This window comes from Oncorhynchus mykiss, chromosome 4 (assembly GCF_057628025.1).
Source record: "Oncorhynchus mykiss isolate SJ-2025 chromosome 4, ASM5762802v1, whole genome shotgun sequence".
In the NCBI taxonomy this organism is placed as follows: domain Eukaryota; kingdom Metazoa; phylum Chordata; class Actinopteri; order Salmoniformes; family Salmonidae; genus Oncorhynchus; species Oncorhynchus mykiss.
In genome coordinates, this window is record NC_143025.1 from 45,195,269 (window position 1) to 45,267,357 (window position 72,089).

Consider the following 72,089-nt stretch of genomic DNA (forward strand, 5'->3'; position numbering starts at 1 on the left):
CTGTATAAGGATGATTTATGAAGTCAGGCTATTGGTTTTATAGTCTAAAATTAAAGTAGGTTTCCTCGCTCCTCAATTTTCTTAGACATTTGGGCTATGGTAAGGGCTGTTTCCTCGTCTCTGCTTCTGCTGTATTCTACTCAACCCCAACATGCTGTCTTAACTTTGCTATTATGGACACAGCAACATAGGGAAAGGCACCAATTATAGGTTGTTTCAGAACCATGGACAGAGACCATATCCAACGCGGGAGAAACCGTATTTGTTATAAAATAGATTATTAGTGTTTCACCATTTTATTTTTACACAATGTAAGCATATACAATTTCAGTATCACATGTCTTAGTGTGATGGACTGTGCTATCCCCATGGCCTCCGCAATGGATTTGTCCACTCAGACAGGTGTCTTATGCACCATGGGATTTTTTTCATTGCGACCTCTCGACTAAAGAAATCTTGGTCGACCAACAGCCTATCAACCAAACAATCGACTAAATAGGGTCAGTCCTATGTATATTTTAGTGATGGCATAAAGATCGATGTAAATATTTCTGTGAAATACTATTGGTCGGCCTCTATTAACGACAGTATCGATTTTAGGTATCAAGGTTAAGGTGACTGTTTCGGCTAGAAGCATTTGATTTTTACACCGCATACATTTTGGGGGATTTGTGTGCTGATAAACTGTTTTCACCCTGTAACAAAAGGAGATATGAAGTGTTGCCTAGTTACACTGCCTTTTCAGAGAACTCTATACAAAATATTGTCTGACAGCTAGATCCAAGATTCAAGTTCAATGTCTACTTTAACAGATTAATTCTTAATATACACAATAGTATGTGGACACATGCTCGTTGAACATCTCACTCCAAAATCATGGACATTAATATGGAGTTGGTCCCCCCCTTTGCAGCTATAACAGCCTCCAATCTTCTGGGAAGGCTTTCCACTAGATGTTGGAACATCGCTGTGGGGACTTGCTTCCATTCAGCCATAAGAACATTAGTGAGATTGGGCACTGATGTTGGGCGATTAGGCCTGGTTCGCAGTCAGCGTTCCAATTCATCCCAAAGGTGTTAAATGAGGTTGAGATCAGGGCTCGCCCAGTCAAGTTCTTCCATAACGATCTCCATTTCTGTATGGACCTCGCTTTGTGCACGGTGGCATTGTCATGCTGAAACAGGAAAGGGCCTTCCCCAAGCTGTTACCACAAAGTTGGAACCACAGAATCGTCAAGAATGCCATTGTATGCTGTAGCGCTAAGATTTCCCTTCACTGGAACTAAGGGGCCTAGCCCGAAACATGAAACACAGCCCCAGACCATTATTCCTCCACTAAGCTTTAGTTGGCACAAAGCATTTGAGCAGGTAGCGTTCTCCTGGCATCCGCCAAACCCAGATTTGTCCGTCGGACTGCCAGATGGTGAAGTGTGATTTATCACTCCATAAAACACATTTCCACTGCTCCAGAGTCCAATGGAGGCAGGCGTAACACCACTCCAGACAATGCTTAGCATTGCACATGGTTTTCTTAGGCTTGTGTGCGGCTGCAAGGCCATGGAAACCCATTTCATGAAGTTCCCGACTAACAGTTTGGAACTCGGTAGTGAGTGTTACGACCGAGGATAGACAATTTTTATGCGCTTCAGCACTCACCAGTCCCGGTCGATGAGCTTGTGTGGCCTACCACTTTGCGGCTGAGCCTATGTTGCTCCTGGACGTTTCCACTTCACAATAACAGCACTTACAGTTGACATGGGCAGCATTTTGACCAACTGACTTGTTGGAAAGGTGGCCTCCTATGAAGGTGCCACGTTAAGTCACTGAGCTCTTCAGTACGGGCCATTCAACTGCTAATGTTTGTCTAGGTTGATTGCATGGCTCCGTGCTCGATTTTTACACACCTGTCAGAAACGGACGTGAAGGAGTGTTTACATAGTGTATGATATAACGACAACTTATAGTGCCATAAATGCAATGACATAAATATAACTTGTCAAACGATTTGACAAATATCACCAAAATTTGAGAAGGGGTTGAACAGGTTTTAAATCAACTCGTGAATTTGATTGAATATAGCCATGTTCACCCCTTATATATTAAATGTAATGACATTAAGAAAAAAAATTGCAGATTACTATGAATGACTTAACAGCAGTAGGAAATCCTCACGTGTACCCTAGTTTATAGAAAGACCCAGAAAGTATTCACACCCCTTGACTTTTTACACATTTTGTTAATACAGCTGGAATTTAAAATGTATTAAATGTAGTGTTTCACTGGCCTACACACAATCCCCATAATGTCAAAGGGGATATATATTTTTTACAAATTATTTAAAAATAAAAAGCTGAAATGTCTTATGTATTCTTGCCATAAAGGGGTTGAATACTTAAGTTCAGGAGTAACACTGTGCTTAACAAGTCGCATAATAAGTTGCATGGACTCGCTCTGTGTTTAACATGATTTTTGAATGACTACCTCATCTCTGTAACCCACACATACAATTCAGTCAAGCAGTGAATTTCAAACAAAGACCAGGGAGGTTTTCCAATAGCTTGCAAAAAATGGAACCTATTGATAGATGGATTTTTTTTTAAAGCAGACATTGAATATCCCTTTGAGCATGGAAAAATTATTAATTACACTTTGGATGGCATCTCACCCAGTCACTACAAAAATACAGGCGTCCTTCCTAACTCAGTTACTGGAGAGGAAGGAAACCTCTCAGGGGATATCATCCTTAAGGCAAAAGGTGACTTTAAAACAGTTTTAATGGCTGTGATGGGAGAACTAGGATGGATCAACATTGTAGTTACTCCACAATACTAACCTAAATGACAGTGTGAGAAGGAAGCCCGTACAGAATAAATATGTTCTGTTTATAATAAGGCACTAAAGTAAAACTGCAAAAAATGTCAAAGAAATTTACACTTTGTATTCAAGACAAAGTTATGTTTGGGGCAATTCAAATACAACACATCACTGAGTACCACTTCATATTTTCAAGCATGTTATGGTTATGCTGGTCATCAGCAAGGACTAGGGAGTTGTTTTTAATGATAAGAATAAACTGGATAGAGCCAAACAGACATTCACCTTTCAACAACGGCAAAGACACACTGGAGTATCAATTTTGGCTGTGATTGGGAGTCCCATAGGGTTGCGCACAATTGGCCCAGTGTCATCTGGGTTTGGCCGGGGTAGGCAGTCATTGTAAATAAGAATTTGTTGTTAACTGACTTGCCTAGTTAAATGTTCCTGAGTGGCCTTGTTTTTAAAAAACTTGAAATGGCTGTGTAGGAAAAACATTTAACAATATTGTACAGTCCAGTGTGCAAAGCTCTTAGACTCACAGCTGTAATTGCTGCCAAAGGTGCTTCTCAAAAGTATTTACTCTGGGTTGAATACTTATCTATTTTGTGTAGACCATTGACCTTTAAAAAAAAAAAATCCACTTTAACACAACATAATGTGGAAAGTGTTAAGGGGGTGTGAATAGGGTGGTGTAATTGTCCTTTAAATGTTCATTGCAGTTGACAATACTGTGATGGCATTGTAGAAAAGCATTATTCTGGTAACGCCAGACAAGGGATTGTATCCACAAAGCATCTTAGAAAAGCTCCTAGGAATCTTGTAAACCTGTTTTAAGACCACAACAAAAAAACTCCGTAGGTTGTTGGATGATGTTAAGACACTGCCTAGACGAACTTTGAACCAGGATTAAAATGAACTTGTAAGTTTCTCAGCTGGTAATCACGTCAGTTTGAGGTACTGCAAAGGAAAGATTGACGCTCATTGGTTATTCCAATCATTTGCAACGTCAATCACGATGAGGCATCATCAAGCTGTGAATTCCAATAGCATGCTTCAGACAACCACTGTGAATGTGGCTGTACATCAAATGTTGCAATGGTGACAATTTTGATATAATTTGTCTGACAATCACTTTGCCTACTCTTAATTAATGCCTAATATGTTGGCTTGAATAACCTTATCGAATTCTGATGGTTAAAGCGGAATTTTAACAATTACAGTTATATCAACACACTCGTCACTCCCGTTTAACAACTAAATCTCTTTGGCACAATAGACATCAAGTCTCTTGCCGATAATGTTGCATAGTGTTTTCATCAACAATCAAAGTTAACATAAGCCCTAGATGCCTTACATTTTCCCAACTTAGGCATATTTTTTATCGACGTGATGTTGCGTACCAAAGGGATAACATGATGTAGGTAATTAAATAATCAGGCCTCGTGAAATGTTAAGATTTCGATTATTTATTGATCATAGACATTTAATATTATTTGAACAACTCCAAAGCAATTGCATGTGGTGCAGGCACCACTGACTCACTGTTCTTTCTTTCCACAGACATGGCTATCAGGTATCCTATGGCCGTGGGCCTTAGTAAAGGCCACCCTGTAACCAAGAATGTGACTGCACCGAAACATGCACGTAGGCGAGGGGTGAGTTCATCTGAATGGATAGAAACATGACAACCACAGTGTTGTATTGGTAGAGTCTCAGGTCACTATGTCCTCTGGTAAAGGGTCTGGACCCTTTGCCACAGGTTGTTTGCTTGTCCTAGAACTGCTGGGTGCTGGTTCAAGTTTGTCTTCTAATCCCATTGCTGCCACCAGTGTAGTGATTGAGGGCCGGGGTTCAGGATTCACTTCGTCTGTCTCTACATTAGCGACATGCATATACATATGTTTTGAAACAAAGTAGATGACCACATCAAATGTTTGAACCTGTTATTATGAGATAATGGGCCTAGTGGTCCACAATATGGCTGAAACATAGGCCACAGTTACTGTTAGTTCTAATGCATGCATCTAACTCTTCGCTGATTTTGTGTTTCAGCGTCTGACCAAGCACAGCAAGTTTGTGCGTGACATGATCCGTGAGGTGTGCGGCTTCGCCCCCTACGAGAGACGCGCCATGGAGTTGCTGAAAGTTTCCAAGGACAAGCGTGCCCTCAAGTTCATCAAGAAGAGGGTATGTATGATTCCCCTGCTACTAAACTGGTTGTGTGTATGCGTTGGTATTGGCAGTATGGATGCATTTGTCGATGTCAGCTTTCTGCAGCTGCTCTCTTGTGACAGTTTGAGAACAAATAAGTACATTTTTCAAACCAAACAGATTTTGTATTAGACATCTCTTTGGGAATGTCTAGCATTTTGTGCAGCTGTCAAGTGGGCAGCTTTCTGAAATGTGATTGACTGTTTCCTTTGTGGAGAATTTATTGGTAAGATTAATCAAAACTATTGGATCGGTAGAATTATTCTCCTATAGTTTGTCCAACCATTCTTGTATTATTGGACTGCTAGCCCCATATTTGCTGATTACAGAATTTGTCGCTGACATAACTGTCCCAGAAACATGCTACAGTGTTAATTTCATCCTGAGCATGGTAGTTAACCTGCTGTGAAAGTTGCAGATGCATTTGTTGGGTTTCTCCTATTGCACATTCTAATGTGTGTTTGCTCCACAGATTGGAACTCACATCCGCGCCAAGAGAAAGAGGGAAGAGCTCAGCAACGTTCTGGCTGCCATGAGGAAAGCCGCTGCCAAGAAGGATTAAGCGGTTCTTGCAAATAAATATTTATATTTAAAAAATGGAGAGTTGTCAGCTCCTTCCTTGTTTCAGAATGACTAAGTCGAACTATGCTTAGCAATGGACTTGAACTGATTTTCTCAATTTATCTTTGAGCATATGCCTTGTAGGCTGCATGTCTTTTCAAGTTTACTAGGGTGAGATGCCTGCAGACATTGGAGTGGAGCTCTTCAGATGTCTCTGGGGCACGTCTGTGTCTAAATAAGACATTTACTTGTATTAAAATCTGAGTGTCTAATCGCCTGGGTAGTGTACTTTCTAGTCGTACAGTTGCATGCATTGTTAGACATGCCAAAGGTGATGGGATAGCCAATAACAAACAACAGTTACCGGCAGCCTGTTCTTTCTTCAGAAATTGGCAACGATATGTCATGAAACCACTGGGCACAAAGGATTGTGTTCAAAATGACTAAAGTTTGTGTTTCAACAGATTAAATGCAACTTACATCTTTGGTAAATAAAAAAATACCTAAGTCTTGGCAGCATAGCAGCAACATGACTAACTGTGGTAGTTTGGGTATCTTCATATTACTGTTGTAAAGCTGGCAGTGCAACGCGTCCCGTTCTGAGGCCTAATGTACTTCAACACATTAGGGGATTGAACATTGCTGATCGAAATGCAACTTAGAGCTGATCCTTGCCTATTTCATATGAGACAGTACCTGTTCTACATACATTACTATCAAGCGTTCTTTGTTTTACCCCCCCGAACAGACCCCTGTTCCCTGTCTGGTCCAACTGATCAGCTGTACAACTCAAAAACAGCTGTCGGGCGTTAAACAGCAAGTGAATGTACTTAACAAATCACTCATCAGAAAATCTGGTTTCATAGTTCAGAATGCCCTAAAGCCCATTACTGTGAATGTAGACCATTATCCTTCCCTTGGAGCTGCTCAGGCGCCAGTCTCAGCTTAATATGATTCGGTGTTCATTGTTGTGGAAAGACAATGCGGTACATCTTGGTGTAATGAACCTCCAGGCCCTCTGATGAAGTCCTTGTTCTCAAGCTGGAAAAATCATGCAGGTCACACCTGGTCTGGTGAGAGAAGGAAGGAATGTTTAAGCAGATTCATTATGACAATGCTAATAGAAAAACTTTCAGAACACAAACTGCCATACAGTGCTTTCGGAAAGTATTCCGATCCCTTGACTTTTTTGCCATTATGATACAGCCTTATTCTAAAATGTATTGAATTGTTTTTTTCCCAATCAATCTACACCCCATAATGACAAAGCAAAAACTCGTTTTTAGAATTGTTTGTAAACATATTAAATAATAAATCTAATCTTATTTGTCACATGAGCCGAATACAACAGGTGAAATGCTTACTTTACAAGCCCTTAACCACCAAATAGTTGACAATACTTATGTCTTAGTCAATACTTATGTCTTAGTCTTAGTCTTAAGTCTTATGGCTTGGGGTAGAAGCTGTTAATGAGTCTTTTGGTCCTAGGCGCTCTGGTACCGTTGTCGTGCGGTAGCAGAGAGAACAGTCTATGACTTGGGTAACTGGAGTCTATGACAATTTTTTGGGCCTTCCCCTGACACCGCCTAGTATATAAGTCCTGGATGTCAGGAAGCTTGGCACCAGTGGTGTACTAGGCCGTACACACTACCCTCTGTAGCGCCTTGCCGAGCAGCTGTAAAACTTTTTGAGGATCTGGGGACCATTGACAAATCTTTTCAGTCTCCTGAGGGGGAAAAGGTGTTGTCGTGCCCTCTTCACAACTGTCTTGTTGTGTTTGGACTATGATAGTTTGTTGGTGATGTGGACACCAAGGAACTTGAAACCAAACCATGAGGAGTGGCTTCCTTCTGGCCACTACCATAAAGGCCTGTTTGGTGGAGTGCTGCAGAGATGGTTGTCCTTCTGGAAGTTTCTCACATCTCCACAGTGGAGCTCTGTCAGAGTGACCATCGGGTTCTTGGTCACTTCCCTGACCAAGGCTCTTTTCACCTGATTGCTCAGTTTGGCCAAGCGGCCAGCTCTAGGAAGAGTCTTGGTGGTTCCAAACTTCTTGTGGACCTTCAATGCTGCAGAAATGTTTTGGTACCCTTCCCCAGATCTGTGCCTCGACACAATCCTGTCTTGGAGCTCTACGGACAATTCCTTCGACTTCATGGCTTGGTTTTTGCTCTGACATGCACTGTCAACTGTGGGTCCGTATATAGACAGGTGTATGCCTTTCCAAACCATGTCCAATCAATACATTTTTTTTACAATCAATGTTTGTACAATCAAGTTGTACAAACATCTCAAGGATGATCAATGGAAACAAGATGCACCTGAGCTCAATTTCGAGCCTCATAGGAAATACTTATGTAAATAAACTATTTATGTTTTCGCTTTGTCATTATGGGTTATTGTGTGCAGATTGAGGATTTTTATTCCTTTAATCCATTTTAGGGTGTAAGGCTGTAACCTAACAAAATATGGAAAAAGGGAAGGGGTCGGAATACTTTCCAAATGCACTGCATTTAACCATATCTATCAGAGGAGGCTGGTGGGAGGTATTTGAGGACAGGGTCATTGTAATTGCTGGAATAGTATAAATGGAACGAAGTCAAACCTGTGGTTTCCATATGCTTGATACTGTTCTTTTTATTCCATTCCAGCCATTACAATGAGCCAGTCCTATAGCTCCTCCCACCAGCCTCTGATATCTATGCATACTACACTGTCATTTCCAGTTTCAGACTACCATTGTGCCCTCATGATTTATTATGAACAGGCTTTCAGAATAAAATATTGAACCATCAAACTAAGTCACATACCAAACATACTGTTTGCATTTAGTTTTGAATATCAGCTATCTGGAAGAGGTACTTCACTATAACAAACTAACAGACTACTTGAAGTACATTTTGTTTCCTTCTTGGTTAATGTCCTCATAAAAAGGTATCAATTGGTGAATCTATCCCACGAACATCCCTGGTTAATAAACAGTGTGTTACTAGTAAAAGTGATGTGACTCACTGCAATTAGTCTTCTCCTTGATGCCTCCCACAGGCAGGATCTTTCTGGTCAGGGACATCTCCCGTCATGGCCACATTCTCTCGCACTGGCGTGTTGGTCGCCAGGGACAGCAGAGCCGCAACGATGGTGCAGCCGGCACTGGGCCCGTCCTTGGGAGTAGCACCCTGTAAACAACCATAGAAGTCCTCAGTGAGTGATACAGGGAGAGAAGAGGTTAATAAGAAACGTCTTCATAATGTTGTAGTTACGTATAAAAATCAACACAAAACACAGTTCCTTTTGGTATTGCTTGTCTACACTGGATGTTTGTGTACATTGAAGGTCCATTTTCATATAATACTGTAATTATTACATATATTTAACTAGCCAAGTCAGTTAAGAACAAATTCTTATTTACAATGACGGCCTACCGGGGAACAGTGGGTTAACTGCCTTGTTCGGGAGCAGAACGAGGGGATTTGATCCAGCAACCTTTCGGTTACTGGCCTACCGCTCTAACCACTAGGCTACCTGCCAGGTACATGACATGAAGATCAGATAACATGGTCAGTACATGTGCATCGAAATATGTACAGAGGCAAAAACACCAAACTGACACAGTTTGTACGAAAGACATGTGCAGATACAGGTATATACAAGACAAAATGTTAAAACTGCTACAGTCTAAGGACAGTGCCATGACATCAACCCTACATCAGAGACATGGGGATGGGAGACAGAAAATAAGTCATTGTTCAGCTGCTGCTTCATGAGGAAGACCCTGGCGAAGGTACTGGCCGATCTTAGCACTCTCCGTCACATCTCCAAGCTGCCCTGTGATCTCCAGGGACCCATCCCTGGGGCCATCCTTATCCTTACCCTCCGTCTTAGGGGCGTCTCTATAAACAGCGTAGTGCCACCTGGAGATGAGTGATGAAGGGGTGGGAGGGTGGGGGGGGGGAGGCTTTAAGATCAAAACTGTGTTGTTTGTATTGTTCTCTATGGATAATGCTTGTAAAACACATCTCTTCCACACTGAACTAAAATATTAACGCAGCATGTAAAGTGTTGGTCCCATGTTTCATGAGCTGAAATAAAATATGTTTCATATGCACAAAAAGCATATTTCTCTAAAATGTTGTGCTCAAATTTGTTTACATCCCTGTTAGTGAACATTTATCATTTGCCAAAATAAAGCATTCACTTGACAGGTGTGGCATATCAAGAAGCTGATTAAACAGCATGATCATTACACAGGTGCACCTTGTGCTGGGGACAAAAGGCCACTAAAATGTGCAGTTTTGTCACACAACACAATGCCACAAATGTCTCAAGTTGAGGGAGTGTGAAATTGGCATGCTGACTGAGAATACCCATCAGAGCTGTTGCCAGAGAATTGAATGTTAATTTCTCTACCATAAGCCGCCTCTAACGTAGTTTTAGAGAATCTGGCAGCATGTCCAACCGGCCTCTCAACTACAGACCATGTGTACCCACGCTAGACCAGGACCTCCACATCTGACTTCTTCACCTGCGGGATGGTCTGAGATGAGCCACCCAGACAGCTGAAGAAACTGGGGTTGTACACCTGAAGAGTTTCTGCACAAACTGTCAGAAACAGTCTCAGGGAAGCTCGTCGTCCTCACCAGGGTCTTGACCTGACTGTAGTTTGGTGTTGTAACCAAACTTCAGTGGGCAAATGCTCACTTTTGATGGCCACTGGCATCCAAGGTGAGAAATGTGAAAGAAATAGGTTTAGATGATGTTTTACTGGTAATGGGGACATATGTAAATGCCAACAAAATAACTTTTTAGTCAGTGTGGTGTGTGTAACCTTTCTTGAACTAGGCAAGTCAGTTAAGAACAAATTCTTATTTACAAAGACGGCCTACCCCAGCCAAACCCGGACGACGCTGGGCCAATTGTACGCCGCCCTATGGGACTCCCAATCACGGCCGGATAGTCACGTTCTGACCTTTATTCCCTTTGTTTTGTATTGATTTAGTATGGTCAGGGCATGAGTTGGGTGGGCAGTCTATGTTTGTTTTTCTATGTTTTGGGGCATTTCTTTGTTTCGGCCTAGTATGGTTCTCAATCAGAGGCAGGTGTCATTAGTTGTCTCTGATTGAGAATCATACTTAGGTAGCCTGGGTTGCACTGTTTGTTTGTGGGTGATTGTCTATGTTGATGGCTTGTTTCAGCACAGGTCTCATTTTGTAGCTTCACGGTCGAAGTTGGTTTATTGTTTTTGTTACTCGTTTGTATAGTGTTCACTCTTTCTTTATTAAAGATTTACCATGGACACTTACCACGCCGCATATTGGTCCTCTGATCCTTTTCGCCTCTCCTCTTCAGATGAAGAGGAGGACGACCGTGACACGGATGTGATTCAGCCTGGATTCGAACCAGGGTCTGTAGTGATGCCTCTTGCACTGAGATACAGTGCCTTAGACCGCTGCATCCATGTGTGTGTGTGTTAACTATTTAACTGTATTTGAATGCTTAAAAGGCTGCTAAAATGTGCAGTTTTGTCACACAACACAATGCCACAGATGTCACGGTCGCCAGGTGTACGGTGTTTTCCTCTGACACATTGGTGTGGCTGACTTCCAGGTTAAGTGTGCATTGTGTCAAGAAGCAGTGCGGCTTGGCGGGGTTGTGTTTTGGAGGACGCACAGCTCTCGACCTTCGCTTCTCCACGTCTGTACGGGAATTGCAGCGATGGGACAAGACTAACTACCAATTGAATAATGACAAAATTGGGGAGAAAAAGGGGTAAACATTTTTTTTTTTATATATAATCTAATCTCGTAACACATTACCTCAGCGATGGCTAGTTTCTCCTGGGCCACGTATCCATACATGTTGATCATCTCCATGCAGTCTCTCAGGGGCTATGTGATGGTGTCAGTCACATTAACAGTGCAGATAAACAGAACCTGGAAAGAACACATGGACACAAACTGTTAGGTTCAAGACCATGATCAATTCATTATTAGTGTTGGGCTGTAACTAAAGCCTGCACACACTGAATCCTAATGGGGGTTTGTGTGTGTGTGACCACATACCTTGGACAGGTACATCCTAACAGGTATGTGTGTGTGTGTGTGTCCACCTACATTGGACAGGACCACAGGCACATCTAGGTTGGTCCAGAGAGTTGAAGTTCTGTTCCGGGTCCAGGAGGACGGGTCGCCTTGGTAACCACAACCTATCTTGTCAACCTGGAAGAATAAACACAGATCGAACGGTCAATCACCTCCACCAAGAATACAGAATACAGTGACACAAACAATACACAAAATGAATGTCAATCAAATAAGAGCTGACTATATAGCAAAAGATCTTTGAAAATAAAGTTATTATTCACCTTCACCCGTGGGTTTTCTGTATTGTATGGTACTTCAAATGGTGACAGAATTGTTTTATTGAGCAATGAACAGTAGCTAAACCTAGGAAGAAACCTAGAGAGGAACCAGGCTATGAGGGGTGGCCAGTCCTCTTCTGGTTGTGCCGGGTGGAGATTATAACAGAACATGGCCAAGATGTTCAAATGTTCATAAATTAACAGCATGGTCAAATAATAATACAGAAACACAGAATCTTTCCCTGGGGTGAGCCTCTCAGCTGGGTCACTGCAGGAGGAAAGAGAGGAAGATGGGTGAGGTAAAGGGAAAACTGTATTTTCTTGATGAGGAAATATTTGGTACAGATTATTATACATCCAAAATTGGACTGTCAATCACCGTCAGATTGTAACCATGGTGATCCCACATTGCAATTCTCTCACCAGAATGTGTTTCTTGACGTCGTCCATCCCATAATGGTCCTCCTCCAGCACCTCTTCAGCCCGTTTCAGCTCTAGGTTCTCCTCACTACTAGTTCCCCAGGGCATTGAGGTCAGCCAGTCCAGATAGTTCCGGGTCACACTGCACACAGAATCAACAGAGAGTTGAATAGAAGAGTCATGTTCATTACATACATGTTCAAGGGCGTCTTTTCAGAGTTTGTTTAAAATAGGACATATGTGACAAAAAAATTTAATGATATTTCTCAGTGATTTTTCAAAGGTGAGGGCACTCTCTGATTCCAAAATCAACCACTAGCCCCTACCCCCATGGCACTTGTATACATCTATGAGGATTGGACAGGTGTAAGCAATATGGTGGTAAGCTCCAATTGTCACCATATTACTTAAACCCATGCAATCCTCTCCGATATACACGTTCCTATGGGGCAGGGACAGGCTAGGGGTTGATTCAGGGTTCAGGGACTGACTTGAACTCTGAGGAGTGGTTGTCCAGCAGGCTAATGCAAGACAATGCTAGACCTCATCTGGCTGGAGTGTGTCAGCAGTTCCTGCAAGAGGAAGGCGTTGATGCTATGGACTGGCCCGCCCGTTCCCCAGACCTGAATCCAATTGAGCACATCTGGGACATCATGTCTCGCTCCATCCACCAACGCCACGTTGCACCACAGACTGTCCAGGAGTTGGCAGATGCTTTAGTCCAGGTCTGGGAGGAGATCCCTCAGGAGACCATCCGCCACCTCATCAGGAGCATGCCCAGGCGTTGTAGGGAGGTCATACAGGCACGTGGAGGCCACACACACTACTGAGCCTCATTTTGACTTGTTTGAATGACATTACATCAAAGTTGGATCAGCCTGTAGTGTGGTTTTCCACTTTAATTTTGAGTGACTCCAAATCCAGACCTCCATGGGTTGATAAATTTGATTTCCATTGATAATTTTTGTGTGATTTTGTTGTCAGCACATTCAACTATGTAAAGAAAAAAGTATTTAATAAGAATATTTCATTCATTCAGATCTAAGATGTGTTATTTTAGTGTTCCCTTTATTTTTTTGAGCAGTGTATTTTTTTCTGGGATTCCTGAGGACGCATCCAATAATCCAGAGGGCGTGATTGGAGAATTCATGCAATCCACCTTGAAACTTCTTATAGAGACTGTAAACAAGGTGGCTTTCCACCGAGTACACCGACTTGGAGCAACAAGACCAAGGGTCCCCGACCGATCATCGCAAAATTTGAACACTACCAACAAAAGGAGCTGATCAAAAGCAGGGGAAGGGAGCTTGAAGGGACCAAATTCGGTCTCAATGAACAATTTCCAAGGGAGATAAACGAACGCCGTAAGAGACTAATGGCGCTGGAAAATAAAATGGCTCCGGAATAAAAGGAACACTTATGTGAGAATGCAATTCATTGACTACAGCTCAGCATTCAACACCATAGTACCCTCAAAACTCATCACTAAGCTAAGGATCCTGGGACTAAACACTTCCCTCTGCAACTGCATCCTGGACTTCCTGATGGGCCACCCCCAGGTGGTGAGGGTAGGTAGCAACACATCTGCCATGCTGATCCTCAACACTGGAGCCCCCCAGGGGTGCCTGCTCAGTTCCCTCCTGTACTCCCTGTTCACCCACGACTGCATGGCCACGCACAACTCCAACACCATCATTAAGTTTGCAGATGACACAACAGTGGTAGGCCTGATCACCAACAACGAGACAGTCTATAGGGAGGAGGTCAGAGACCTGGCCAGGTGGTGCCAGAATAACAACCTATCCCTCAACATAACCAAGACTAAGGAGATGATTGTGGACTACAGGAAAAGGAGGACCGAGTACGCCCCCATTCTCATCGACGGGGCTGTAGTGGAGTAGGTTGAGAGCTTCAAGTTCCTTGGTGTCCACATCACCAACAAACTAGAATAGTCCAAACACACCAAGTCAATCGTGAAGAGGGCACGACAAAGCCTATTCCCCCTCAGGAAACTAAAAAGAAGTGGCATGGGTCCTGAGATCCTCAAAAGGTTCTACAGCTGCAACATCGAGAGCATCACTGCCTGGTACGGCAATTGCTCAGCCTCCGACGGCAAGGCACTACAGAGGGTTGTGCGTACGGCCCAGTACATCACTGGGGATAAGCTGCCTGCCATCCAGGAACTCTACACCAGGCGGTGTCAGAGGAAGGCCCTAAAAATTGTCAAAGACCCCAGGCATAGACTGTTCTCTCTACTACCGCATGGTAGAGAGAGAACAAAAAGGCTTCTCAAAAAGGCTTCTCAACAAGTCCAGGACAAAAAAGCTCCCCAACCCCTCTTTTACGCTGCTGCTACTCTCTGTTTATCATAAATGCACAGTCACTTTAACTATTCATTAATGGACATACAGTACTCCATCAATTGGCCCAACCAACCAGTGCACCCACACATTGGCTAAACGGGCTATTTACATTGGGTCCCGCTGCCCACCACCCGCCAACCCCTCTTTTACGCTACTGCTACTCTCTGTTCATCATATATGCATAGTCACTTTAGCCATATCTACACATACATACTACCTCAATCAGCCTGACTAACCGGTGTCTGTATGTAGCCTCGCTACTTTTATAGCTTTGCTACTGTTTTTCACTGTCTTTTTACTGTTGTTTTTATTTATTTACTTATCCATTGTACACCTAATATATTTTTGCACAATTAGTTAGAGCCTGTAAGTAAGCATTTCACTGTTGTATTCGGCACACGTGACAAAAACTTTGATTTAAATCCGGTACAAAGACAACAAAGGGAGAAGGGTAAGCGTGACTTGGACAAACTCTTTATAGATGGACAGCTATTCCGAGACAGCTCCATAACACCATGGCTGTACTAAATTCTACAGGGACTTCAGGTTACCAAAGAAAAGAAGGTATGGGAACTGTAAAAATATCTGAACATTATGAAGTGGATATGAACACACGTACTCAATTACATGCTTGCTTACACATACGGACTTATACACACACACCTGATCTCGCTCTCTTCTCTCACCCTCTCTCTCTCTTTTCTCTTCTCTTCCTCTATTGTCGAGAACTGTTTTATAATTTATTGTGTTGATTGTTTGTCTATCTTTTTAATGTATTTGTCTACAAGTTTATACAGTATATGTTTACAACAATCAAGGGGAAGATATCAGAAAAGGGACATTGGGGATGGAATATGGAGAAAAAGGCACAAAATTCTTACTGAATCTTCAACACAGGAATGCTAACAAAAATAATTTGCAGAAACTCGTTACTGAAGACGGAGTCATCTATGATTCTCCGAATTATATTTTAAAAGAGGATGCTAATTATTTTAGGCAGATGTTCTCTTTTCCGTCTCATCCTCTCCCACCGAATGAAGATTATGGTAAGGAATTCTTTCCAAATAATATAAAAAAATGGAAATTTAACAAATGTACAGAAGATCAGTGCGAAGGCCAAATTACAGAGGAATAACTTTTTGAGGCTATTAAATCCTTTTTTATATACTAAAAGCTGCACTGTTTGTGATTGTTTTAACTACTCCTATATAAATGGTTGTCTGTCATGTACTCAGCAGGAAGTTCTGAATTCTCTACTATTAAAACAAGACCCAGATGGCAAATATAAAGACCCAGTCTATCTAAAAAAAAAAAAAAAAAACTGGAGGCCCCTTACACTTCAATGTTGTGATGCAAAAATACTAGCGAAATGCATAGCACTCAGAATTAAAAGGGTTTTTACCAGGTATTGTTCATCCTGTATTTTACATGGACGATACATTGGAGATAATATACGACAACTACTAGAAATAATAGAACATCATGAAACATATAAGAAGCCAGGAATAGTATTTATAGCGGATTTTGAAAAGGCATTTGATAAAGTAAGACTGGATTTTATTTATAAATGTCTGGATTTTTGTCAATTTCATTAATTAAAGGTACAAATCTGTCATTCTGACCCTGAACAGGCAGTTAACCCACTGTTCCTAGGCTGTCATTGAAAATAAGAATTTGTTCCTAACTGACTTGCCTAGGAAAATAAATACAATTATCTTATAAAATTGGTAAAAAAGAATGTATAGACCCCAGGTGTAAAATGGTAAATAACAGCTACTTCTCAGAGAGTTTTGAATTGTCAAGAGGAGTTAAACAAGGGTGTCCGCTGTCACCATATCTATTCGTTATGGCCATCGAAATGCTAGCTATTAAAATCCTTTCCCGTTTGACTTCTAGGTTTTACTGGTATTATGACTCGTGGTGCCGCATTCAAAACAACTGGGAACTCGGAAACATACGAGGTCAAATCATGACATCAATTGATCTTCAGGTTGGAAAGTCAGAGCTCTTGAAAGAGGGCTGAGTTCCAGAGTTGGAATTCTGAGTTGGATGACCATTCAAAACTATTTTTCCCAGTCGGAGGTTGTTTATTGCAGAGTTCCCCGCTGTTTTGAATGCGGCATCTATAGTTGACGCTCATGCCAGAGCGCTTTTGTAAAAAGGTGGTGGAGATTTCCAACTGTCGTAATCAAACTATCCCGGAAGAAGGTCATGCGCCATAGAATACTCGAGATTCAATTTACATGAGCATGCTGGGTGCTTGTATGCAGTCATCTAAAAACGTGTTGAACTTGTCGAGAAACCACACCAATATGTTTACAACGGGGACCGGGCGATCTTTCCTTAGCAAGACATCTAACTCGCCTGGTGACAAAGGGGTCTTATTCTACAAACAGTAACGTGAAAACATGCTGCGGTCGCTTTGGTAAAGTTGTCTCATCAATGACAGGAGCCGGGAGGCTAGCGAAACTCAACCAATGGACCAGGAATACAGGTTTCTTTGCCGGGGAAAGAAAGATTTTGGGCTGCGGGGCTTCAGCCATTTACAACAAAGCAGCAGCGTTGGCTTCTCGGGGGAAGACCGCTCGGAGAGCAGCGGGTCGGGGGGGAAACCGTACAACTCCCCCTAGATGACAGCTCTCACTCCCATGCTGGTGCCTGAAGTGTTCCCCAACGTGCCACTAGGAACCTGGTTTTCCCAAGGTTCATCAAGATTATCGAGGTAAGCAGCGCAGTCTGTATTCACTTTGTGTTGTAGAAATAGGCGGAGTTTAGAGACAATTTTGACTTTGTGGCTGTGGTAACTAGTGACGACTCTACAAAGGACATGTCTGGATTTAGAAAAGTAACTTCTTTTGAATGACTGGTGTCTCTGCCAGTGTGTCAACTTAATTTGTAGTGCCTCCAATATAAGTCATAAATTGAATTGCATCACATTCAACACTATCACTGGTCAGCATTCTGATTTCATCATCCAACTGTGGATCATTGTTTTAATCAACACAGTTTTTGGGGTTGTCTTCCACCTTTTTGGGGAATCAAAAATACAATACAAAAGTTAGGCTACTGTATGATCTTTCATAAAATGTTTGCCTCTAGCCTAACAATGAATCTAGCTGTGTTAAAAAAAGCTATTGATGATTGTTGTTAAAGTATGCTAATCATTAAGCATGGTGAGTGATGTGTTTGTAGGTGAATAACAAACAGCTTATGGATCTTCTGAGGAGGAAAGGCCAACTGGCCCAACCATACGCTGGAGTGTTCCTGAAGAAAGATGATGCGTAAGATAATTATTCTACTGTAAACACCCTTTATACAGATCATAATGTATTCTCTCAGTTGAACACCTCTCTCTCTCTCTTCTCTATCTTGGGTTCTTCAGTAAGGACTCTGATGTGGTGGAGAGTCGTCTAGATGCCATCTACAACACAGGAACCTTTGTACAGATCCATGAGATGCAGGACCTTGGTGACAAGCTGAGGATGATAGTCATGGGCCATCAAAGGTATGGATAAAAAAAATATTGAAAAAACTTAACATGTTACCTTTTTCTATTTCATCTGTACAGTATAGAGTCTTTCAGTACCCATTCGAAACGTATGCACCTGTGGCTAATACCAGTCATTTAATGACTGAAAGCAAGGCTCAGGAATTTTCATGTAATAAAATAAATACTCCTTTCTCTGGTAGAATCTGCATCATCAAGCAGATGGACGTGGAGCCGGATGAGCCTGCCACTGCTGCCTCTGAGCCTGCGTCTGACACTGAACCAGGGAGCCAGCCCTAGGCCCCACACCGGAAGCCTAAGAGATAAGAGCGTAAAGAGCCAGCCACCCTGGCTAAAACCATGGATGAGAAGGAGCAGACCTGATCGTAGAGTCACTCCCTCTGCCCTCCAAGGATATAATTATGGCTTATCTCTCCTGGCTCTGTTCCAATATATTCTCACTAGTACACCACCTAGATACAGTGGTTGCGCCACTAAAAGTTTTGCGATTATGCTGCGGTACTTAGAGGTAATTTGTGGTTTAGTACGGTACCCTGCCTCACTACTTCATTGCTCCAGACCAGCGCAAGGGGGAGTTGGAGCACTGATTATGCTTTTGGGTCCTACTGTGTCTCTAACTGACGATGAATGGGTGACATAAACCTAAATAGAAACTGATAAATGTGCACGACTTCAGTATTACTTACTAAAACTTTTGTTACACTAAGGTTTTTATTATTTTATTTTGTTAGGATTATTTTGCTCTTACTGTAGTACTGTAGCCCACTCCCGACCAGTCACGCTGTACAGAGCATGAGTGGCGCAACGGTCTAAGACACTGCATAGCAAGGGAAGCTGTGTTGCTACAAATGCTGGTTCAATACCCATGCCAGCCTCGACTGAGAGACCAATAAGGAGATTGTAGGTTTTTGGTTTCTCTCCCTCTAAAAACAGAAATGAATAATTCTAAATAACAAACTGCCATTATTTACAAATTAGTAACAATGTCTCATCCCATGTTCAAGAATGGCCTTTTTCTCGCTCATTGTACATTATTTGAAAAAAAATCTCAAAAGTATTGTATTACAAACTTTTGACTAGTACTGTATAATATGGGCCATTCTGGTGCTACCTGGTGATAATTCCAGGTCGCACAGCAAAATATTTAGGAGTATATATATACGACCAGAATAGTCAACCTGGGTGACCTAAACATTGACGGGTTTTCATCAAACTGTCCATTCAAGTAAAACTTTAAACTGTTACCAGAAAATCTTACTAGAAAATATTCATATTCATGAAATCACAAGTGAAAAAGTGAAATATAGTGAAACACAGCTTAGCCTTTTGTTAATCACCCTGTCGTCTCAGATTTTGAAATTATGCTTTATAGACAAAGCAAGACAAGCATTTGTGTAAGTTTATCGATAGCCTAGCATAGCATTATGTCCAGCTAGCAGCAGGCCGTTTCGCGCTGCTCTGAGACAAGCATGGGGACTGGTCTTGATAAATCAATGAGATTTTTATTTTTCACTGAATGTCCGTTTGGGAATTGGTTAGACTACAATTATACAATTAGGGTGTAGAAATATTATGCTCTTAGTGTAACCTTTATTTAATTAGACAATTCCCCATTGGGGAATTGAACCCCGGTCTCCTGCGTGGCCGCATGTCACAGGGATTCTTTAGCTAAATAATCCAGTACTGTAGCCTACTCCCAACCGTCACGTTGTACAGCTCCATATTTTAAGTTCCATGCTAACGGAAACACAAAGGGTTTTTCGTTTAATCTTGGAATAGAAACACCATAATATTAATCTAATTTAGCAAAATTTTTTAAAAATCAGTCCCATATACTATGTTCTTACAAAAAAAGTTTCAAATTCTCTAGAACAGACACTATTGAAGGCTATGAAATGCTTTTCAAAGCTACCCTCTGGTGGTCAAACTAGCAATAACTAGCATTAATGGTAACAGTCGTAGACACTTAAATAACTTGCCATAGAATTCTGCGGCACCATGCAAGCTGTGCTGCAGTACGCTGCAACTTTTAAAGGACGAACCACTGTAAGAATGCTGCTCATTAACTATAGCTCAGCATTCAACACCATAGTACCCTCCAAGCTCATTATTAAGCTCAAGGTCCTGGGTCTGAACCCCGCCCTGTGCAACTGGGTCCTTCCTGACGGGCCGCCTCCATGTGATTAAGGTAGGAAACAACACCTCCACTTCGCTTATCCTCAACACTGGGGTCCCAGAAGGATGCCTGCTCAGCCCCCTACTGTACGTCCTGTTCACCCATGACTGAGTGGCCACGCACGTCTCCAACTCAATCATCAAGTTTGCAGATGACACAACAGCAGTTGGCCTGATTACCAACAATGACAAGACAGACTACAGGGAGGAGGATGGTGAGGGACCAGGAAGTGTGGTGCCAGGTAAATAACCTCTCAGCCAATGTCAACAAGAGAGCTGACTGTGGACTTCAGGAAACAGCAGAGGGGGCATCTAACTCAAGGTCATCAGACTGTTAAATAGCCATCACTAGCACATTAGAGGCTGCTGCCCTTTATACATAGACTGTCACTGGCCACTTTAATAATGGAACACTAGTCACTTTAATAATGTATACATATTTTGTATTACTCATCTCATCTACTGAATTCTATCCTATTCTCCTGTATCTTATTCTACTGTCATGGCCCCTCTGCATTGCAGGGGCGGTTCCTCCTGCAGGCAGAGAAGGGTCGTTAGTGATTGGAGCCACCCGAGTTCAGGGTATTTAAACTGCTTCACTAACCACTCGTCTCTCTCCCTCTCTCTGCTCCTCCAGGTATGATCCTGTTGTCTTTGTTCCTTTGTAATTTATGTAGTTTTCACTCAGTCATATTCACACACACAGATTCACGCATCCCTGCACTTTACATACACCCTACATTATGATACTTTCACACCTCATTCCTTTTTCTTTGTTTAAAGTTAATAGTTTTTGGTTTATAATAAAGAACCTTTTTGATTGGCCTATACCTGTTCGTGTCCCCTCATTTTTGCCACAGGCTATGAGCCGGCCTGTGACACTACTTAGTTTATGACTAAGATACATTGCTCGTCCAAATATGTATATATTCTTAATTCCATTCCTTTAGATTTGTGTGTATTGTTGTGAAATTGTTAGATATTACTGCAGTGTTGGAGCTAGAAACACAAGCATTTCGTTACACCTGCAATAACATCTGCTAAACACGTGTATGTGACAAATACATTTGATTTCATTTGATCCAGTCGTGTAAGACCACTGGAACTCGGTCTGTGACATGTTTGAGAGGTTGGTGGAGCAGTGGTGGGCAGTGACAGACGTGCTGTCCAACCGGACTGTCACCAAGCTGCATGAGACCAGGACTCTCGAGCTCCCAGAAAACCACTGGCAAATAATGACAGAGATCAAGTATGTCTTGGCAACCCTAAAATGAGCAACCACCGCCATGTCATCTGAAAGGTGTCCATCTTCAACATACATTCAGGCTCCTGCAAACACATCTCCTCTGCAGAAAGGATGACAGTCCCTCTGAAAACACATGCAGGTACTGTATATTAAAATGAGGCTATATTGTATGTAGGTTAATACATTGTTGTTAAAATGAGCATATATTGTAGGATAATAGTAGCCAAATGTTGTTTCTGTCATTGTCTTATTGAGAGTATTAGAATAAACAAAACCATTCATTTTTTTGCATATTTATGAAAAATCTTTTTGAAGAATAGGATATGCAAAATTGTATAATATCTATTTCAAAATGCCTTTAATATAACATTTAAATAAATGTTTTAATTTAGAACATGAAATTAAAGGTTTCTCAATGAAAACGTCTGTTCCTCGTACGCATGCAATTCACACAGGAGTAGGTTATCAGGGGAACCTTGATTTTATTTAGTCAAGTTAATCTGCCAGGGTGCTAAAAATGAGTAAAAATGTACATTTGAATTTACAAAATGTCTGATCAATTTTATTCAAATCGTCTAAGAAAATTATCTCTCAATACAACAAAATTCTATGTTGATAAATCAAATGCATCAAAACCATAGCTTTAATGAAATGTAGGCCCTATTAAAGCCTCTAAATATAGGTTATCAAGTCACAAAGTCATTTAAAATGCCGACATCAGCGAATGCAATGCCGAACCTGGGCCGGGATTCATCACCTTGGAATTGACAGCGCCACAAATGCAGCGCCAAAGATGATCCGAAACAGGCATAGTCAGCGGAGCTCCGTGGTGCATGGAATGAATGGAAAGCGCCTCCATCTTTTATTTTCTATAGGTCATGTCATTTTACTCTGTGGGAAAAAAATAACAGTTAATGAGGGTCGGTTAGTCGGCAGCAAAATTGACAGAAATGTGCATCCCTTTTGTCTACATCTTTCAATGTAAACTGTAAATGATTTTGTCTGTAATGTTATTTTAATTGCGTGTTCGAACCCCAGGAAGACTAAAATCAAATCAAATCGTATGTCTCATGCGCCAAATACAATTGATGTAGACCTTACTGCCTACTTACAAGCCCTTAACCAGCAATGCAGTTTAAAGAAAATAGAGTTAAGAAAATATTACTAAATAAACTAAAGTAAAAAATGCTTTAAAAAGTAACATTAAAATAACAATAATGAGGCTTTATACTGGGGGTACTGATACCAAGTCAAGGCCTTCCTCTGACACGCCTAGTATTAAGGTCCTGGATGGCAGGAATCTTGACGCCAGTGATGTACTGGGGCTGTTACACACTACCCTCTGTAGTGCCTTACGGCCAGATGCCTAGCAGTTGCAATACCAGGCAGTGATGCAACCAGTCAACCTTTTGAGGATCTGGGGACCCATTCCAAATCTTTTCAGTCTCCTGATGGGGAAAGGTAGTTGTACTGCCCTTTTCATTACTTTCTTGGTGTATTTGGACCATGATAGTTTTTGGTGATGTAGACACCAAGGAATTTGAAACTTTCGACCTGCTCCACTACAGCCCATTCGATGTGAACGGTGGCGTGTTCAGCCCTCCTTTTCCTGTAGTCCACGATCATCTAATTTGTCTTGCTCAATTTGAGTGAGAGGTTGTTGTCCTGGCACCACACTGCCAGGTCTCTCTGACATCCTCCCTTTAGGCTGTCTATTCATTGACGGTGATCAGGCCAACCACCATTGTCGTCAGTAAACTTAATTATTAGTGTTGGAGTCGTGCTTGGCCAAGCAGTCGTGGGTGAACAGGGAGTACAGGAGGGGACTGAGCACACACCCCTGAGGGGCCCCGTGTTGAGGATTAGCGTGGCAGATGCGTTGTTGCCTACCCTTACCACCTGGGGGAGGCCCGTCAGGAATTCCATGATCCAGTTGCAAAGGGAACTGTTTAGTCCCAGGGTCCTTAGCTTAATGATGAGCTTTGTGGGCACTATGGTGTTGAACGCTGAGCTGTAGTCAATGAACAGCATTCTCACATAAGTGTTCCTTTTGTCCAGGTGGGAAAGGGAAGTGTGGAGTGGGATTGAGTTTGTCATCTGTGGATCTGTTGGGGCGTTATGCAAATTGGAGTGGGTCTAGGGTTTCTGGGATAATGGTGTTGATGTGAGCCATTACCAGCCTTTCAAAGCACTTCATGGCTACAGACGTGAGTTCTACAGGGAAGTAGTCATTTAGGCAGGTTACCTTCGCTTTCTTTGCCACAGGGACTATGGTGGTCTGGTTGAAACATAGGTATTAGGTATTACAGACTCGGCCAGCTGGTCTGCACATTTTTATTTCACCTTTATTTAACCAGGTAGGCTAGTTGAGAACAAGTTCTCATTGACACATTGGCCAAGATAAAGCAAAGCAGTTCGACACATACAACAACACAGAGTTACACATGGAATAAACAAACATACAGTCAATAATACAGTAGAAAAAGTCTATATACAGTGTGTGCAAATACGGTAAGATAAGGGAGGTAAGGCAATAAATAGGCCATGATGGCAAAGTAATTACAATATACCAATTAAACACTGGAGTGATTGATGTGCAGAAAATTTATGTGCAAGTAGAGATACTGGGGTGCAAAGGAGCAAGATAAATGAATAAATACATTAAGGGGATGAGATAGCTGATCTGTAAATAGCCCATCCACCTATGTACAGGTGCAGTGATCTGTGAGCTGTTCTGACAGCTGGTGCTTAAAGCTAGTGAGGGAGAAAAGAGTCTCCAGCTTCAGTGATTTTTGCAGTTCGTTCCAGTCATTGGCAGCAGAGAACTGGAAGGAAAGGCGGTCAAAGGAGGATTTGGTTTTGGGGGCGACCAGTGAGATATACCTGCTGGAGTGCGTGCTACGGGTGGGTGCTGCTATGGTGACCAGTGTGCTGAGATAAGGCGGGGCTTTACCTAGCAAAGACTTGTAGATGACCTGGAGCCAGTGGGTTTGGAGACTAGTATGAAGCGAGGGCCAGCCAACGAGAGCGTACAGGTCGCAGTGGTGGGTAGTATATGGGGCTTTGGTGACAAAACGGATAGCACTGTGATAGACCGCATTCTAATTTGTTGAGTAGTGTTGGAGGCTATTTTGTAAATGACATCGCCGAAGTCGAGGTTCAGTAGGATGGTCAGTTTTACGATGGTATGTTTGGCAGCATGAGTGAAGGATGCTTTGTTGCGAAATAGGAAGCTGATTCTGATTCCAGACACCTAAGTATTTGTAGTTGTCCACATATTCTAAGTCAGAACCGTCCAGAGTAGTGATGCTGGACGGGCGGGCAGGTGCGGGCAGCGATCGGTTGAAGAGCATGCATTTAGTTTTACTTGCATTTAAGAGCAGTTGGAGGTCACGGAAGGAGAGTTATATGGCATTGAAGCTCGTCTGGAGGTTAGTTAACACAGTGTCCAAGGAAGTGACAGAAGTACACAGAATGGTGTCATCTGTGTAGAGGTGGATCAGAGAATCACCAGCAGCAAGACCGACATCATTGATGTATACAGAGAAGAGAGTTGGCCCAGGAATTGACCCCTGTGGCACCCCCATAGAGACTGCCAGAGGTCCGGACAACAGGCCCTCCGATTTGACACACTGAACTCTATCAGAGTAGTTGGTGAATCAGGCGAGACAGTCATTTGAGAAACCAAAGCTGTTGAGTCTGCCGATAAGAATGTAGTGATTGACAGAGTCGAAAGCCTTGGCCAGGTCAATGAAGACGGCTGCACAGTGATGTCTCTTATCGATGGCGGTTATGATATTGTTTAGGACCTTGAGCGTGGCTGAGGTGTACCCATGACCAGCTTTGAAACCAGATTGCATAGCGGAGAAGGTACGGTGGGATTTGAAATGGTCAGTAATCTGTTTGTTAACTTGGCTTCCGAAGACCTTAGATAGGCAGAGTAGGATAGATATAGTTCTGTAGCAGTTTGGGTCTAGAGTGTCTCCCCCTTTGAAGAGGGAGATGATCACGGCAGCTTTGCAATCTTCAGGATTCTCAGACGATACGAAAGAGAGGTTGAACAGGCTAGTAATAGGGGTTGCAACAATTTCGGCAGATCATTTTAAAAAGAGAGGGTCTAGATTGTCTGTCCCGGCTGATTTGTAGAGGTCCAGATTTTGCAGCTCTTTCAGATCATCAGCTATCTGGATTTGGGTGAAGGAGAAATGGGGGAGGCTTGGGCGAGTTGCTGTGGGGGGTGCAGGGCAGTTGACCGGGGTAGGGGTAGCCAGGTGGAAAGCATGGCCAGCCGTAGAAAAATGCTTTTTGAAATTCTCAATTATGGTTGATTGATCGGTGGTGACAGTGTTTCCTAGCCTCAGTGCAGTGGGCATCTGGGAGGAGGTGCTCTTATTCTCCTTGGACTTTACAGTGTCCCAGAACTTAGAGTTTGTGCTACAAGATGAACATTTCTGGATGAAAATGCTAGCCTTAGTTTTCCTAACTGCCTGTGTATATTGGTTCCTAACTTCCCTGAAAAGTTGCATATCAAGGGGGCTATTCGATGCTAATGCAGTACGCCACGGGATGTTTTTCTGCTGGTCAAGGGCAGTCAGGCCTGGAGTGAACCAAGGCCTATATCTGTTCCTGGTTCTACATTTTTTTAATGGGGCATGCTTATTTAAGATTGTGAGGAAGGCACTTTTAAAGAATAACCAGGCATCCTCTACTGACAGGATGAGGTCAATATCCTTCCAAGATACCCGGGCCAGGTCGATGAGAAAGGACATGCTCTTTGAGTACACGTCCTGGTAATCTGTCTGGCCCCGCGGCCTTGTGAATGTTGACCTTTTTAAAGGTCTTGCTCACATCAGATATGGAGAGCGTGATCACAAAGTCATCCAGAACAGCTGGTGCTCTCATGCATGTTTCCGTGTTGCTTTCCTCGAAGCGAGCATAAAAGGCATTTAGCCCGTCTGTTAGGCTCACGTCACTTGGCAGCTCGCGGCTGGGTTTCCTCTTTGTAGTCCGTAATAGTTTGCAAGCTCAGCCACATCCGACGAGTGTCAGAGCCAGTGTGGTAGAACTCAATCTTAGCCCTGTATTGACGCTTTGCCTGTTGGTTGATTGTTTGTCTGAGGGCATAGCAGGATTTCTTATAAGCGTCCAGATTAGTGTCCCGCTCCTTGAAACGGCAGCTCTAACCTTTAGCTCAGAGCGGATGTTGCAATCCATGGCTTCTGGTTGGGATATGTACTGTCACTGTGGAGACAACGACATCGATGCCCTTATTGATGAAACCGGTGACTGAGGTGGTATACTCCTCAATGCCATTGTATGAATCCTGGAATATATTTCAGTCTGTGCTAGCAAAACCGTCCTGTAGCGTAGCATCCACGTCATCTGACCACTTCCGTATTGAGCAAGTCACTGGTACTTCCTGCTTTAGTTTTTGCTTGTAAGCAAGAATCAGGAGGATAGAATTATGGTCAAATTATCCAACTGGATTGCGAGGGAGAGCTTTGTACGCATCTCTGTGTGTGGTGTAAAGGTGGTGTAGAGGTTTTTTCCTCTGGATGTGACATGCTGGCAGAAAGGAGATAAAACATATTTAAGTTTGCTTGCATTAAAGTCCACGGCCACTAGTAGCGCTGCTTCTGGATGAGCATTTTCTTGTTTGGGAGACAAGTGTTCAGTCAAAAAAGACAGACACGCCTCTATAGGTCAATTAGAAAATGGACACACGTCTGTTGACCAATAAGGAGTGGCAGACAGCAAAAAGGTACTGATGACCTCAGACAGAAACAACCTCAATCAGTATTGACTGGGTCATTGTATGTGTGCGGTTTATTCATCAAGTATTTATGTAGGCAACTCAGTTGAAGCAACCTCTGAAGACTATCTAAAAACATACCTTGTTGCTGAACGGAGAGCAACACTATATAACCATTGAACCCAGTCTTGGGTATGATAGCTTTCACACAGACATATCTACATACACTATAGCTGAAATTACAGCACAACTTCCTTAAGTGTCCTCTTCCCTGAAACTCACGCACAATACAACGCATTGTGCCTAACAGTAAAAGAGAAATTGAGAAGGAAAGAGAAAAGGAAGGAGAGAGAAAGACTGCTTTGCCTGTGTGGGTGGCTTCCTGGGTGACTGGGTAGAACTGTATTGAGATATCAGGGTGTGTGTGTGTGTGTGTTTCCCCTCAGCTGGGCTGCTGCTATTGTTATCACACTGCCTATCAGTAAACAGGCTCAGGGAGGTGGCATGGGTGTGTGTGTCTGGGGGGCAGACAGACCCAAGTCCTTTTTCCTGCACAGTATCACGTTGTTTAGAGCCTCTAGCTCAGGGCCGATGATTTTTCATATAATATTTAGCTGATGCCAGGAAGGTGAGGGAGGTTAGGGAGTACAAGGGGGGTTAGGGAGAAGGGCCAGGGAGGGTAGAGAGAGAGGCAGGGGTTACAGCAACAACAAAAAATACCTTGACTGAAATTTAAGTTGATCTCAGATCGATTGTCTGCGGGGCCAAGTTAACCTCCCCTTTCATGTAAGAAAGTATGCTTTTTGGGAAAAGGATAATTGTTATTATGTTTTAATATAAAATTATATGAAATGTACCCTGTTTTCTCCCCAATTTCGTGGTATCCAATTGGTGGTTACAGTCTTGTCTCATTGCTGCAACTCCCGTACGGACTCGGGAGAGGCGAAGGTCGAGAGCCACGCGTCCTCCAAAACACAACCCAACCAAGGCATAATGCCCACTTAACCCGGAAGCCAGCGGCACCAATGTGTCGGAAGAAAAACCGTGCACCTGGCAACCGTACACTGCACCCGGCCCGCCACAGGAGTCGCTAGTGCACAATGGGAGAAGGACGTCCCTGCCGGCCAAACCCTCCTCTAACCCGGACGACGCTGGGCCAATTGTGCGCCGCCCCATGGGTCTCCCAGCCGTGGCCGGCTTCGACAAAGCCTGGACTCAAACCCAGAATCTCTAGTGACACAGCTAGCACTGTGATGCAGTGCCTTAGACCACTGCACCACTCGGGAGGCCATAGGATAATTTTGTACATGTATTAAACTGCGAGTTTGACCAATTCCAGTCCTCTTGCTTAGGGGGTCCTCACCAGGATAATTTCTATGTAGATGGACTTTTTGAAAGGACATTCTACTCCAAATTGTATGAAAATAAAATTATGCTGACATATAATTTCCACCTCCAGAAATGAATCCAATAACATATTGGTAAAAATTATGTTATTTTAACATATTGGACCATACATATAACCTATGCATGGTCTATATCAGGAACTCAGTTGGGGTCTCAACTTACTGCTGAGTTAGAATAGCAGAATACACAAGGTGCGATTTCAAAATTTGGTTGTGCATCAGCAGTTTGCCTCTTGTTATGTCAGTCACTGACAGCCCATGTCAGCAAAAATGTTTAAGATTGTTAAGTTATTTTTTATTTATCCCTTATTTTACCAGGTAAGACACAGGGGTTAACACCCCTACTCTTGATGATAAGTGTCATGGGATCTTTAGTGACTACAGAGAGTCAGGACACCCGTTCAATGTCCCAAACCGAAAGAAGGCACTCTACACAGGGCAATGTCCCCAATCACTGCCCTGGGGCATTGGGATATTTTTTGGACCAGAGAAATGAACATCTCCTACAGGCCCTCCATCACCACTTCCAGCAGCATCTGGTCTCCCATCCAGGGACCGACCACAACCAATCCTGCTTAGCTACAAAGGCAAGCCAGCCCCGGGATGCAGGGTGGTATGCTGCTATCTAAACTTGCAGTAATCATGGTCGAATTACCAACCGGGGGGCCCCATTGACTTTATTAGTCACTTTAGTCACTAGTCACTCTGATATCATATTAAAAACTGGAAACAACTTCTACGCCCTATGGCAAAATGTGTAGAATTGCAGGAAATTACCAGTAAAACTGCTAATTATTCTCTCCGCCCCAGAGAAAAATGAGTAGAATTGCATGAAATTAGTTATGAAATCACTAAATCTTCGATCCACCCCATGGCAAAATGTGTCGAATTGCAGCAAACTTCCTTTAAAACTGTAACATTTATGGACGATGACACAATTCGACTTCTGATTCTTTGTAGCCCCCAAGAGAGTATAGGGAAGTGTGAACTTCCAAAATGGCAGATCAGGGCCAACCACTCTTTTTAGGTTATAGCTTGGTGAATTTGGTTTTGTTCACTTGGAGGTCACCAGACAACTCCAAAAGCTTTCATTGGGAACCACCATTGAGTTGTAGGGTTGGGCCATGTAAGCCATGTGCAGGTATGGATAGCACAGCGATTCATATGGATCTAGGGTATAAGTGTGTGTACGCGTGTGATTGCGCGTGTGTATACGTGGGATTGCGTGTGTGTATACGTGTGATTGTGTGTGTATGCGTTGGGGGCGGCAGGTAGTCTATTGGTTAGAGCGTTGGGCCAAAAGGTTGCTGGATCGAATCCCCAAGCTGACAAGGTAAAAATCTGTCGTTCTGCCCCACTGTTCTCCAGTAGGCTGGCATTGTAAATAAGTATTCTTAACTGACTTGCCAGGTAAAATAAAAACATCGACACCCACCTCGATTATCTTGCTCCAGGCGTTCCTTCTTCACGTTGAGGGTCGACTCCCTCAGTCTCTCCAGATCCTGTTGGTACATCTCCCTCTGTCTCTCCAGCTCCTCTCTCTTCTCCTCCAGCCTCCTGCACTCCTCCTCGCTCTGCCTTAGCCTGTCCTCTGCGGCCTCTGCCTGCAACCGGTGGCGCTCCCGCTCGCTCTCCCAACGAGCCTGGGTAGAAACAAGATTCAACCTGACTGAATGCAGACTGGAATAATACTGCATTAAGTAAAAGTCACAGGGTGAGTTTGAGGTCGTCTTGTTTTGGCGGGAAGTATCATGATCGTATTAATGTGGTTCCCTTTCACTAGTATTATGAGATTTCATGATCTACATAGTGCAATTGTAATGAAGACAAAGTGGAGGGCGACCATAAATCTAATTTCGACTGTGTCCCACCTGCTCCTGTCGGTGCAGTAATTGCAACTTGTGGAAACTGGCCAGCATCCTCTGTTTCTCCTGCTCCAGGAGCACGTTGCCGCGGTGACAGCCGGGGAAGGAGGCACGCTCAGTGAGGGAGCTGCGCTGCAGCTTGATGTGGCGGTCTTGCTGGGTGATGATGGCCTAAATCAAATCAAAATCAAATAAAATGTATTTGTCACATACACATGGTTAGCAGATGTTAATGCGAGTGTAGCGAAATGCTTGTGCTTCTCGTTCCGACACTGCAGTAACAACCAACGAGTAATCTTGCCTAACAATTCCAAAACTACTACCTTATACACACAAGTGTAAAGGAATAAAGAATATGTACATACAAATATATGAATGAGTGATGGTACAGAACGGCATAGGCAAGATGCAGTAGATGGTATCGAGTACAGTATTTACATATGAGATGAGTAATGTAGGGTACGCAAACAAAGTGGCATAGTTTAAAGTGGCTAGTGATACATGTATTACATAAAGATGCAGTAGATGATATAGAGTACAGTATATACATATACATATGAGATGAATAATGTAGGGTATGTAAACATTATATTAAGTAGCATTGTTTAAAGTGGCTAGTGATATATTTTACATCAATTTCCATCAATTCCCATTATTAAAGTGGCTGGAGTTGAGTCAGTGTGTTGGCAGCAGCCACTCAATGTTAGTGGTGGCTGTTTAACAGTCTGATGGCCTTGAGATAGAAGCTGTTTTTCAGTCTCTCAGTCCCTGCTTTGATGCACCTGTACTGACCTCGCCTTCTGGATGATAGCGGGGTGAACAAGCAGTGGCTCGGGTGGTTGTTGTCCTTGATGATCTTTATGGCCTTCCTGTGACATCGGGTGGTGTAGGTGTCCTGGAGGGCAGGTAGTTTGCCCCCGGTGATGCGTTGTGCAGACCTCACTCTGGAGAGCCTTACAGTTGTGGGCGGAACAGTTGCCGTACCAGGCGGTGATACAGCCCGACAGGATGCTCTCGATTGTGCATCTGTAGAAGTTTGTGAGTGCTTTTGGTGACAAGCCGAATTTCTTCAGCCTCCTGAGGTTGAAGAGGTGCTGCTGTGCCTTCTTCACGATGCTGTCTGTGTGGGTGGACCAATTCAGTTTGTCTGTGATGTGTACGCCGAGGAACTTAAAACTTACTACCCTCTCCACTACTGTCCCATCGATGTGGATTGGGGGGTGCTCCCTCTGCTGTTTCCTGAAGTCCACAATCATCTCCTTAATTTTGTTGACGTTGAGTGTAAGGTTATTTTCCTGACACCACACTCCGAGGTGTCCCTAAACATTTTCTGACAGTTTGTGCAGAAATTCTTTGGTTGTGCATACCCACAGTTTCATCAGCTGTCCGGGTGGCTGATCCGACAGCCGGATGTGGAGATCCTGGGCTAAGGTGGTTACACGTGGTCTGCGGTTGTGAGGCTGGTTGGACTTACTGCTAAATTCTCTAAAATGACATTGGATGCAGCTTATGGTGAAATATTAACATTTAATTTACTGGCAACAGCTCTGCTGGACATTCCTGAAGTCAGTATGCCAATTGCACGCTCCCCCAAAACTTGACACATCTGTGGCATTGTGTTGTGTGACCAAACTGCACATTTTAGAGTGGTATTTTATTGTCCCCAGCACAAGGTGCACATGTGTAATGATCATGCTGTTTAATCAGCTTCTTGATATGCCACACATGTCAGGTGGATGGATTACTCTTTCATTACTAAGTAATGATAGCGTAAAGTAGCTTTTGTTCTGTCCCCATTTGGAATACTGGGTCATCTAATCTATTTATCTGGAAATACTGGTACAGTTCGCAGCCTAACTAACAGTTCAGGTTGAGTAGCCCTGAAAAACATTTCTGAACGACCTGGTGTGATGCTCTTATCACTGTTTACTCAACATAAGCTACACTGCTGGCCCTGTTGTGGGGACAGGGAGTGTGTTGCCCTGGTCACCCTGGAACTTAAGTTGTGGCTCAGTCTGTCCTTTCAAGACATTTTCTCATCCAATTTCTCTGTGTTTGTTAATGTGAGTGAGTGTGTGTGACCAACCGGTGGCTGCTCCAGGGCCTGGCTGGCCTGAATCTCCTTAAGCTGGGTGTCAGAGCAGGCTCTCTGGCTCCTGTCTCTGGCCTTGTCCCCTCCACTGTAGTTCTTCTTCTTCACACTGCCTTCTAACACATACACACACACAAACACAAAATGGGAATTAGGGCTGGGACGATACCAGTATTGCAATACTCGTTAGTATCGTGGATAGGAAACGAAACACAAAGCGGACTTAACTTCTTTAGGAAAACAGCCCTAATGTTGGAAACAAACATCCTAATGATGACATCCCAAGTCACATTTAAGCTATAGCACACAATGTTTTCTGGTATTGCATCAGCCCTAATGGGAATACAATGGTGATAGAGCACATGTAGACCAGGGCAGGCAGGTGGAGGGGACTTACTCTTGTTGAGGATGGTGGGGCTGCTGTCGTAGCCCTCGAAGGTGTCTGCTCTCCTGGGCATAGCCCCGGACCCTAACCCCTCTGGACGTGGCGCTAGCTCTGTCACACCAGACAACAACAGGTTCTGAAGGTTCTCCACTGGAGAGCGCGAGCGAGATGGAGGCAGGTAGAAAGAAATATTAATAATAATGTTTTAAGAAAGAACAAGAGTAGTGAGGACGGAGCTAACCCTACTATTTTTTTTTTTACAGTTGGGTACAGTTGCAATCCGTATTTTGGTTTTTGTTGGGGGGGGGGTGCCTGTTTTGCATGTTATTTTGGCATTAATACAAGCTAGCAGTCATCATGAATCAGGTCGACAATCTACTGGCAAATACTTGAAGAGAAATAATGAAGAGAAATTAGACGTTGGCTAACTGCAAGCGTTGCAAAGCATTCACTAGCCTGCTATTCAGTGGAGTGGGTGCGTGGTCTCTTTTCCAAGCTCTTTTCCATTCAACATTGGCCATGGTGTCAATCCAGCATGACTTATGTCGGGCTCAAAACAACTGGAAACTCAGAACTGGAAAATCTGATGGGAACTTGGAAAAAACGGGCTCCAACTGGGAAAATACATTTTGAACGGTCATCCAACTTGGAATTGCAAGTCAGGAACTAGGGCCTCTTTCTAGCGCTCCGACCTGAAGATCACTGACGTCATTCACAATTCAACCTTGTTTTTTTCCAGAGTTCCCAGTTGTCTTGAAAGCACCATAAATCCAGAGAATGGCAGACTTTGATAACAAAGTTTGAGGACAAAATTTGCCCACGTAGGACCTTCCTGAGTCCAAAAATGTCTTGTATGCTGCTGCATAAATTATGTAATATGCCAGGGATATATGTATACTGTAGCTAAGAAAGTAATACTAAGTGTATGTTGTGTAGTAAGCTGTTAGTAGCCCATGTGTCTCACCCTAATAATTTGGTCCCGTTTCCCCTCCTAATTTCACATACTGTTTTGACTTGGTGGTGCACATGTAGCCTATAGTCTGTTTTAGAGAAATGTAATCATTTAATATTGTAAGAGCTTTCATTGTCTGCTTATATGCCCCCTTTATTTATCATACGGTTCTGGCTTGGTGTACAGGAAGAATAATGTAAGAATGGCCCAAGTTCTAGAATTCTGTCGCTGTCCATTTTAAAAGTGCTGAACAAATAGTTATATTGACTACATCTGTCCTAGCTCGCTCATTAATGTCTTAATCGAAATAACGGATTGCCTCTTATCCTCTCGTCGTACCCTTAAGCCATAGTTTGTACCTCTTAATTGTCAGTAGAAACCACATTTCTTTAAGCAAGTCAGCCATATCAGCAGTTTTTTTTAAAGGCAGTAAATGAGGCTGAATTAACTGTTTTGCTGCCAGTCAAGGCTCCGCTGATAGCCAGGTGTAGCGGTGGTAAGGTGTTGGGACACCTTTATTTAGGTCCTAACAGTGTGTGGCCACCGTTTGTCACCGTTATAGTGCAATTAATGTATTGTTCAGTGTTGTGTTTTGTAGTGGGTTTGCAGGCATGCATCTCAAAAGTTTCTTTTTTTTGGTTTGCCCCACCACATGCTAAAATCGCCACTGGTTGGGTGTCTGTACATAACACCAACTAATCTAATCAGTCTGAATGATTTGGGAATTACATTAATAATTTGTTGTCTTGTGTTGGATCAAAAACCTATACACTATAACAAAAGCCAGTGTGTTGTATTCTGTACTGCACGTGTTGTGTCTGTTGTACCTTCAGTGATGGCTCCCTTGAGCAGCGTCTCCCCCTGGTGGAGGTCTGAGGCGTCACCACGCAGCAGCAGATGGGAGCGTGAGGCGATATCCTCAAGACCAGCCACGGACTCTGCCATGTCTGCAAACAGCTGCAGCTTCTCTGTCAGACCTGCCACGATCTGGCCATCCTTCTGGCTTAGACTATCTGGGAGAGGAGAGAGGGACAGAAGAATAGAGTTCTCAATGATCAGATTCTCCTAAATAAATGGAATACAAGGAAGAGAAACATTGAGCAAATGTGAATGTTGTTGACTGGTGCATGAGCAAACCCTTATGACCTAGCATCGACATTACACTACTTTACAAAGATAGGTGGTCTGTCTGACTGTCTGTCGTTCCGTCGTTAGTTACCTTGGAACTCTTTGAATTTGGCGGCTCGAGCCTCCTCCTCCTCACTGAAGAGCCTCTCTGTGTGTCGACAACTAAGAGAAAGAGAAGAGAGAGGAGAGTGAAGGAGAATAGAGAGGAAAGGAGAGTTAGCAAAAGAAAGAGTGAGTAAGAGTGACAGCAAGAGGGAGCGAGAGAGAATGAAAAAGAGAGCAAGACACAGACATACACTGAGAGTAAAAAACATTACAAACACTTTCTAATATTGAGTACCCCTTTGCCCACAGAACAGCCTCAATTCGTTGGGGCATGGACTACAAATTGCTGAAAGTGTTCCACATGGATGATGGCCCATGGTGACTCCAGTTGTGTCAAGTTAGCTGGATGTCCTTTGGGTGGGGGACCCTTCTTGATACTCACAGGAAAATGTTGAGTGTGAAAAACCCAGCTGCGTTGCAGTTCTTGACACAAACCGGTGTGCCTGGCACCTACTACTACAACGTATAAAAACCTACTACCATACAACGTACAACTCCCGTACGGGCTCGGGAGAGACGAAGGTCAAAAGTCATGCATCCTCCAAAACACAACCCAACCAAGCCACACTGCTTCTTCACACAGCGTGCATCCAACCCGGATGCCAGCCGCACCAATGTGTCGGAGGAAACACCTGGCGACCTTGGTTGGCGTGCACTGTGCCCGGCCCGCCACAGGAGTCTCTGGTGCGGGATGAGACAAGGATATCCCTACCGGCCAAACCCTCCCTAACCCGGCCAATTGTGCGTCTCCCCACAGACCTCCCGGTCGCGGCCAGTTGAGACAGAGCCTGGGCACGAACCCAGAGTCTCTGGCAGCACAGCTAGCGCTGCAGTACAGCGCCCTTAACCACTGCGCCACCCGGGAGGACCACACAATTGCATTTTATCGATGAACTGTAACTCAGTAAAATCTTTGAAATTGTTGCACGTTGCATTTATGTTTTCTGTTCAGTATAATCCCCTTTTCACACAACTCTGTACTGACAGATATATATTTTTTTACACTGTGCTTTTAAAAAAAAAACACATAGCACTGGCCAGTGACTTACAGTAATGTAGTCTCCCCTTTGGTATTCCTTTCAGACCTACCACTTGTATCACACATTCCTGCATTCTTATAGGTGCACCATAGTGCCAATATCACTCCTCAACCTAGCTTAAGATACAGTCCATTCTAGTCCTTTTCTTTAAACTGTGTGTGTGTACCTTTCCACTGCCTGGCGGAGGTGTGTCATCCAGGTTTTGCGCTCCTCCTTGGAGGCGGTGTGGATCTCGTACATCTCAGGCTCATTGGGGGAGGCACAGATTAGGAACATGGCCTTCTCCTCATGGGCCACCTCCCTCACAATCAACTTCTGGAGGGAGATCACTGATGGCTTGTTGTCCTGGGGGAGATACGGAAGGCAGCAAGAAGTCAAATAGAAAGAAAATAACACCAGAAAGCAAAATGGAGACACTATTCATAGTTCTAGACCAGGGATTGGTATCTCCAGTCCTCGGGAGACTGATTTGGTATCACACTTCTGACCCAGCTAAGGGAAAAGGGAATACCTAGTCAGTTATACAACTGAATGCCTTCAACTGAAATGTGTCTACGCATTTAACACAACCCCTCAATCAGAGAGGTGCGGAGGGCTGCCTTTAATCGACATCCACGTCGTCGGGGAACAATGGGTTAACTGCCTTGCTCAAGGGCAGATCGACAGATTTTTACCTTGTCAGCTTGGGGATTTGAGCTGAACACACCTGACTCCAATAATAAACTAATCATGATCTTCAGTTTAGAATGCAATTTGTTTAATCAGATGTGTTTGCTAGGGATGGGGGGGAAGTATGACACCACTCTGTCCCGCAAAGACTGGAGTTGCCCATCCCTCTTTCAAGACAAATATACAGACGACTGCTGTATCTATACTGAACAAAAGTATAAACGCAACATGTAAAGTGTTGATCCCATGTTTCATGAGCTGATATAAAGATATCCTAGGAATGTTTCATATCCACAAAAAGTTTATTTAAAAAAAATGCACATTTGTTTACATCCATGTTAGTCAGCATTTCTCCTTTGCCAAGATAATCCATCCACCATTTGTGGCATATCAAGAAGCTGACTAAACAGCATGATCATTACACAGGTGCAGCTTGTGCTGCGGACAATAGAAGGCCACTCTAAAATGTGCAGTTTTGTCATACAACACAATGCCACAGATGTCTTAAGTTGAGGGAGCGTGCAATCAGCATGCTGACTGCAGGAATGTCCACCAGAGCTGTTGCCAGAGATTGAACTTCTTAAGGCTAGGCATCCCGCTAACGGGACAACTTCCGGTGAAACTGGAGGGCACGCAATTCAAATAAATTATGGATAGTAAACATTTAGGTACATACAAGTGTCTTATCGGTTGAAAGCTTAAATTCTTGTTAATCTACCTGCACTGTCCAATTTGCAGTAGACTTTACAGCGAAAGCATGCAATTGTTTGAGGACGGCGCCTCACATCAAAATATTTTTCCACCGGCACAGGTTCCATAAATTCACAAATAGCGACTAATCTTCCTCTGATTTGTCATCCAAAGGGTCCCAGCTATAACATGTAGTGTCGTTTTGTTAGGTAAAATCCTTCTTTATATCCCAAAAAGTCTGTTTAGTTGGCGCCATCGATTTGAGTAATCCAGTCAGTCAACATGCCCAAATAGGAATCTGAAAATCTATCCCTAAACTTTGTTTCAACAAGTCAAAATATGTTTCTATTTAATCCATAGATACCATAAATGTAATGGAACTAAACTATAATATTTCATACGGAAAGAAGTATGTTCAATAGGAAAATGGTATTAGCAGGTGTGTGTCCTCTTCATCGCAAGCGCACATACTGTGTTCCTTTAGTAAAACTCATTATTCTTACTCGTTTTGGAAGAAACAAGCCTGAAACCATGAACAAATACTACTGACATCTAGTGGAATGGCATACTGGGAGATTTAATTATTTCCCTATACGTTCCATTGTAAGAGCATGGGCTCTCAAAAACAAACAAATCTGTTTGGTTTTTCTCCTCCCATATCTATTGTGTTATAGTCTCCTACATTATTTTAACATTTCTACAAACTTCAAAGTGTTTTCCAATGGTACCAATTATATGCATGTCCTGGCTTCAAAGCCTGAGCAACAGGCAGCTTACTTTGGCATGTCAGTCAGTGGAAATTGAGAGAAAAAAGGAACCTAGCCTGAGGAAGATCTCTACCATAAGCAGCTGCCGTCATTTTAGAGAATTTGGCAGTACGTCAAACTGGCCTCAGAACCGCAGACCATATGTAACCACGCCAGCCCAGGACCTCCACATTCGGCTTCTTCACCTGCGGGATCGTTTGAGACCAGCCACCCGGACTACTAAGAAAACTGTAGGTTTGCACAACCAAAGAAATTCTTCACAAACTGTCTTAGGGAAGCTCATCTGCGTGCTTGTCGTCTTGACCTGACTGCAGTTTGGTATCGTAACCGACTTCAGTGAGCAAATGCTCACCTTCGATGGCCACTGGCACGATGGAGAAGTGTTCATGGATGAATCTCAGTTTCAACTGTACCGGGTAGATGACAACCAGCGTGTATGGTGTTATGTGGGTGAGCGGTTTCCTGATTTCCTTATATGAACTGCAACTCAGTAAAACCTTTGACATTGTTGCATTTATTTTTGTTCAGTATAACTTTCTGTTGAGTTAGTATGCCAGATTTGTCAGTGTTTTCCAGAGTGGCAAAGCTCAAGTTAGTTATGTTACATGGTGGAATTAACTGACAAAAATGATTGACTCACCACAGTAGAGAAGACATATCTCTGGTCTTTCTCTTGGAGTAACAACAGAACATCTGACAGCAGCACAGCAAGAATATCTGAAATGAATGAGTTTCATTTTTAGACCTGTGTGAGATCAATGCAGACAGAAGAGGTCACTTCAGACTACGGAGATGCAGCCTGAGGAGAGGTAATCCTGTTACCTTTGAGTCTGCCAGAGGCAGCCTTGTGGTTGACGGTCCCATCGTGCAGCAGCCTGCGTCTGCCCAGGGCCAGATCCTCTCCGCGGAACACATGGCCATCTTTGATCTTGCCCAGAGACTTGGGTTCCATCTTGTGGGCGATGTCTCGGAGACGCGAGGCCTTCTGATGGAGGTTGACCTGGGCATCAACGTGGACGATGCAGTCTTTGATCAGACCCAGAGACCTCGTCAGCTCCTCATGCTCCTCTGTGCCCACTGGAGGGAGGAAAGAAAAGACCCAGGTCAACTTCAGAAACACTGGGTTGATTGCAACAAACGGGCAAAACTTAACATGGTTGAGGCTGTTCTGAGGGCAGAAGGTGGTGCAACTCAATATTAGGAAGGTGTTCCTAATGTTTTTTTTACTGTCAGTGTGTGTGTGTCTTGCTCCCTCTTCTCTCCACTCTCTCTCTCTCTATACTATTTCTCTTTTTTCCACACACCGGCTCTTTGGGGGGTGGGGGGCGCGTGGTGCAACTGTATTTGGAAGGTGTTCCTAATGTTTGGTATACTCAGTGCTCAAATCATCTCCTCATGAACCATGCGTCAGATTCACTCCAGATTTTGTATTCTGACTTATGCTTGCACATAAAGGAAGACACTGTAGTTCCTAAATGCTCTTCAGGATCGGACCCGTGTTTTCAATTTTAGCCTAAAATTACATAGCCAAATCTAACTGCCTGTAACTCAGGCCCTGAAGCAAGGATATGAATATTATTGGTACCATTTGAAAGGAAACACTTTGCAATTTGTGGAAATGTGAAAGGAATGTAGGAGGACACAATAGACCTAGTAAAAGATAATAAAATAAATAACGTTTTTTTTTCTTGTATTTCTATTTTTTACCATTTTTTAAATGCAAGATAAAGACCATGCATTATTCCAGTGCAGCTGCAATTTAGATTTTGGCCACTAGATGGAGGCAGGGTATGTGCAAAGTTTTAGATTGAACCATTGCATTTCTGTTCAAAATGTTGTATCAAGACTGCCAAAATGTGCCTAATATGTTTATTAATAACTTTTCATGTTCAAAACTGTGCACACTCCTCAAACAATAGCATGATATGCTACTGTAAATGGGACAGTGCAGTTAGATTAACAAGAATTTAAGCTTTCTGCCAATATCAGATATGTCTGTCCCGGGACATTTTCTTGTTACTTACAAGCTCATGCTAATCGCATTAGCCTACGTTAGCTCAACGTCCCCTGGGGACCCACTGATCCTGAAGAAGCTATGACAGGTTAGAGGATGTCCTCCAACCTATCAGAGCTTTTGCAGCATGAACTGACATGTTGTCCACCCAATTAAAGGATCAGAATGAATCTAGTATTGACAGCATAATCTGCAGATAACTAGCACTGCAGTGCATAAAATGTGGTGAGTAGTTGACTCAGAGAGCGAAAGACAATAGTTGAACAGTTTTGAACAAATTAATTTCTTCAAAAATGAAGTAGTAAGAGGGAGAGAGAGAGAGAAAGCTAGCTATTTTATTTCACTTACTTTGCTAGTGAACACAGTTAGCTAGTTTAGTCTACTCAAACACCCGGTTCGAACAGAGATGGGTGCCATGTCAGCTAGCTGGCTATGGCCATCCAACACTGGAACTATTCCAAGTTAATGTAAGCTTTTGGTTTTATAAATGTATTGCCACCGGGGCCCGCCGGTGTAACTACTTGCTGACTGTACTGCATGATTATTGTGGGTTTACTAACACGTTAGTTCTAGTAGATATGTTGACTATGACATAATATGGTGACAACCTACACCGTTATGATATGAAGTTTTTTTAGTTGTTGTTGCCTGGCCAGACAGCTGCTGTGTTGTGCACTAAAGTCCACAAGCAAAGGGAAAAGGTGAGAGGAGGAGAATGCGAAGATGCAAGAAGGAATTCTACAACGATCAAAGGGATCGTGCTGTATGTTTGTGGCAGCTATGAAAGTTAACTGTGTTTGCATGTGATCAGGGGTGTATTCGTTCCACCGATTCTGTTGAAAGGTTTCTTAAACAGATGCAAATGGAACGAAACTGGGATAAACATACCTGAAGTTGTCCAATAGAAACTCTCGTTTGCAACTGTTGGACTAATGGTATAGAATGTGTCAATGTCTGTCACCTTGATTACTCTCATTTTTCTCTACCTGTGTACCTACATTGTAAACTTAAATTCATAGGCTAGGTTGTAGCAACCTCATGTGGGTCAATTTGAGTATCATGTAGTAGCCTAAACCTATCAATGCTTCATTGAGCTGGGTGAATGGAATATGAATAACAATCATCCAATATGTTGTAATGGAAATAAGGCCATGCTCCAAAAAAAAAAAAAGGTGCATCCTCCCTCATCTTAAACGGCACCGACCACAACTGACTATCGATAAAACAATTGTATTAAGTCACATAAAAGTTTTACTGTGTGTAATGGTTTCAAATGCATCCTGTCATTACTGTGATAGTTTTTTTTGTATATTAAATATCTTTTAATTAATACAAATATTTAATCAGTCTTCCTCAAATGATGACGCAATCTTTATGAGGGAGTGATTCTGACTTCATTGGTCCTCAACTCACAGATCAGACACTTCATTCAGGATAAATGGAGTTATCCCTGAGTTAGCCTGCCCCGGAGCAGGTTAGTTCTGAAGGATTTGTTGCCATGTAAAATGTACCTGGCTAAACGGTGAGCCACTTTCATGGTACTGATTTATCCCGAGTTGAACTCAGAGTTGGACAAAGTTACCTCGCTAACTCCTCAAACAACTTAAGTTGTATAGGGCTCAGGTCTAAAAGAACCTCGACATCCACTTTAACCCTCTGGAGTCTGTCGGGGAAGGGGGTTCTAAGCTAACATTATGGATACTTTTTTTTTTTTAAGATGGTCATACCAAGGACCATTTAGCTATTTGATTTGACATTCTAAGACCCCATAAGTTATCAAAAAAATGTATTAAATTATTGGATGAAACATTGAATTTGGCATCATGCTATTAGCCAATAGAAACGCATTGAATAACAGATTCACTACATGGAACAACAGTCCCATATCTGAGAGCTATAGTTTTTTTTGCACATGTATTTATCCCCTTACCTTTGGCACTAAACTATCTCCATATACTTCCGTTCGTTTAAAAAACTTTTATTTTTACTGGTAGCGGGGACCTTCAGACGAGGCTTGTGGCCGTCCTAGAGCAAAACGGAGAACGCCATCCTGTACTTTGTGGAAATCGTAGTCTACGAGTTATGGAGCGGAAAATCAGTGGTCCGTGATGGTTGCAACTGAGATCAGCTGTGCCGGTGATATTTTTTTTATTTAATGAAGGTTTAATGAGAGATTACCTTGTTAGTACGCTGGCCAATGTTCATTGCAATAGGCCATCTCTGAATGTTAGGGAGAAATAATGTTATTCTTTCTATTCCAACAGTCTTTCAAGTTCCTGTCACAAAGACCTTAACAAAAAGTTGGGCCTCAACCTTCAAGAGCTAGCAGAGGGGAAAGATTCCCGACCTGAGTTAAGCGCACGGAAAAGGAACGTAATTCCCTTTGTGCACTTTTCTCTCTATGACCTTGAATTTAAGCATGAGAACAGCATGCTTATTCACCTGCTATTCGTTTTGGGTAAGAGATCGAATGAAGGTGTGGCGGTGGTGTCTATAGATATGCCGTATTCTGACCTTGACTTAATTCCACCACCTTTACAAGTGAAGAAACCATGAATAATAAGGTTTAGTGAACCTACCAGTTCTTCATTTTTTTCCCAATAGAAATAACATCATTCTCCATGCACTGTAATTTATAAATGAAGAAGAGCTATTGAGAGGCGCTAGGTAAATGAGTAATACATTTGGAGAAGGATTGTAAATACACATAGGAATTGTTTTCGATTAGTTTTCCTTATGATCCCTGGAGATGAATGTGAAACAAGTCATATGGAAGCAAACTGAAAATCATATCAACATGACATGTATTATGGCCCCTTTTCCACATTGAAATAGGCTATAAAAAGCTGTGCTGTTATTCCAAATTTGTATGGTGAGCCCTCCTAATTTGCGTGGATGAAAATTGGACACTATAGGCTTCCGTAAGGCTTAACCTGCCAGAGTTGATGTATGGGCTTTAGAATGTTCAATTAAAGTCTATGCCAGGGCTTTTCTCCATTTTATTTTACAATTTGTATCATGTTAAATATTAGCCACCGTCAGTAATATCCACATACATTTATCACTGTCACTTTAGTGTTCATTTTCTTCGATTTGAAGTTTAGATTTTGCATAATTCCATGCCGTCTACCTTTCATTCCTCTGTCACATCCATGTAAATTGTTCCTGAGGGTCGCTAGCATTAGTGGATCATATTAGGCTAACGAAACGTTGCGCAATAATTTGGGACATGTAGCCTATTTTAATCGTTATGGAACTGAGACCACACGTAGCAGGTCAAACCTGGAGCGTGGTCCACAACGACTGTACCGTTGTCATACAGTTCCATGATAAGTGAGAATTAGGTTAGATTTATAGGACTTTTAGGTTGAATCAAACCACTATTTTATTTATTTATTAATATTTTGTGTGTAAAGGCTCTAAACCTATTTTATGATTCATACATACAGTTGAAGTCGTAAGATTACATACACCTTAGCCAAATACATTTATACTCTGTTTTTCACAATTCCTGACATTTAACCCTAGTAAATGTTCCCTGTTTTAGGTGAGTTAGGATCACAACTTTCTTTTAAGAATGTGAAATCGGCTTTATTTCTTTCATCACATTCCTAGTGGTTCAGAAGTTTACATACACAGGTGCTTCTACACCTGCTTTGCTTGCTGTTTGGGGTTTTAGGCTGGGTTTCTGTACAGCACTTTGAGATATCAGCTGATGTACGAAGGGCTATATAAATAAATTTGATTTGATTTGATTAAGCATTCAGCAGCATTGCCTTTAAATTGTTCAACTTGGGTCAAACGTTTCGGGTAGCCTTACACAAGTTTCCCACAATAAGTTGGGTGAATTTTGGCCCATTCCTCCTGGCAGAGCTGGTGTAACTGAGTCAGGTTTGTAGGCCTCCTTGCTCACACATGCTTTTTCAGTTCTGCCCATACATTTTCCATAGGCTTGAGGTCAGGGCTTTGTGAAGGCCACTCCAATACCTTGACTTTGTTGTCCTTAAGCCATTTTGCCACAACTTTTGAAGTACGCTTGGGGTCATTGTCCATTTGGAAGGCCCATTTGCGACCAAGCTGACTGTTGTCTTGAGATGTTGTTTCAATATATCCACATAATTTTCGTTCCTCGTGATGCCATCTATTTTGTGAAGTTCACCTGTCCCTCCTGCAGCAAAGCACCCCCACAACATGATTTCTTTGGATTTTCCCATGATATCAAGCAAAGAGGCACTGACTTTGAAGGTTGGCCTTGAAATACATCCACAGGTACTCCTCCAATTGACTCAAATTATGTCAATTAGCGTATCAGAAGCTTCTAAAGCCATGACATAATTTTCTGGAATTTTTCAAGCTGTTTAAAGGCAGTCAACTTAGTGTATGTAAACTTCTGACCCACTGGAATTGTGATACACTGAAATAATATGTCTGTAAACAATTGTTGGTAAAATGACTTGTGTCATGCACAAAGTAGATGTCCTAACCGACTTGCCAAAACAATAGTTTGTTAACAATACATTTGTGGAGTGGTTGAAAAACGAGTTTTAATGACTCCAACCTAAGTGTATGTAAACTTACGAATTCAACTGTACTTACCTTAACCCTAAAATATGCCTAAATAATCTATAAAACCAAGCTGAAATGGAGACGAAGAGATGGCATTCTTTCATTGACCCATATATTCTGAACTAGTTCTCTCGCTGTATTCTATATTCTATTCAAGCTACACCATATTTAAAGGGATGGCTTAAGACAAATGTACTGAAAACCACAAGAAAATCTGTTGGTCAGCAAGTGTGTGTGTGTGTGTGTGGGGGGGGGGGGGTTCAGTGGTTGAATGAAATGTATTCAGAGCGCAAGGTAGCCACACCTGCAGAGCACGTTACACGACTGAATAAGGTGAGTCTGAATACCAAATACTGAGAAGCGTGTAGGAAAGACATAAATTCCTAAGTCAGGATCGGGTCTCCTTACCTTCTGTGTTCTGGACAATGCGTTCCACCAGCACTGGGTACTTCGTGATGCGCTGTGTCACCAGGAGAATGCACTCTGTCACTCCTAATCTTCTCACAATTGGCAAATTGTTGATTTTCTGGAAGAAAAAGCTACATATTTTATACACAGTTCATAGACCATGTAGTGTAATCTATAAATATTTCTGGTTACACACAATAGCTGAATGTGGAAAAAGTCTCATATCTTCTTAAATGGCCCACTGTCATTAATGTTCCTTTAGGTTAGCACATGTTAGATTGGACAGAATTTGTCAATGTCTCTATTGTTGTAGAACCAAAAACTTACCCGTATGAGGTTTTGGAACTTCTTGTTGTGCAGCTGCTCCTTGTAGTAGCTGACAGCCTCTGTGTGGCGGCTACAGAAATCACCATAGCTCTCCTTCATCCGCTCCCCTATCTCACCTGAAAACTGGAGCGGAGACAAGAATGAGAACAGTCTCAGTATTGTTAGTCTTCCCGGGCTCCTCTGATCTACTTTCACTGACAAGGGGCTCAAACCCCCATCGCCAGGGTAGCAAATGCGATCCGGAGTTGGCAGCTCAGGCTTTGTTTAAACACTCTGCGGTCCGACTCATCCCAAACCATCTCAGTTTGGTTGAGGTTGGTAAATAGCCCTTACACAGCCTGGAGGTGTGTTGGGTCATTGTCCTGTTGAAAAACAAATGATAGTCTCACAAAGATATGGCGGTTGGAACCAAAAATCTCACATTTTGAGATAATGTCCATTGTCAGTCTAATGTCTTGGCCCAAGCAAGCCTCTTCTTCTTATTGGTGTCCTTTGGTAGTGGTTTCTTTGTAGCAATTTGACCATGAAGGCCTGATTCACACAGTCTCCTCTGAACAGTTGATGTTGAGATGTGTCTATTACTTGAACTCTGAATAATTTATTTGGGCTGCAATTTCTGAGGCTGGTAACTCGAATGAACTTATCCTCTGCAGCAGGGGTAACTCTGGGTCTTCCATTCCTGTGGCGATCCTTATGAGAGCCTGTTGCATCATAGCACTTGATGGTTTTTGCGACTGGATTGACTGACCTTCATGTCTTAAAGTAGTGATGGACTGTTGTTTCTCTTTTCTTATTTGAGATGTTCTTGCCATAATATGAACTTAGCCGTATTTGGTAAAATACCATCTTCTGTATACCCCCACCTACCATGTCACAACACAGTTGATTGGCTCAAACGCATTAAGAAATAAAGTAATTCCAAAAATTAACTTTTAAGAAGGCATACCTGTTAATTGAATTGCATTCCAGGTGACTACCTCATGAAACTGGTTGAGAGAATACCAAGCATGTGCAAAGCTGTCATCAAGGCAAAGAGTGGCTACTTGGAAGAATCTCAAATATAAACAAATCAAAATACATTTTAACACTTTTGTTACTACATGATTCCATATGTGTTTTTTCATAGTTTTGATGTTTTCACTATTATTCTACAATGTAGAAAATAGTAAACATAAAGAAAAACCCTTAAATGAGTAGGTGTTCTAAAACTTTTGACCGGTAGTGTACTTGGGGAAATAATTGGTTATGTGCATAAAACATATACAACATTTTCTGTAGGGGGAAATACTATATGGGTACAGAATTCTAAATTACATAAAGACATAAACAAACATTTTGCAAGTAGAATAGACTGGGATGATTTTAGGAAATGGGAAAGAGAAGCAGAGAAGGGCAGACAAGAAAATGAAAGGAATAATGGTGAATGATAAGAAAAGGAGAAACAATGACTTTCCACCTCCCTAATATACCTCTGTATCCACTGCACCAGCACCCGCCCTGGTTGTCCAAAAGCAGCCTGCTTAGCCGCCTCGCCTACCGCAGCTCTACCCCGAAACAAGACCTGATACGACTGTCAGACCCCTAAGAGGCAGCCCCGGAGCAGTAGGAACCTGTTCTACACACCACCTACAATGACTCCCATTTCACAAGAGGACTACAGGCATAGATTGGAGAACTGTTTCCACAAACACAGTGGCATCAGAACAGCAACCGACGACTACAACAGCCTCTTGAAGGCTGCCCTAATGAATGGACTTTTGCCAGCCCTTGGTAAACAGGTTAAGATGACCTGCATTGGCTGGGAAACTACTACCCTACAGACGGTCATTGAACACTGTAAACACGCTGAGAGGCAGCAACTGTCTCAAGATAAGACGAAACAGAGAATGGAAAAGGTGGAATGCACAGCTGGCATTCTCAAAGACAGGGCCAGCAGGCTCAAGGACGACCTCCAAAAATATTGGAAGAGAGGAAAAGGAAGAGGTAGAAGAGGAGAGGGAGACGGTGCGGATGGGCCAGACGACAGCAACCATAATGCTATACTTGTTGGAAAGAGTGGACATTTTGCAAAAGACTGCTAGAACGAATCGGGTGGGGGAGGTAACTGGAGAACAGGACCGCCACCGAAAACGATCCTTTTACAACCCACACAGAGACTGACGCGAGGATGAGACAGTTGACTAGACGTCGACCGATTATGATTTTTTTAACGCTGACACCGATTTATTGGCAGACCAAAAAAAGACAATACCGATTTTTAATAATAATGACAATTACAACAATACTGAATGAACTTTTATTTTAACTTAATATAATACATAAATAAAATACATTTAGTCTCAAATAAATAATGAAACCTGTTCAATTTGGTTTAAATAATGCAAAAACAAAGTGTTGGAGAAGAAATTAAAAGTGTAATAAGTGCCACGTAAAGAAAAGCTAACGTTTAAGCTCCTTGCTCAGAACATGAGAACATATGAAAGCTGGTGGTTCCTTTTAACATGAGTCTTTAATATTCCCAGTTAAGAAGTTTTAGGTTGTAGTTATTGGAATTATAGGACTATTTCTCTCTATACCATTTGTATTTCATATACCTTTTGACTATTGGATGTTCTCATAGGCACTATAGTATTGCCAGCCTAATCTCGGGAGTTCATAGGCTTGAAGTCATAAACAGCGCTGCACTTCAAGTATTGCAAAGAGCTGCTGGCAAACGCAGGAAAGTGCTGTTTGAATGAATGCTTACAAGCTCGCTGCTGCCTATCACCGCTCAGTCAGACTGCTCTATCAAATATCAAATCATAGACTTAGTTATAATATAATAAACACACAGCCGTAGGTCATTAATATGGTCAAATCCGGAAACTAGAATTTCGAAAACAAAATGTTTATTCTTTCAGTGAAATACGGAACCGTTACGTATTTTATCAAGTCTAAATATTGTTGTTACATTGCACAACCTTCAATGTTATGTCATAATTATGTAAAATTCCGGGCAAATTAATTCCGGTCCTTGTTAGGAAGAAATGGTCTTCACACAGTTTGTAACGAGCCAGGCGACCCAAACTGCTGTATATACCCTGACTCTGCTTGCACAGAACGCAAGAGAAGTGACACAATTTCTCTAGTTTAAAGAAATTCATGTTAGCAGCCAATATTAACTAAATATTAAGGTTCAAAAAATATACTTGTGTATTGATTTTAAGAAAGGCATTGATGTTTATGGTTAGGTACACATTGCTTTTTTCCGTGAATGCGCTTCATCACCCGTTTGTCGAAGTAGGCTGTGATTCGATGATAAATTAACAGGCACCGTATTGATTATATGCAAAGCAGGACAAGCTAGATAACTACACATGGTTGATGATATTACTAGTTTAACTAGTGATTATATTAAGATTGTTTTTTATAAGTTTAATGCTAGCTAGCAACTTACCCTGACTCCTTGCTGCACTCGCGTAACAGGTGGTCAGCCTGCCACGCAGTCTCCTCGTGGATTACAATGTAATCGGCGTCCAAAAATGTCGATTTACCAATTGTTCTCAAAACTTGAAATCGGCCCTAATTAATCGACCATGCCAATTAATCGGTCGACCTCTACAGTTGACACCCCTGGACAGCATTTAAAGATTATTTCAAGCCCCCGTAAGGAGCCAATGGTTCGTCTCTTCGTCAATGGTGAGTCAATTGCATTTCTAGTAGAGACTGGCGCTGCAATGTCTGTCTTAGTTTTAGAATTGATGTCCAATCCTCCCATGTCAAATGAATCACTCTTGTTTCTGAGTAACTTGGTCATGCAGCCAAAGACAAAGGGCCATCTGAGAGTGACCAGTTTTTGGTCCATCCTGTTCCTTTCGTATCTTTCAAGGGCACAGCTGTGTGGAGATATTAAGAGAACAGAGGCTAGCTTGAGCAGCAGCACCTAGATATCGGCTAGAAAGGAGTAACAAAATTGCGCGTAATGTTCCCATCATGCTCTCAAACACCTGCTAAACTGCCATGTCGACAAACGTTATAAAAGCTGAGACCCAACTCTTGTTCGTTGGGCTCTTAACGCTGCACCATTGGGTGGATTGTTAGTTGCTCCAAATCTTGTAAGAAAGTTGTTGTTTGAATAATCTAGTCTTTCTCTTCCTTTTGACTAGAATTTCCAGTCAAGGTAATGGGATACAGCATCTGAATGTATTTTTCTTTACCTGCAAATACGGGAAAAATACAAGTCACTGTGTATGTAAGGGAGACTGAATTAGAGAAAGTGTGTGTAACACTGTGTGTGTGTGTGGTGTCTCTCTACCTGTGTGGTGAGGATGTCAGCGAGTCTCTGTATGTTGTAGTTCTTGTCGCTGCTGAGCTGCGTGGCGACTCGGCGCCGCTCTTTGAGGCGGGACAGGAAGTGTGTGTGTAGCTCCAGTAGGCTCTCCAGGCGCGGGAACAGACAGTCCAGACACCGCACATCCATCTGAAGGTGCTCTTTCAGCTCCCTCACGTACACACGCAACATGATCTTCAGGGTCCGTACGTGATGCATCTCTGTCTGCATCAACTCTGTTGGGATAAATAGACAGATTGACTGACAGACAGACAAGGGGTTCAACATCTAATTAGCCTTTTACAGGAATTTGCTTTTCTTCCACCGGACTCCTTTACTGATTGTAGAGCCAGACAGAGATGGATGGAACAATTGACATTCAAAAAGAGTTGAGCTTCTCCCTTCTCATAATTCACATTCTAATCCTAAACTTAACCACATATATAACCAGAAAAACACATTGAAAGCCTACATAAAACACGACAAATATAACAAGATGAATAAGACATCAAAAGACAACAAAGATAGTGTATGACAAACTGACCGTAGATGACATCCTGTCTCTTGACCATCTCCTTGGTGTGTTTCTTCAGGTACTGTTGGTCCACAGCCAGGCTCCATGACTCCACATCCAAGTCCTGGGCATCTGACTCCAGATCAGCTTGAACCGCAGAGTAGTATGCATCTGGGGGAGGGAAGGGGCATGAAACAGGTTGAGGTTGAGGCTGGCTGCCGCAGTATGACTGTATTCTTTTGCAGCACAACTCCAATGTATTTCTAATGCATTCAATAGGTGATGTTCGTTAAAGTCACATCACATGATTTAGCAATATGTGCAATTAAATGCTAAAATAATAATCCTACGCTATGACCACTAACACATACTGATCTCCCGTAGTTGGGGTGGATGACTGTTTCTGTCTTGCTACTATAGCAACACTAGCTACATCACTGCTTGACAACCTGGGATAATTATGCAGTCTATTCCACACACTCCAGCTTAATGAAACTGGGTGAGGTCCCATCTCTCTCCCAACAGCCCACACTCTCTATATGCCAGCCACATAACCCGTCTCATAACCTAGGATAACGATAGGGTTGCACAACCTTCCTCCTGGAGAGCTACCCTCCTGAAGGCTTTCTCTCCAACCCTAATCTAGCACACCTGATTCTACTAATTGGCTGCCCAATAGGACTTTGATTAGCTGAATCGTGTTAGTTACAACAGGGTTGGAGCACAAGCCTGCACACTCAGTAGTGGTTGTCCACCGCGGCTGTACGGTACTCGCTCTCATGTATCTAAGCTCTAAAGAGCAGCTCCCTCCCTAACCCACTCACCCTCTACGATGATGGAGCAGGTGGTGGAAGGGGTCAGGGACACCGCATACTCGTTGAAGCGCTTTATCCCGAAGCGGAGGCTGTCCATCTCGTCCATGTCCCCTGGGAGGGATCTGAAAGAGGAGCGCCACAGGTCCAAAGTGACATACATACTAAGAGACTACAAGACTACTATACACTAACACTACAGACACAGCTACAATACAGAGGTCCTGAATGAAATACAGGACTGAGATGTTACAATTACAACAAGACACACTAACACCAACACCCACACCCCCCTGGCATAGGAGAAAGATACAGCTACACTACACTAAAATGGCATACATACTGTACATGCTGAGATACTACACAGACACTACTCAACCACAGGAGGCAAAGACACAGCTACACTACAGCTAGACTGTCATGTATGCTGAGAAAGACTATACTACCACAGATGGCAAAGACACAGCTACACTACAGCTAGACTGTCATGTATGCTGAGAGAGACTATACTACCACAGATGGCAAAGACACAGCTACACACCTCCCGCAACCTGGCTGCCTGCCTGCAAGATGCCCTGTCTACGACAGCACTATGATAGCACTGGCTGTTTTAAGCTCTGTCTCAACTCAAATCAAAGAACTGCAAAATCCACTTGACAGTTAGCTTGCAGCATGTCACCTATTAATAACACATCACAGACATGTATAAAAAATTAAAGCCAAAACCAGCTTTTTAGCTGGAAGGAAATAATGCATAAATAGCCTAGATTTACATGCACCACAACCACCAGAAAGGTAAAATTTATTTGCTTAAAAACTAACATTAAATTCACAATTTAAATTATACAGAGCAGTGGTATAGAGTCCATACAGACAATATAGGGCAGTGGTATAATCTATAACTACAGTCTATTATGACAATGGTATAGCCTACATAGTGGCGGTGAATACACTGCTTTTGACCAGCGGCTAGCTTATGTAGCCTGCTAACTGATTGGTCAGGTGGCTAGCTGTTAGTACTAACCCAGAGCTGCTGTTGTGGCTGTGGGTGAGGTTGAGGCTGGCTGAAGCAGTGTGACTGTTGCTGGAGGAAGAGCTGCTGGAGGCAGTAGGCTGAGCACTGGGTCTCCGTGTGCTGAGGGTCATGTCTGGGACTTTCGGCGAGCCGGAGGGGCCCTCAGGGGCCAGCGAGGACTTGTCCCGCTCCCTCAGGGCTGGTGAAAGACGAGAGAAGGATGAGAGATGGCAAAAGCGTTGCTTTCCCCAGTAACGCTGCAGCCAGACGCGAGGCAGAGAACCCTGCAGGAAGCGACAGGTGAGGTGGTCTCTGTGCATCAGCACCCGGACCCCCAGACGGCCAGGCAGACCCCAGGAAGGTCCCCAGACATTGACCCTACTCCGGGCAGTTCTGGCCCGACCAACCCCCTTGTTAACCTCTAGCTCCATAGTGTCGGTCTGTCTCGCAGGAGTAGAGGTGATGCTGCTGCTCGCACTATAGTCACGGAGACAAATACACACATGGCTTTATATGCCCACCCGACTCCTGATTAAGTATATTCTAGACATCACACATGCCCATTTCCTTTTCTCTCTCTCGTTTTTTCTATATCTCTCTCGCTCTCTCCCTCCTCCACCTCTCTGTTTCCAGCGGGGGCAGGGCTGGGGTGGGCTGTGCGATAATAGGCAGAGATCAACAAGTAGGAGAGGAGATGAGAACACAGGTGTCTGTCAGTCAGAGTCCTGCTGCTCTTCAGATGACTACCGCTACTGAGGATGAGCAGTGTAGACTCAACCCTCACCCACCAGACTGCTGCTACTGAGGATGAGCAGCGTAGACTCAACCCTCACCCACCAGACTGCTGCTACTGAGGATGAGCAGTGTAGTTTCAGCCATCACCCACCAGACTGCTGCTACTGAGGATGAGCAGTGTAGCTTCAGCCCTCACCCACCAGACTGCTAGTACTGAGGATGATGAGCAGTGTAGCTTCAGCCCTCATCCACCAGACTGCTGCGACTGAGAATGAGCAGTTTAACATCTGGGTGATTCTCATGAAACTGGCTCTTGACAAAAAATAAACATTTTCCAACATAATTCCTCTTGGATCACTAAGATTAGGATCTGCATCTATCTACTTCATAATTATTATGAGGTATATTAGTCAGATATTATGCATTTTACCAACATTTCCACAACTAGCAACGCAAAAATTAGAATTACCACAGTTTTTGAAGTCCAAAAAAGTTCTGAACAAATAAATGTATTTTTTAAACATTGCTCACCTAATGAAAAAGCCTGAGTTGAACATAACACTGAAACAAATATACACTAAACCAAAATATAAATGCAACATGAAAGAATTTCAAAGATTTCACTGAGTTACAGTTCATATAAAGACATCAGTCAATTTACATAAATTAATTAGACCCTAATCTATGGATTTCATATGACTTGAAATACAGAAATGAATATGTTGGTCACAGAAAAAAAAGGTAGGAGCATGTATCAGAAAACCACTCAGTATCTGGTGTGATCCCCATTTGCCTAATACAGCGCGACTCATCTCCTTCACATAGAGTTGATCAGCCTGTTGATTGTGGACTGTGGAATGTTGATTGTGGCCCACTCTCCTTCAATGGATGTGCGAAGTTCCTGGATATCCAGAGCATCCCAAACATGCTCAATGGTTGACGTGGTTACACGTGGTCTGTGGTTGTGAGGCCGGTTGGAAATACTGCCAAATTCTCTAAAATGACGTAGAGAAATTAACATTCAATTCTGGCAACAGCTCTGGTGGACATTCCTGTAGTCAGCATGCCAATTACATGCTCCTTCAACTTGAGGCATCTGACACATTGTGTTGTGTGACAAAACTGCACATTTTAGAATGTCCTCAGCACAAGGTGCACCTGTGTAATGATCATGCTGTTAGGTGGATGGATTATCTTGGCAAAGGAGAAATGCTCACTAACAAGGATGTAAAAACTGCTAAGCTTTTCGTGCATCCTCATTCTGAAGGCATACAGTGCATTCAGAAAGAATTCAGACCACCTTCTGGACCAACGTTCTTCTCCCCAGATTGCTCTGTTTGGCCAGGCGGCCAGCTCTAGGAGAGTTTTGATGGTTCCAAACTTCTTCCATTTAAGAATGATGGGGGTCACTGTGTTCTTGGGGACCTTCAATACTGTATAAATGTTTTGGTACCATTCCCTAGATATGTGCCTCGACATAATCCTGTCTCGGAGCTCTACGGGCAATTCTTTCGACCTCCTGGCTTGGTTTTTGATCTGTCAACTGTGGTATCTTATGTAGACAGGTGTGCTTTTCCAAATCATGTCCAATCAAATTAATTTACCACAAGTGGACCCTAGAAACATCTCAAGGATGATCAATGGAAACAGGATGTACCTGAGCTCAATTTCGAATCTAATAGCAAACGGTCTGAATAGTCATGTAAATAAGGTATGTTTTTTCTTTTTTTTTTCTCTTCTGAAAAACTGTTTTCGCTTTGTCATTATGGGGTATTGTGTGTTTAGATTGATGAGGAAAAAATGTAACAGGATCTGATAACATCTGATCTGATAACATATAACATAACAAAATGTGGAAAAAGGGAAGGGGTCTGAATACTTTCCGAATGCACTGAATATGTGAAGAAATTATATTAACTTGTGCTCATCTAAGGACTTCTCCTCTAGATGTTGCATCATGACTAGGGTTGCACATTTTGGGGAATATTCAGAGGTGGAAACTTTCTGTGAGAATTAACAGAAATATGGGAATTAACGGGAATATATGGGAATTACCGGAAATATATGCAAATTAATATTACCATTTAAATGTAGATGTTTTTTGCATTGGATATATTTACCATATCATATGGAGACAGAAACATAAACCGTTTACCTTATCATAAGTAGACATAATTGCAAATGATTAAATCCTTCCAAGAGAGAAAAAAAAAATGTTACGAATTGAACTTTAAATAAATTAGTTGACTCTTCATATGGCATGATTTCACTGAACACCAAAAAAAAGGGAATATTGAATGATCCCCAATGATCCATCGCATTTCCCAAAAACGTTTTCAACATACATCTGTAAAATGATAGTTTGCAGCAATAGTGAAGTGGGCAGGGCAGTACGGATTTCTTCTCTTCTATCTGCAAGCAGTCTGAACATCAGACAGGATGACATTGTGTCCCTCAATCCGTGCAATGGCTACTGCTATAGGTTTCAGGAGTTTCAGGCTGCTTACCACTCTCTCCCAAAAAACATCAACCAGGAGGAATCTCTTTATGGGGCTGTCCATATCGGCCGACTGTAATATGGGCATTTCTTGGAGAGACTCCTTCCCCTCCAGGAGACTGTCAAACGTGATGACAACACCACCCCAATGGGTGTTGCTGGGCAGTTTCAACGTGGTGCTCTTATTCTTCTCACTTTGCTTGGTGAGGTAGATTGCTGGTATAACTTGATGATCCTTCATATACCTAACCATTGCCGTGGGTCTCTTGTAGTGTATCCATTGTTTTCAGTGCCATGATGTCCTTGATGAGCCGATTCAATGCATGAGTAACACAGCCAATGGGTGTGATGTGAGGGTAGGACTCCTCCACTTTAGACCAAGCAACCTTCATGTTCGCAGCATTGTCTGTCACCATTGCAAATACCTTCTGTGGTCCAAGGTCATTGATGACTGCCTTCAGCTCATCTGCAATGTAGAGACCGGTGTGTCTGTTGTCCCTTGTGTCTGTGCTCTTGTAGAATACTGGTTGAGGGGTGGAGATGATGTAGTTAATTATTCCTTGCCCACAAACATTCGACCACCCATCAGAGATGATTGCAATACAATCTGCTTTCTCTATGATTTGCTTGACCTTCATTTAAACTCTGTTGAACTCTGCATCCATCAAATTAGTAGATAAAGCATATCATGTTGGAAGGATGTATGCTAGGCGAAGAATATTCAGAAATCTCTTCCAATACACATTGCCTGTGAGCATCAGAGGTGAACCAGTTGCATACACAGCTTGAGTAAGACATTTCTCTGACTACGTTCCTCCATTGAGTCAAAAAAGCTTCTGATTCCAGGAGGACCATGAGCTGTTGCTATCGATAAGGTGCCTGATTCATCATTTTCACCTCGAATAGAAGTAGAGGGACTTCTGTCATAGGTTTCTTGTTGCAAGCGCTGAGGGAACTTTATGCACTTTGGCCAGATAATTCTGCATCTTTTTTTGCATTCTTCACATATGATTTGGCAGAGTATTTTTAAATCTACACAGCTTTTCATTCTACATTAGCTGCAGTGAAATGTCTTCACATATCAGATAGTGCCTGTGACATTTTCCTATAAAGATTTTTTTTTTTAATTAGTAAAAAAATAACAAATACAATTCCATGTACAGATAAATAGTCAAGTAGTTAGATTAAACAACTCATTTGTAAGATAAATGTTTTAAAATTAAACATGTATGGAAACAGGTGAATTAACACTCTTCAGTTAGCAGGTTCAAGCAAACTAAAACCCACAGGGTAGCACAAACTAACTATCAGAAAGTGTTAACAAGCCTACTTTGCTGTAGGCTACTATTTCCTAGTTAACAAAAAAACATGTATGTCATATGAAATATATTCACCCCACCCAGTATTGTAATCAAAACTTACCAGGAAGCATGTAGTCCTTGGCTCAGATAGTGTAGTGGTGTGGGCTCAATAGCATCTCATTAGTGTGCAAGATCTTGAGAATCAGCTGTACAAGTGATGGAAGAGTGCACTGCACATGTGATGGAAGAATGCACTGTGCATGCAGAGGGTTGCAATTCCATTGAATTGGGGATAGCTGAACCAAAATATGCCACAATACAAAGAATTGCCTTATGTGTATCCCACAAAAAAGGGTCACTGTTATAAGCAAACTTTTTGATGAATTAAAGCAAAATGAACTTCCCAAATTCCAGAAATTTACTGGAAGGTTTCTGACCCTTTGCAACCCTAATTATGAGTGAATAAAACTATTTCAACTTTTTTTTTTTTTTACAGCAACTTGAAAAAGTATGGCGGTAATGAGAAACATGTCCACAGACACTGTGCTTTCACATAATACATATTATAGTTTAATGTAAACTTCAACTAGCATTCAATTTTTATGATTTATGGACAAACTACAGAAACAACAACACAACAAAGGTTGTGTCATTTAAACTAGACACTGAGGCAGCAGTGACAGCTATCCCAACTAGGCTGTATAGCTATAGCAGAGATGGCCCTTTGCTCTCTACAAACAAAAAACTGTACGGGCCCAGTAATAAGATTTTACCAGTGGTAGGGCAGTTGGTGATTAAACTGGAGAGTAAAGACAAAAGTGTCATCCAGCCTGTCTTCGTCATTGACTCTCTAGCCAGACTGTTGCTGGGGCTGCCAGCAATTGAAGCATTGCAACTCATTGAGAGAGTGAGAGAACTGGAGGACCCAGGTGAAGTTTTCAAAAATAAATTCCCAAAAGTGTTTTCTGGTCTAGGAAGGATAGAAGGTGACTACAAAATACGCCTGAAAGAGGATGCTGTCCCCTATGCCCTTACCACCCCCCGCCGTGTGCCTATCCCTTTATTGGCCAGAGTAAAGGAAGAGTTGGGGAAGATGGAAAAAATTGGGGTGGTGTCTAAAATAGAGAGTCCCACAGACTGGTGTGCAGGGATGGTCGTGGTCACAAAAGCCAATGGGGACATAAGGATCTGTGTGGACATGACTAACTTGAATGAGGCACTCTGCAGAGAGAGACACCTCTTACCATCAGTGGAGCAGTCACTGGCTCAGTTGGATGGCTCACAAGTCTTCACAAAGCATCATCCTTTGGGCTAGGGACGGTCCTCACACAGATGCAGGACAACATGGAGTGGCGTTCAATAGCATACATCTCCCGAAGCTTATCTGACACAGAGCAAAGGTATGCTCAAGTGGAGAAGGAGGCGTTGGCTATCACATGGGCATGTGAAAGGCTCAGCCAATACCTTATTGGCATGCAGTTTACAGCAGAGACCACTGTTGGCTCTGTTAGGGACAAAAGCACTGGACGACTTGCCTCCCAGAGTTCTGCGCTTCCGCCTCAGATTACTGAGGTTCACCTACAAGATGGTGTATGTGCCAGGGAAGGCACTGATCACAGCAGATGCACTCTCCAGGGCCCCAATTAAACATCCATTATCAGAGGAGGAGCAATGTCTAGAGGGTGAGGTACAGGTGTCAATTAACGCAATAAGGGACAGCCTACCTGCATCTCAGACTAAACTGCAGCAGATTGCACAGGAGCAATCACGAGACCACATCTGCCGACAGATAGTGCAGCAGTGCAAAAGGGGATGGCCCAGGCAGGAGGAACTGCCTCAGCTGATGAAGCCCTATTGGGTGCACCAAAGTGACTTCCACTGTAATGGAGACCTTCTCATGAAAGGACAACGGATAGTTAGCCCAGAGACTCTACAACCAGAAATGCTAGACAGAGTGCACGAGTGTCACATGCAGACTGAGGGCTCAACAGTCGGTGTGGTGGCTTGGTCTGAGTACTCAGATTGCCAAGATGGTGGCCCAGTGTGAGGTCTGTACAAAATGTCAACCTTGTCATCCGGAGCCAATGATGGCAACGGAGCTGCCAAAATGGCCAAGGCAAAAGGCAGGGGCAGATATGTTCAATTGGAAAAATAACACTTATCTGCTAGTGGTAGATTACTATTCAAGATACATTGAAATAGCAAAGACACCCATAACCACATCAGCTGGTGTTATCAATGGATTAAAGTCAATATTTTCCAGGCAAGGGGTCGCTGAGGTCCTGGTTACAGATAACGCTCCCCAGTTCTCTGCAAGCTCCTTTTCTGCTTTTGCCGCAGAATACACACGTGACCAGTAGCCCCTACCATGCACAGAGTAATGGTGAGGCAGAGAGAGCTGTGAAAACAGTCAAGGGACTGCAGAAAAAATAACAAGGATCCATACAGGGCTCTGTTAGCTTACAGAGTTACACCACTGCATCGTGGGCCGTCGCCTGACGAGCTCCTGATGGGCAGGAGGCTGTGTTCCCCATTGTCTGTCTCGCCGGCTCAGCTTAAACCCCGATGGCCTAACAGGAAGGCCTTCGCTGAGAGGGACAAATGGCTGAAACAAACCCAGACTGGAGACTTTAATCGGATACACCGTGCTACGGCGAGGCCAGAGCTGACCGAAGGTCAGTGTGTGTGGATTACAAACTCAAAGACACCAGCAATAGTGCTTAGGAAAGCGGATGCCCCACGCTCTTATGTGGTGGACACAGGCTCAGAAGAGGTACAAAGGAACAAAACACACCTCAGGGATCGTCCAGATCTACCAGCCACACAGACTGAGGCCACAGAAAATGCACAAAAAGAGGGTGAAGGAGAGAGAATGCTCACAGAGTCACAAGTGCGCCCAAAAAGGGATGAGTGGCTGAAATACTATGTTACGTGAAGAGAAAACATTCTGTTAGGGACCATACCCAGCAAAAAGAGACTGTACCTAAGTTAATGTTTATACTGTGTTATTTAATGCTTTCATACTGTTTCAGGATGTGAAGTAGCATGTTAGAGAGTAATACTGGTTTCCAAATTGCATTTCAGTTATGCTTCAGTGGTTATGCATGTTGAGTTCTTGTTCATGGGAGAGGGGAAGATGTGGTAGGATGTCCCTTGGGGGTATCCGTACCTATGTATGACATGTGAGGGTTAGGTTAGTAAACATGCTGGAGCTAGAACCTCGTTGTTGTGTGTCCTGATTTTAGATAATACTACAAAACGCTGCACCATAAACTATGCATCTTAGTCATCAGAATGATTGTGGATTGTTGCAGATGCATCATGGTTTTCTAACTCAATTTGCTACGGCCATTATTAAAATGGTTTCATGAGAATCACCCATCTACCACACTGCTGCTAACATCAACCCTCATCCACCAGACTGCTGCTACTGAGGATGAGCAGTGTAGCGTCAACCCTCATCCAACAGTCAACAAGTCTGAGTGACAAGATTTGTCTACATATTTTGCCATATCCACATAAAAACAAAACAGAAATTGTAAAGTAAAGTATGGAGCTTTTTTTTCTGTTGGGGAGTTAAAGGATAACTTTACTTTTGATAATTAGTCCACTGTTAATATGGTCTCAGAAGGTTGTGCATGTCAGCAGCAACATTTAAAGGGTCAATCTGCAGTTGCTACATCCATTTATGGTCTTATAAATTAATGATATGTACCCATTGATTCTTGGGTAATATATGAGTGTAGTTCAAATGTCTTAACCCATCAAGTACCCAAAATATAAGCTTGCTTTACGGAAATGTTTATACACAAAGTAAATCTAAACAAACACTGTATAGCCTCAAAACATGCTTAAAACTATCATTTCTATATCATGGATGGTCAGTCCTTGCATCCATAGCTCTGTCTATGAGTTTGAGAATGGTTACATTTCTCCAGTTCCTTCCCTCACCTTTTTACCAAAGCAGTGGCGTAGAGTTGGCTTTGTTAGTGTCTCTACTGCTGATTGCCCCTTTAAGATAAAGCACTTTCAGTAAAAAGCTAAAGTGTGATGCAAAACACATCATCACACTTGTGCTCCATCTTGAAAATGTAACTGCTGACATGCATACTTTTAACTTTTAAGGACCGTATCAACCGAGGCCAAATACTAATTTAAAAAAAACACAACAAATATATAGTCTTTAATAAAGTGATCCTTTAAGGGACAAAAAAAAAGAAAACATTTCAACTCATCAACTAAACATGATGATTAAATGTGTAACTGTCATGCAATATTTCATGGGAGGTCCTTCCAAACAAAAAGGAGTAAACAACAACACTTGCCCTGTGGCAACTAGAAGGTTCCAGGTTTAATGGGAATGGTCTAATATACTGTAGATGCCTGGTTCCCTGGAGACGTGATCTTCACTTCCTTATCACCTCTAGAGACTGTCGACTTGCTTGCTTGCTCATTGGTCACACACACACACCTTCTCTATCTCACTCTCACAAACTGTGGCTTGTATTTTCCTCACTTTGCAGGTAGAAAAAAAACCTCACACATTAGCTAGGTTTCCATCCAATTGGCGATAGATTTTCATTCAATATTAAAAAATCTGCACAAAAACAATACGCGCATTTTCACACCTGAGATGTCTTTCCAACAAATTGACTTCTTGCGGACAAAAAGTAGAGCACATTAAAAAAAAAATGCGATATAATTCCCATGCACAGAATATAAAATACAAGTTAAATGGGTTTCTATCGCATTCAACTCGACTGATGATTTTGTCACAACATTTTTTAACTTTATACAGTGAATGTGCCCACTCAAATTGGCACGTGGTCTACAGTCAACAACTCGCAGACACAGTGCGGGTATAGACTACATGAGATTATTTTGGTGAAAAGAGCAAGTATTTTTTATTTGTCAAACGGCAGCCAAGCATCGATCATCATTTCACCAGAATAAGACCCTCGATATTTATTGGAAATGAGTATCAAGCTCATTACTTTGCACTTTCGCCACCCTGTGAAGTTCATGAAAACATGTTTCATCTCTAGCCTAATAAACTGCATGCTTTCCCCGAGTCGTAGTGCGAGGACCACACAACATAGTTTGGTTCGATAATGAATTTTAAAGACAAAAAGATCCCACCTTGTCTGGCGTATTTTGTTTTGTCAACATTTGGTAAGTTTACAGACAAATTAGCTGTTTCCATCAGGCCTGTCGTGACATGTACTTTACTCGCACAAAAAGGTTGGATGGAAACCTGGTTTGTGTCCCAATTACCTTGACCATCTTCCTCTCTCTGCCTCCTTCCGGGGTTTAAAAAGGTTGGTGCCGGCTTAAAGAAAACACCGGAGCCTTCCACTGCACAGAGAGAAGATTTATATAAGTGCTAATATGATCTAGACCTATTAATAAATGTTACCTTTATTTTACCAGAGATTTTTTTTCAACAATAATTGACACCGGTAACTTGCCTATGTAGTCTGAACGTTTAACCTAATGACTCCAGAACCAATACAATTTAATCAGAATTCCTTCTGGGGTTTAGTGATTTACTGTTTTCCCCCATTTCTTTAAAAGTTTCTGTTTTAAGGTTTTCTTCCGACAAGGATTCAAGAACTCCCACTTTTGTAATCTCGAATATGAAGGAAAACTTGAAGCTTTATTAACTTTTACTTAAGCGAAAAAAGCCCCTGCCTGGCTGCCTGTCATTAGCAGTCATCATAACAACCTTGGCACTCCACTAATCCACCTCCCACTGGAGCCAGGATGAGGAGCTGCAGGACACCTTTAATTTGACTCTCAGGGACCAGTAACATCCTTATCCACTCCTTCTTTACTCCATCTATTTTCCTTCTTCCTTGTCCATCTCCTCTCTTCCTTCTTACCCTATTTTCCTCCTTGTTGTTGTCACCCCTGATTCCTCCTTCATCACTTACTACCCTGTCCCTTTCCTCCTCTCCCTGGCATCCATAGACAAAAACAGGGATCGGCTCGACTGACCAATCACAGCGCAGCATGGTGGAGGTAAGCAAACAGAGGCTAACTGTCTGCATCCCAACCAGTATAAGACATGTCCTGGAGACCACACATTTGCCATGTTGAGGAGAAGATATAATGGGGAGATGGGGAAGAGGGTATAGGGGGCTGAAGGCTTTGATGTCCCATTTAGATCACACTTGACAGGCTATATAAGGACTGAGGTAAAGATAGAGACAGCGGAGGGTATGGAATAAAACCATGAGATAGAGATCATGTTGATGGCTTTCTCTGTCTATTAAATATGAAAAATCTACATTATGTGTGTTGTCATTCCAGTGTTTCACCAGTGAAGGTCAAGTGTGTGTGTCAGTTTTGCTCACCTAGGTTAGGAGAGGTGGTTGCAGAGGTTCAATGCAGATAATCTTTCTATCAGGAGAAAAACATGGGATTATCTAACAGTGGAAAAAACTGACCAGGATAAATTGGAGAGAAAGAGAGAACATTTTTACTGATTGCAAAGCACATGACATTGGCCAAATCACATTGTTTTATTGGTTAGAAGTGCTCTGTGACTCTGTAGAGTGAGCATGCATGCGGGAAGAGATCATTAGAACACATACCGTGGGGAATAGCACAAAGACGCTGTCATTGGCGCCCATTCAAATAACCTGGTATAAGAAAGTGGATATTTGTCTAATCGGTCATAATTTATGTGTTCTAACAAGCCCACAATGTGGTTACTAAAATCTGGATTTTATAGATTTGCCTGTTTTTGCTGCATAATATTTAGAAGTGGTCCTTTTTCGGATTTAGATTTTGTTTTTGTTAACCTCTAACTCCCATTCGGATAAGATGGTAGCATAGCTAGCCAGAAATTGGTGTTGGAAGTTAAGTGTAATGCAGTTGATTGGTGAAGATGACATGAACATCTATTGGGGATGACATCCATATAAGCATTATACTAAAAAAAAAATTATCCCAACATAGTGTAAAATACCCTGACTACACCGTTCGCTTCGAGTGTGCTTCGCGTTGCAAAATACATTTCGAAATCTATGTTATTCAATTATTGCACCCACACTGCTCATGCGCGTCAACGAGCATCTGCGTTGCCAAGAGCTAAAATAGAAGTCCTTTCTATTTCTGACGCAGATCGCGCTGCAAGTCCTGCCTCTCCCATCTCCTCAATGGTTATACCCATGTGGGTGATTGAAAGACGAACTGTGTTGCCTGTTGTCGTGGTAATACTATGAAAGTTTAAATGCCAATCACAATATAAATTCAAAGATGAAAAAGCCTGGAAGGAGAGATAACTAGAAATGATTCAGTTGACCGACCGTTTTATGTGTGGATTAATTGTCGGAGTAGAGGACCTTGTGCATTTCAGGTAAAATAACAACCAACTGTTTATATCACAGGACAAATTAGCTAGAAACAGCAAGCTAGCTAAATAGGACAAATTAGCTAGCAAGTGCAAGATAACTAGCTAAATTGCCATAAATGTTTAATGCTTTTCGACCTGTCCCCAAATTAACATAATTGGTTCAATTGGAGTTTGTTTTGATATTGTAACCTGCGTGTCGTGATCGCGTTTTTTTGTGGGGGGATAAAATAAATGTATGCACGATGGCGCACGCGAGCAGCTGGTTTGGGTTCCGTGTACAGCTATAGTTAACTATCGAGATTCAAAACACAACATGGGCCGAGTAAAGGGAAATATATAAGCCTAGGCAACCGTACCACCTGACATGATAAGATACCAACGCCTTGTTAACGTCTGCGTGACTCCTGCATTACGTGTCTGACTGACATCACATGATACCAATGCCTTACTTATGTCTGCGTGACGTTAATGAAAGTCATAATGTGTATAATTTATATTTATATTAATGAAATCTCAACCATAAATGTTAGAAACGTACAATTTTTTCCATGCAAGCAGACATTCCGACGTAGCCACCTTGAGCTATAGTGTAGCCTAGTGTAGCTATAGTGTAACCTAGTGTAGCTATAGTGTAGCTTGTATATTTCCTTTTATCGCAAATGGCCAAGAAAAGATGATGCCCAATCTATAGATAATCTGTCTTTCCCTCAACACCTCATGGCATGGTATGTTATTTTATCTCGCTGTATACAGATCTAAATGTTGTTAGCCAATCACACTCTGTTGTTACCAGTTCCACACCAGACAACCAATAAGAATTGTGTCCACGGCTTTCAGAGGAGTCCATAGGTGCTATTCGGAATCCTTGAGATGTCTCTACCTCTATCAAGTATACATGTAAATTGGTTAAATTTAGTGTTAGTTTAGGGTTTAGGGTAAGGACGTCACAAGGAACCCGGATTGCAGTGACCGTTCATAGAGTGAGAGATTGGCACGGTATTTGAGAGCTCGGCGGCGACACAGACATTCATCCCCACATTTGCAAGTAGGCAAAGGAACCTATGTGTGCTGAGGCATGTGTGATCACTCAACATTGACAGGACTAACAAAAAAGACATGCTTGGGACTCCCAGAGTGGTGCAGCGGTCTAAGGCACTGCGTCTCAGTGGTAGAGGCATCACTACAGACCCTGGTTTGTTTCCAGGCTGTAGCACAACCGGCCGTGATTGGGAGTCCCATAGGGCAGCGCACAATTGGCCCAGCGTCGTCTGGGTTAGGGTTTGGCCGGGGTAGGTCGTCATTGTAAATAAGAATTTGTTCTTAACTGACTTGCCTAGTTAAATTAAAATAAAAAAAGCATGCAAACAAAAGATGCCGTGTCTAACTTGCACCATTATTCAATTATTAGTAGACTAGATACACTGCTGCTACATTGACCCCCCCCCCCCCCCCATTTATTTTGTACTGCTGCTACTCGCTGTTTGTCACTTTACCCCTACCTACATAGACAAATTACCTCAACTAAACTGTACCTCCCCCCACACTGACTCGGTACCGGTACCCCCTGTATATAGCCTCGTTATTGTTATGTTATTGTGTTACTTTTTATTGTTATTATTATATATTTTTTTTACTTAAGTTTATTTGGTAAATATTTTCTTAAACTCTTCTTGAACTGCACTGTTGGTTAAGGGCTTGTAAGTAAGAATTTCACAGTAAGGTCTACACTTGTTGTATTCGGCGCATGTGACAAATAAAGTTTGATTTGATTTGAAATAGCTAATCCTGGCTACCAATGTTCTAGTATTCATTTATTGAGGCAAGCAGATCAGAGATGTCAAGGCGGTATTCAAGCATATGCCATGTGTATGTGATATGGTCATATTTTTTATGTTTAATTTTGTTTATTTTGCCTCCCAGGTATTTGCATTTAATGTATGTATATAGTTACTGCCGCTAGGGGAGCTGTGATGTCAATGAAGTGAGTTAGTGAGGTACTTTACATTTCTTATTCATTATGGAGAATGACTAACATTAGTTCTGAAAACGAACGTTTCTCCGTCTCATCAGTTTACCCTATTAATTCAGGTATGTAACGTGCAAAAATGCAATATGACTCAAAATATTGAGGTAACATGGTTAATTACATAGGCCATGAGTTTGGTGATGTTTGAAGGCAGTTTTAACTGGTTGGTATTTTGTAGGTCAATTGTTGGAGTTAGCCTAAATTGCTAACGGTTTACATGAACGAGAAGGGATTAACACGGCGTCCAAACTTTCTGTACTTTCCCCCCCAACGTTTTAGATTTAATTTGCTTTATTTTCCATGAACAAAGGCTTAGTTTACTTTAGGTAATTTATGTAAATATATGACGTCACAATACAAATCAAATCAAATTTTATTTGTCACGTGCTCCGAATACAACAGGTGTTAGTGAAATGCTTACTTACAGGTTCTAACCAATGGTGCCAAAAAAAGTTGTGTGTGTGTGTGTGTGTGTGTGTGTGTAAGTAAAGAAATAAAACATCAGTAGAAAGACATTTTAAAAAAGAGTAACAAGGCTATATACAGACACCTATTAGTCAGGCTTTGACAATGTGTTAGTGTTAATATTTGTACAAAAATAGCGTTTAACAGTTCGCTGGCTATAGCAGTTTGCTCTAGCCTAGTTGGTTTTAGTCAATGTCAGCTTAATGTAATGGTTGCAGCATTGTTTCGCATAGGCGTCCAATAATTTTTGTTGTGTTATTTCACCCTTCAAATAGTGTTTTTTGACGTGTATCTTTGTTGACACTCAAAGACCCAAACGGCGTTCCATAGAAATCCTGGTTGAGAATGAAATACAGTAATGGATCAAATGAACAACGAAACAGCACAGCAAGTAAGTGAAAGAAATCGGTTTGGATTATGTTTTGCTGGTAATGGGGACATACTTAAATGCCAACAAAATAGCTTTTTGGTCAATGTGGTGTGTGTGTAACCTTTATTTAACTAGGCAAGTCAGTTAAGACCAAATTATTATTTACAATGACGGCCCGGACGACGCTGGGCCAATTGTGCGCCGCTCTATGGAACTCCCAATCACGGCCGGATGTGATACAGCCTGGATTCGAACCAGGGACTGTAGTGACGCCTCTTGCACTGAGATGCAGTGCCTAAGACCGCTGCGTCTGTGTGTGTTAACTATTTAACTGTACTAGAATGTTAAAAGGCCACTAAAATGTTTGATGTTGGTTATCAGTATCGTTTTTTTGTTGGATATCGGTATCGGCCAAAAATGTCATATCCGTGCATCACTACTTGTAACTATAATGTACCTACTCAGGAGCAAGCAATTTAAATCCTTAAGAGTCTATTGATACATCTGTGTGTCAATCTAAGTAACATAATTTAAAAAACCCTTATCAAAAGCTGAACATTTAAGCATGGGCTGAGTCTCAATCCACCACATCCGCCTATGTCGGCCTTCGCATCTGCAGTGGAAGGTGGTCGAGGTACAGCAGTGTTTGTCAGACCATGAGACGTCCCGAAAATCGGTCTTCTCACGAGAACGTCTTAACGTCTGAATGGTTTGGCCTATACAGTTGTGACCTCCATTTGGCTCTACGACCCCCACAAGTGTCATGGGACTCATCTGAAGGTAACCCACACAGATTAATTTTTTATTTGATTAATTTCACCTTTATTTAACCAGGTAAGCAAGTTGAGAACAAGTTCTCATTGCGACCTGGCCAAGATAAAGCAAAGCAGTTCGACACATACAACACAGAGTTACACATGGAGTAAAACAAACATACAGTCAATAATACAGTAGAAAAATAAGTCTATATACGATGTGTGCAAATGAGGTGAGAAAAGTGAGGTAAAGGCCATGGTGGCGAAGTAAATACAATATAGCAAGTAAAACACTGGAATAGTATATTTGCAGTGGAGGAATGTGCAAAGTAGAAATACAAATAATGGGGTACAAAGGAGCAAAATAAATAAATAAATACAACAGGGGAAGAGGAAGTTGTTTGGGCTAAACTATAGATGGGCTATGTACAGGTGCAGTAATCTGTGAGCTGCTCTGACAGCTGGTGCTTAAAGCTAGTGAGGGAGATAAGCGTTTCCAGTTTCAGAGATTTTTGTAGTTCGTTCCAGTCATTGGCAGCAGAGAACTGGAAGGAGAGGCGGCAAAAGGAAGAATTGGTTTTGGGGGTGACCAGAGAGATATACCTGCTGGAGCGCATGCTAAAGGTGGGTGCTGCTATGGTGACCAGCGAGCTGAGATAAGGGGGGACTTTACCTAGCAGGGTCTTGTAGATGACCTGGAGCCAGTGGGTTTGGCGACGAGTATGAAGCGAGGGCCAGCCAACGAGAACGTACAGGTCGCAGTGTTGGGTAGTATATGGGGCTTTGGTGACAAAACGGATTGCACTGTGATAGACTGCATCCAATTTATTGAGTAGGGTATTGGAGGCTATTTTGTAAATGACATCGTCGAAGTCGAGGATCGGTAGGATGGTCAGTTTTACGAGGGTATGTTTGGCAGCATTAGTGAAGGATGCTTTGTTGCGAAATAGGAAGCCAATTCTAGATTTAACTTTGGATTGGAGATGTTTGATGTGAGTCTGGTAGGAGAGTTTACAGTCTAACCAGACACCTAGGTATTTGTAGATGTCCACATATTCTAAGTCAGAACCATCCAGAGTAGTGATGCTGGACGGGCGGGCAGGTGCAGGCAACGATCATTTAAAGAGCATCCATTTAGTTTTACTTGTATTTAAGAGCAGTTTGAGGCCACGGAAGGAGAGTTGTATGGCATTGAAGCTCGTCTGGAGGGTTGTTAACACAGTGTCCAAAGAAGGGCCAGAAGTATACATTGTCTGCATAGAGGTGGATCAGAGACTCATCAGCAGCAAGAGCGATATCATTGATGTATACAGAGAAGAGAGTCGGCCCAACAATTGAACCCTGTGGCACCCCCATAGAGACTGCCAGAGGCCCGGACAACAGGCCCTCCGATTTGACACACTGAACTTCATCACTGAAGTAGTTGGTGAACCAGGCGATGCAATCATTTGAGAAACCATGGCTATCGAGTCTGCCGATGAGGATGTGGTGATTGACAGAGTCGAAAGCCTTGGCCAGGTCGATGAATATGGAATGGAAGTACTGTACAGAGGTAGTTTTGTGATTGCTAAGATTGCTGGATCGAATCCTGAGCTGACAAGGTAAAAATCTGTCATTCTGCTCTTGAGCAAGGTAGTTAACCCATTGTTCCCCAGGCGCCGAAGACGTGGATGTCAATTAAGGCAGCCCCCCGCACCTCTTTGATTCAGAGGGGTTGGGTTAAATGCGGAAGACACATTTCAGTTGAATGTATTCAGTAGTACAACTGACTGGGTTTGCCCCTTTCCTGGGTAAGTACATTGTAAATACATGTTTATTCTTTGTAATAACAGAGTTGGTTGTTAAAGGTTGTTTTATTGTAAGTACAATGCAACTAAAAGGGTTATACCTAATACTCTGTCTCCTAACTTCTTGTTAGCCTATTTCTGCAAAATTGTTGTTACATTGTAAGTACATAGTAATTCAAAAGTTATTTTACTTTACATTAATTTGACTTATGTTGCTTTGCTCCTAAGCCTGTACATTACAGTTACAAGCAATGTAACTGATTGAAGTTCACTCAACTTTCGAGAGCAGTAATCACAGCAGTAATCACCAACCAGTCGGCATCACTAGTCAATCACCAAACATTTCTGTAAAAAACCCAACGAATTATGCCTTGTGTTCCTATTTTTTATTTTTTTGTCTCGGGCAGTTGACAGTAGGTGCACCCAATTCAGCTGCCTTGCGCGCCGGGTAGGCGAGAACTGTTGCCATTTTGAACCATTTAATTTGTCTGAATGTACAACGTCCGCCTCCAGGCGGGCCCAGAGAGCAAATCAAGTACACCTCGGATGGCTCAGATTACGGTGTCTGCAGTAATGTAGCAGGCATAAAAGAAAGCTACAGCAAAATTGGTACCGTGAGATTTACAAATGTTTAAAACCATGGCTAGAGAGAGACTGTCAACGAATACAGCAAAAAGCATGTTCAAGTTCTTACTCAGCACTGTCAACACTTTGTATTCAACACTCAGCGCTACAACAAGCAGTGCAGCAGTAATGAATGAGTAGGAAAGTGTATTTTATAAGCTTGCTTTGTTTGTTGTTATTATTAGCGGCTTGGGTCCTTTTTAATATAGAGGAATATTTCACTTTCTCTCTTCATAGGAGAAACAACATTAATTTGTGGATGAGGCAGAAGTTTCCAAAATCAACTGGAAAACGGTGTCCCTTTTTGGTCAATGTCAGTGGAGGAAAGGGAAAGAGTAGGGATGTTGAGAGGCGGACCCCCAGTCTGCTGCTCCCTCCGCTGAGACTGACCATCAGATGCAGGCACCATCAGCCCAGAAAAATAAGATAAAAAGCTAATTATTTAAATGTATGCTCAGTCAGCTGTGACTCACAAATGTTGAAAAATATATTTTTTAAATGGCCCGAACAACAATGCATTGGCAGGGCAATTCAAGCAAAGCCAATACGCAGTGATAATGTATTGGGCCTATAGCTTACTACAGTACTGTTTTTAATTGGTTAATGTTGCATAGGCTTGCATTTTTCTTATGTAAAAAATGTATATGAGCGGTAGATCTCGGCTTGCATTTGGACTCAGACAGTGATCTTGACCCAGAATGTGTAGAGTTTTTCCTGTTAACACAATCAACGTTTCCTTTTACTCTGGCAATTGTGAACACAATATTAGCCACTTTAAATGCAACATACCGAAACAAAAACAAACTATTCGATTTTGTTTTAGGCAGAACGCATCGAAGTAGGATTCTATTACATCTGTGCCATTTACTTTGAACTGGACTGTGTTTACAGCATGAGCGGTCATACGTAGATGCGTTTGTTTTGAGATCAACAAGAGAGCTGCATGGAGCCACGGGCACATTTTGTTCATATCCTTTGCTTGTTAGTGAGTTCTTAGCCCAGTTATAGATCATGTGTAGTCAGCAATAGAGGAGTGATTGCTTCCTACAAGGGCACAAAATGTGTACATTTCAAGGCATCTTTGAAAGGCGAGTCAGGTAAAGAGTTTTTTCTTTGTCTTAAAGGGGCAGTGTTTTTTGAGACAGGCTTGAATAAGCTAAGTAGACAATAGGAAGAGGGTAGCACAATTGTCTGATTCTCTGCAATAAATGGTATGTGAATAATAATGCTTTTTTATTTTGTGTTTTTTTTTGCATCAAACAACGCAACAACATTTTCAGCCACCTCCTTGTCTGAAGGAGGTAATGTCAAGCCCTGTATGTTTTTTTTCTTCAAAAGTCTCATGGAATGTAGGCCTACATTGAACACCACACACTGACTGCTACTGTAGGCTGAATGATCAAACTATTTCCATGTTAAAATTACATGGGATGCATTTTCTCCATTGTTTGTTTTATGGTAGGCCACTCTGGTAGGCCTACATTATGATTAAATAGCCACAGTGGCCTACATGGCCACTGTTAAAACTGTCACTTAAAGCTGTACAGCCTCAGTGTTCACAGTAAATGCGTGCTGGAAGTTGCACAGAATTTTCACAACGTTCAAGTTTGCACTTGGCAGACCTGCAATTTGCTCAGTGCCAATTTTTGGGGGAGGGAACATTGGTTACAGGTGTATCCTTTGTAACAACATTTT

General features: G+C 42.4%; 2 protein-coding genes across 4 annotated transcripts in view; one reads left to right on the forward strand and one right to left on the reverse strand.

The window, feature by feature from the left end:
- The window catches only part of LOC110521855 (large ribosomal subunit protein eL36), a 13,362-nt gene extending 7,736 nt beyond the window's left edge, over positions 1 to 5,626 (forward strand). For all 3 annotated transcript variants that reach the window (XM_021599788.3, XM_090232145.1, XM_090232146.1), the window contains exons 2-4: positions 4,377 to 4,471; positions 4,869 to 5,003; positions 5,500 to 5,626. In XM_021599788.3, coding sequence (XP_021455463.1) covers positions 4,379 to 4,471; positions 4,869 to 5,003; positions 5,500 to 5,589 — 318 coding nt within the window. In that variant the 5' untranslated portion in view covers positions 4,377 to 4,378 and the 3' untranslated portion in view covers positions 5,590 to 5,626. The remainder of the gene's footprint in view (positions 1 to 4,376; positions 4,472 to 4,868; positions 5,004 to 5,499) is intronic.
- A 16,565-nt stretch (positions 5,627 to 22,191) lies between these two features.
- LOC110521857 (rho guanine nucleotide exchange factor 18) lies at positions 22,192 to 52,905 on the reverse strand. The gene is made up of 16 exons (XM_021599789.3): positions 52,484 to 52,905; positions 51,472 to 51,584; positions 50,678 to 50,818; positions 50,119 to 50,369; positions 45,825 to 45,947; positions 45,498 to 45,615; positions 39,332 to 39,586; positions 39,150 to 39,226; positions 36,550 to 36,728; positions 35,330 to 35,400; positions 34,938 to 35,123; positions 33,171 to 33,308; positions 32,768 to 32,889; positions 30,688 to 30,852; positions 30,252 to 30,459; positions 22,192 to 22,549 (listed from the first exon to the last, which is right to left on the reverse strand). Exons 1-16 carry the CDS (start codon positions 52,903 to 52,905, stop codon positions 22,545 to 22,547), a joined length of 2,574 nt encoding a protein of 857 aa, XP_021455464.3. The 3' UTR covers positions 22,192 to 22,544.
- Between the last annotated feature and the right edge of the window lie 19,184 nt (positions 52,906 to 72,089).

Excerpts from the sequence above, each read along its gene's own strand:
- LOC110521857 (XM_021599789.3), bottom strand. The coding sequence starts at position 52,905 with ATGGAGCTAGAGGTTAACAAGGGGGTTGGTCGGGCCAGAACTGCCCGG. Across the intron at positions 36,729-39,149 it reads GATATGTCTTCTCTACTGTG|GACAACAAGCCATCAGTGAT; the intron begins GTGAGTCAATCA and ends TATCTCCCCCAG. Across the intron at positions 30,460-30,687 it reads TACTGCACCGACAGGAGCAG|GCTCGTTGGGAGAGCGAGCG; the intron begins GTGGGACACAGT and ends GTTTCTACCCAG.